The sequence below is a fragment of the Hermetia illucens genome, chromosome 4 (genome assembly GCF_905115235.1).
Source record: "Hermetia illucens chromosome 4, iHerIll2.2.curated.20191125, whole genome shotgun sequence".
Taxonomy (NCBI): Eukaryota; Metazoa; Arthropoda; class Insecta; order Diptera; family Stratiomyidae; genus Hermetia; species Hermetia illucens.
In genome coordinates this window covers 16,206,920-16,264,126 of record NC_051852.1, presented here as the reverse complement: position 1 = coordinate 16,264,126, position 57,207 = coordinate 16,206,920, and the positions used below count along the sequence as shown (strand labels likewise).

Here is a 57,207-nt window from a genome sequence, read left to right as displayed (position 1 = left end):
GAATTGGGATGTGGTCAACTCCATGATCGCATCTATCCAAACCAAACTGCGAAAGGCAGAGGAGAGAAGAAAAGCGCGGTTACATGCGCCGCGTATAGAAGAAAGGTGACTAAGCTAGAATTAGCTGACTCCGCCTCGTGATGCAATACCTTGTGGTGGTTCCGCGGGCAGTGAGGGAGTCGGGGGTGGTTTTAGTGGGTAAAATCCCCACACGCTGGTGTGTCCAGACCAGTGTCTTTTGAAGATTTCCACCTCTTCAAAAAAAAAAAGACTGACAGACAGACAGAGTCAACGCCGAATAAACATGCCAGAGTATGAATAACAGTACCTCGAATATAAACAGGCACGAAAAAAGTTGCAATGGGCCATCATCATCATCATCATCAACGGCGCAACAACCGGTATCCGGTCTAGGCCTGCCTTAATAAGGAACTCCAGACATCCCGGTTTTGCGCCGAGGTCCACCAATTGGATATCCCTAAAAGCTGTCTGGCGTCCTGACCCACGCCATCGCTCCATCTTAGGCAGGGTCTGCCTCGTCTTCTTTTTCTACCATAGATATTGCCCTTATAGACTTTCCGGGCGGGATCATCCTCATCCATACGGATTAAGTGACCCGCCCACCGTAACCTATTGAGCCGGATTTTATCCACAACCGAACGGTCATGGTATCGCTCATAAATTTCGTCATTGTGTAGGCTACGGAATCGTCCATCCTCATGTAGGGGGCCAAAAATTCTTCGGAGGATTCTTCTCTCGAACGCGGCCAAGAGTTCGCAATTTTTCTTGCTAAGAACCCAAGTTTCCGAGGAATACATGAGGACTGGCAAGATCATAGTCTTGTACAGTAAGAGTTTTGACCCTATGGTGAGACATTTCGAGTGGAACAGTCTTTGTAAGCTGAAATAGGCTCTGTTGGCTGACAACAACCGTGCGCGGATTTCATCATCGTAGTTGTTATTGGTTGTGATTTTCGACCCTAGATAGGAGAAATTGTCAATGGTCTCAAAGTTGTATTCTCCTATCCTTATTCTCCTTCGTGTTTCACCAGTGCTGTTTGATGTTGTTGGTTGATTCGTCTTCGGTGCTGACGTTGTCACCATATATTTTATCTTGCCTTCATTGATGTGCAATGGGCCATCACGAAAACCAAAAATGATTGCTCCAAGCGACTCTGTGATGAGGCAGACTCCGATCCATAGAGAGGAGCGTACAAGTCCGTTATGTCAGCAATAAAAGACAAAAGGTCCCCTCCTATTACGTGCCCTAGATTATTGTGGGAGATAGTTTCGACATTGTTCCTCCAACATCCGGAAACTAACTTCTCAATGATACCAATGAGCGCCGAAGGCATACCTCCAGTAACCACAGACAAAGTCTTGGAAGCAGTGAAAAGGGTCCAAGATGCTGCAGCCCCCGGCATGGATCGAATTCCCAACAAGGCGCTGAAATTGGCAATGAGAATGACATCAAGCATGTTTGCGCGGGTATTAACAGGCTGCCTAAAAGAAGGCTCCTTCCCCGCAGAGTGGAAAATACAAAAGCTTGTATTGATCCCGAAGGCAGGTAAGCCGATAGGTGAACCAACATCCTATAGACCTATCTGTCTTCTGGATACAATAGGCAAGGTCCTCGAGCGAGTAATCTATAACCGGTTATATTCATTAATTGATAGTGGCTCGGTCAGCGGTTGATGCTACCCAGAGAAGCCTACGATCAAGGGAAATACTTTCAACTGGTGAGTCTTAACATGAAGAACGCGTTCAATTCTACCAGATGAGACCATATCTCGAAGTGCTCATCGCGGCACAAATATATATTAAATATAATCTTCGACTACTTCCGACAGCAGAAGCTACTTTATGATTCGGACGAAGGGTTGAAGATGTATGTATAATAACAACGGCAGAAGTTCCGCAGGGGTCTGTTCTGGGTCGTCTGCTATGGAACTTAATGGGTAATGGTGTAAGGCGCCCCGTAGTTAATCAAGCCGTTGTCGTCGGGTTTACAGATGACGTTGAAGTGGTCATAACATTCAATCACCCCGACGAAGTACAGATATATGCGATCGAGACTATACGAACGATCAAGTCTTGTCTTAAAGAACACGGGCTGGAGCTTGCCGAACACAAGAGGTAGTTGGTGCTCTTTAGTTTACGCTAAGGGTGTTCAGTGCCTTTAGAACAATATCAGGCATCGCAGCGTGTGTTATTGTTGGAATGATCCCGATAGAAATTTTGGCAAGTGAGAAACGCTGCCTGTACGAGAAAAGGAAAATGAATCCACCTGAAAAGGATGCAGAATGCCGAAAAGCGACAAGGCGAAAGTCTTTGGAAAAGTAGCAGCTACGGTGGGATGACTCGGGTCGCTAGACTCACACTTTGACTCCCCATATTGAGGACTGGATCCAGAGACGACACGGCGAGATTAATTACCATCTAACGCATTTCTTGTCAGGTCATGGTAGTTACAGGAAGTATCTGCACCAATTAACGTTGGGTGATTCTCCCTTTTGTCCTGAATGTGGTTGCACACCTGAGGACCTGCAGCATGTTATGTTCCGTTGTCCACGAATCTACTCAGATAGGTGGAGCCTGGAAGACTCCCTAAAAATCAATCTAAGTTCGTAGAACATCGTCGGGGAAATGCTGAAGTTGGAGGGAAACTGGTGTACGGTGAACTCCGCAATCAAAAGTATACAGGAGAAACTTGGAAAAGCGGAGTGCTCAAGAAGGACACAAAGAACGGAAGGTTTGGTCGCTTAAAGCGCAGTCCATCCCGCGAAGTAATGCTTTGCGGCGGTTCCGCGGGGAAGGAAAAGGAGAAAGTGGGGTGGTTTTAGTGAGATTCTCACACTCACCTGTTGCAACCTGGTGCGTCAGCATCCATAAAGGAAAGACAGGCAGACTCTTTTTGAAGAAGTTGAAAATTGATCCTATTTTTTAGTGAGAAAGGAGATATTTGATTCATTTGGTTAATATCTTATTATCCTTCCGGCGAACGTTTCTTTCAGCAGCCTCAGTATTCCAAGGTATCCTACACTTTTGTACTTACCGAGGCGATTTCACAAAATGCTATAAGGATAATAAAAACAAATACAAAAACAAGACAGATACTTGACCTTAGCTCAAATTATCTCTTCACAAAACAAATATAAAGACCAACCCTTTATGGAAAGTTGTTTTGAACAATATCTTCGGCTGTGTTACTACTATAAAGTGTGCCTGACAATGAATTAAACGCTTCGTGAACGATTGAGCGAACATCGTAAATCTTTTATATCATTGATAAAACGGTATGGAAATTTTGAAACAACTCCATGTATGGACGCATGAGTACACACATACAGAATGAATAATAACTTCATCAGAATTATGCGTCTATTGAATCGTACGTGATATCAAATTGTTATCATGGACATTGGGTATTAAATTTTCGTGTTCAAAAGTTTATTCGCAAATTTTGAGAATTTGACACAATCAATTTGGTTGGGAAGGACGTGATCCGAATTTGATTAAATGGAGGCGCCTACGGGGGGGAAAAATATATTTGACGTACAGATTTTTTCTGAGCAAACAATTTATATTCACTTGTAAATTACGTAGATGATAAATGTTAGTAACAGATGTTTTTGAGTTTACAGATTTCACGTTGTTGTTGGCTGATTTTGTTTCAAATTGTCGACTGTTAGTACGCTGACCTGGCTCTCTTATGGTCGTAAAATTAAAAGCAGTCTAAGGAATTTGCATAGGTTGGAATAAGATACTTGGAAGAAGGGCAGGAGCATTAGTTTATTTTCGGGAGCAGAACACAACTTGGAATTGAAATACTCATAAACAAGTTGTGATACAACTGTAGTGGACGTAGGCCCTACGTTTGTTGAAAATCTATAATCCTGAAACTTATCTCAATACATACTATCATTAGAAAGTGCGTTGATGGGTTACTTTTGTATTCTGAGGAAGTATCAGTGAGATAACATGCAGATGGATTCAAGGATGCTGAACATGCTGGAGCTTGGGGGATTTGCACATATAGTTAAAATTGGTCTGGGATTTCATGCACTGGCAAAAGGAAACATGAACCCATTTCGTAACAAAGCGTTGGGACGTTTCAAAATAGTTTATGAGAAGTCGTCTGACAGACAAAACCAGAAGTATTTCACCAGAATGATTTCCCTAGATAACAACCATAATGCCTATTTCAAAAAATCTTACTCGCTTTACATGAAACCACAATACCTCTCAATCAGTTGAAGAGGAAACGGAAAGGAACTTATGATGCAGACTATAGGTACCATTGGTGCTTGGAAAAGCAACGAATTGTACTACCAAGCGTCGATTTGAATACTTTAGTGAACCATATGTGGCTCTAATGCCTGCGGACCATTTGATTTCCAGATTCATCTTGAAAACTAAAGATTTCATATTAACCCCTAAGGGAGACTCCCTTGAATTGATGGCGACAGTATCAGGTTTAGGGACATTTTTAGAAAGTGTCGATAAAGTTTGTTCAGAAATTGCTAAATCTGATCTAAGGGTTTCGCTAACCCATCATTCCAGGATTTGTGGGCTCGGCTCCCACCAGAGGCATGTTTCTATGTTTTTCCTTGTTTCTTTACTTTTGCTTGCTCTCTAATTCCAATGATCAACCACTACCTATTCAGAAAATCTTTTCTCGGCATGGCAGCAATTCCGACATGTCAATAAGGATGACCACTGGGTTTACAATCTGGAACTACACTGGAAGTTCATCGGAAATAATTTCTAGAATCATCAACGACATCCATATTGGCTTTGACAGCAAGGCGGAGTTGAAACATAGTGAGCCAACTAAAGCCAGACGAAACCCAGCCTGCTAAAAACGGGATAACATTGAAAGGTATTGACAGCAAAGAGAGGTTGGATATATTTGTAATGGAAAGAGAGATCCCAAACAAAAATTTGGAAGTAGCAAAATTTTCCGGTAAGAATTCAACACCCTTAACCACAATGGAACGACGTTTGCCCCATTAGAACCTAGTACGTAATATATGCATATATTATGGGAGAATATCCACTTTCACGTGATACTGATATTCAAAGCCTTCAATTTGTACTGAAGCGACAACTTTGATCTATTATAACTTCGTCAGTAATAGTGCGATTTCCCTCAAACTTGGTAGGATCATGATCTATGCTATAGCCTATATTGCTACAAATCGTAAGTCTAGGAACTTAAGGGGGCTTTGTAGTCAATTATTAAAAATATTAATACTATACTATTATTTGAACAGATATCGTTATGGAAGGTATTTCGGAGCCTAAGCACCATATAGTTGCAGCCTTTTGATTCAGATTTTTAGGTTAGGTATTTTCCAAGAATATATCCGTGAATGAAATGTTGACTTTCGGCTCCCCGCACTCCCCGCATTTTCAACAAATGTCAAAACTATGATCAGTTCAGAACGTACTAACCGAGAACTTTCATTTAGTACCCAACATGATTATATTTGGTGAGAAAAAATGGTCATATCCCTGCGCCCTCCTTTTGCATGTATGGGGAGCAACCCCCCCTTCCCTTAAATTTAACGTAGAATGATGTAACTCACTATGCGTGAGCGTTCACGGTTCCCATCGTTCCATCAAATTTGGTGTCAATTGCTATAACCGTTTCCGAGAAAAATGCGTGTGACAGACAGACCAGACAGACGGCCACAATGCGAGTGCCAGTGGAGGTAGCACAGACATTATTATTGGAAAAGTTCAAATTGGATGGGTTGTCTGCCGGCTGCGAGAGGAGGTTTCATTAAAGAGATGCTTCAAGTGCCTCATGTTTGGACACTTTGCGAAGGAATGCACTAGCGGCATTGATCGAACCGATTGATGTAGACGGCGCGGGGAAAAAGGACATATTGCCAACGAGTACAATAGGGACCCAAAATGCCTATTGTGTGAAAAAAGGAAGAAAGGGATAACTGGCATATTGCCGGAAGTGGTAAATGCCTGTAATGTAGGAAGGCGTTGACTGCAATGAAAAAATTAGGTTTATTCAAATAAAGTTCAATCGTTGCCCGGTCGCTCAGTACTTACTTATGAATTTCATATCGCAATTGCCATCATAAGTCAACTACAGAAATCGTGATGGTGGTTTATGGGTCACAAACTCGACTGGTGGCGTGATGATGTGGGCGTGTTGTCGCCAAGCTATACAACGCAAAATGAGTACGTCGGCTAGCCGTTTCGTATAGTCGAAAATAAGCGGGGTGTACATGTTCAGCTGCTATGCCCCAACCAGTCTTACATTGTCTGAATTTGAAGATATGTTAGACAAACTTGTACTCGAAATGGGCGAAGTCCAAACGTCATGGCCGGTGACTTTCACGCTTGGGCCCTCGAGTGGGAAAACAGGGAGAGTAGCGCAAGGGGAGGAAGTCTGTTAGAAGCTTCTAACCAGCTGGATTTAGTTTCAGTCAATGAAGGTGGTGTCAATTGAATCACAGCGGAACTTTTAGATCTGCATCGACGAAAAACTTCCCAAAAATTGGTATAAAGGTTACCTGCCCTGTGATTTGGTGATTAACAATACATTCATTGCCGTAAAAAGCCAGCAAAAATTTATAAATTAGAGACGAAACGTCAAAACCCCTTCGAAAACGAAACTTACTTCAAGACTACGAGCATTGGCAATCGAAAACAGTTAATTTCTCTAACTTAAGCGAGAATTCTGGCAATATTGGCTGGACATTTTGAGCCTAAATGAAGTAAAATGGTTGGACTCTGGGCCCTTCTCTCCCTCTTCTGGCGTTCTATTTTTGTACTCTGGGAAGTCTACTGGCAGCAGGCACGAAACCGATACCGGAGGTTGACTGACGCTCGCCGTGAGGCGCGCTATCTTGACCTGGAAGCCGGCTTCTGACAGGATCTTGACTGCCAGATTTTGGACCAGGTTAAGCACTGTATAATGCTGTAGTGCTATGCACTAGCAAGGATTTTCAATATTATGGGTAAGGATGCTTTGTATAAGCAATTAAACGCAGGGTAAGAGAGGTTTCCTAAAGGTTATATTGCGATCGTTTTGGGTGATCTGAATGCCGAGGTGAGCTTTGCCAACATCCTCTTCGGACAGTTAAGGAGCAGCATGGTTTTGATATAGACTTCTGCGACTTTCACCGCTTTACCGTCAATGTCACATTTTTTGAGCACAAGGTCAGCTGGGTTTTGGCCGACCAACAGAGAACTTCGAAGTTCGATCATATTGCGATTAGTAGTATTTTTAAGAGATGTCTTCTGAGTATGTGTGACGAAAGAAGGGCTGATATCGGCCTCAAAATTTCAAATATATGTGATAGGATCGGTGACAACAAGGTCCCAGGTTTGGATGGTATCCCCAATCGAGCTTTGAAACTTGCGTGCCTAAAAGAAAAAAATTTCCTGCCCGGTAGAAAAAAACAAAAGTTGGAGTTGGTTCTGAAACCTGGCAAGTCACTTGAAAACCCAGCGTCGAACCATCCTATTTGCCTGCTGGATACAATTGGGAAGATGATGGAGGGAGTCATTTATAACAAACTCCTACCCATCGTCGAAGCCAGCCATGGTTTGTCGGAACGCCAGTTTAGTTTCCGACGTACCCACTCTACGGCGGACGCAATTAACATTGTGGTAAACCTGGCGAAAAGTACACTGATTTCTGGCAGCTGCTGTTCCATGTTGGCGCTGGATGTTAAAAACGCAATTAACTCGGCCAACTGGTTGATATAGGGGTCCCCGGGTATTCAGCGAATTTGGTGGAAAACTATCTCTCAGAGAGGACTCTCTAGTACGGGACGGATGAGGGTCTCAAAGACTAAATTGTCCCAGCCGGGGTACCACAGGGATCAGTACTTGGTCCTCTGTTGTGGAATATCATGTATAATGGGGTGCTTGCTCTTCCCGCCTCAGAGGGGATTATGATTGTCAGCTTTGCTGATAACTTAGCTGTGGTTATCGTAAAACACCCAGAAGACGTGGAGGTGAATGCGACGGAAACAGTAAGAGCGGTAAAGTCCTGGTTAGAAAGAGCTGGGTTGGGCTTTGCGGAGGCAAAAACGGAAGTGGTCTTAATAATGCACCGCAGATAAAATAACACTGTGAAAGTGGAAGTCGGTGGATATACGGTCGTATCAAAGCCATTCCCAACATTAGGGTGCGGCTTGAGCGTAAACATAGGGAGATCAACCACCACATTACCCAGTTCCTCACGGAATGCGGTGGTTGCTACAGGCAGTATTTGCACCGCTTTGGATTGGAGGATTCTCCGAATTGTCCTAGGTGCGGTGGCATTCCTTAGGATCCGGAGCATGTGATTTTTCATCGCCCAAAATTTGTAATGGAGAGGAGGAACCTGAACCAAATGTTGGGCAGGAGCGTGAGCCCGGAGATGCTGAGGTCCGAGGAGGACTGGCTTACGCTTTGCTCTGCAATCGTGCTAATACAGGAGGCGTTGCTCAAGGAGCAAAGAAGGAGAAAAGACGAGAGGAGGAGAATAACGAGTCCCTAAGAGCAAACCTATTCCGTGAAGTAATACTTAAATGGTAGCCTCGCGGGGTTGAGGCTGGCGAGACCGGGGGTTGTTTTTAGGGGGTGTGAATCGCACACGCGCCGATTTCGCTCCGGCGTTTGTGCGGCGGAGGAGATATTATGACAAAAACTTTGAGACGGTCCATAAAGGTTTTCCAAGAATTAGAGAAGTTAACAAAGGGAGCGGGTTTTATGGTCAGTAAGAATAAGACGAAGTTCATTATACAAACGCGGAGAAATATACCAGCAGTACAAAATACCATCGGGGACGATCTCAATAGTTTCCTCTTAGGGAGCCAAATTTCTGAGTAGGGTAACCATGATCAAAAAATTTAATGTTCCAGCATTTTTTGTGTCCAAAAGCTTGCACCAAGCAAAGCAAATTCCGCTTAATAACCATTCTTATGTACGAAACGCAGTTAGAGCTATACGACTTTTTTTGACGATTCACCAGCATATATTCTGGTTAAACTTCGGAAATTACCACCAGGTAGACTGCGAGTGCCATGGGAATGATCGACGCAAACAACGAAATGCTGTTAAATATAACGAATGGGGGGAGAGGGGGGGTATGAAGGAAGTCAGCAGCAGAGTTGCCTTTTAGTGTCAGTAAAGACAAGATACAAGATACGATAAACAGCAAAGTTCAGTTTAGATGCATGAATGTATGTACACAGTAACCCTTAATCTGAGTGTAATTATGGGGTGTTTCCAACGATTAATTATTTGAAATAATAAAAAAAACTTCTTTTTTCTTTTTCCCTGGTCTAGATGTATTTATTTTGGCAAATGCCGATATTTCGGGAACCACTTCATCCCTCCATCAGTGCTAATAAGGAGGACTTGTTAACACTAGTGAAGGGAACAAGTGGTTCCTGAGATATCGGTATTTGCAAAAATAAATATATCCACACGAGCGAAAAAGAAAAACAACCCTTAATGTTCAATGTTTACTTGTTTAAGATGCAGATAGTAATTGCTGATTGAGTATATCTTAACCACGAGTAAGGAACATTTTTATCATTTCGCCCCGTGTTGGTGGTAATGCAACTTCAGAATATCGTTTAATGTCAATGATATCAATTCAGCAAGTCGGAAACCGGCTGCTTCAAGTATGTAAGGTTTTGTGTAGCCATTTTGTAACAATGCTCTATTCGTGGATAACTAGATAGATAGACTATTCACTTTAATGTGATGCTGACATTTTATATCTTAGGTGGAAGTGATTTCACTCAAGAGAGGCCATTTTGATATATTATAACTTTGTTAATAATAGTAGAATTTCCACCAAACTTTCCAGAATCCTGCTCGATACCATGAGCGATTCGACTAGGGGTGGGGGGTTCCAAAGATAAAGTAACATATACTATTACTAACTTTTTTGAGAAGTTGTGAATGTGGAGGATATCTTGAGGCCTAGATATTATATATGGGGACCACTGTGATTCATTGGCAGATTTTTCAGGTGGGTAACTTTTGAGAATGGGTCTTTGAAATAAGTGACCACTTTCTAATACTCCCGGCGGCCTGGTCTGATTATGCTTCAGGTTAAAGTTGCATAATTAGGCAAGTCCTCACACGACCTCCGCGTGGTGGCCGCTGGAAACCGTCTTCGGGCGGGCCAAGAGTGTGTAGGGCCGGGCTGGGAGTAGGCTCATCCAACTGATGAGGATCTGCTTGTCTGCTGGTCATGTGTTAGGGGCAAGTAGATCTGGCGGGGGGATGGACTGAAGCAACAGCCCGGGGATCGTCCTCCCTGCACCGGAGAAGGTGCTAATAGGACCCCAAGCCAAGGTGAAACAGCATACGCCGAGGGCTGCGTGGCCAATGGGGAGCTTGGTCTTTAGTATGCGAACTCTGAATACCTTGGGCACCTTCAGTTTCAAATAAGACCCTTACCCTGGTGGCCAGGCCAGCCAGGGTGGACATTCTTCCCGGACTACTCGTGGGACCAAGACATGGACTCAATTAATAAAAAAACCAAAACGACGATAGAAGAGGAGGCGATGATGCCAGGCGCATCATCGGAGGACGAGCTGCTGGCCTCCAGCCAGGAGACAGTGGCCGTCGAGAGCAATACACTCGGTGCCAGCCGTAGCACCGTTATGCTGAAACCAACCGCAGGGACCTCCCGGAGCGAGGCGTCAGACGGACTAGTGGCTTCTAGCCTGGAACCCACTGCCGTCAGGCTGGGTGTAGCGAGTACCAGACATAGTACTCCTGACCCGAAGCCCTCAGCGTCGGGGGATCCCTCGAAAGCGAAAACCGACAAGAATCGCCGGAAACCGGCTAAGAAGCGAAGGTCCACGGGTGTCCTGCTCAAGAGTCAGTACCAGAAGGCCATGCATATTCTCGGCAAGATTGCCAAGAATAAGGAGGCCGGTACTATCGACGAGCGGGATGAAAAAGACCTCGCTAAATACCAGGCGATTGTTGATGAATACAACAGCAAACGCCGGGCTGACGAGCAGAAGGCGAAGCCCATCGCCCTAAAACGCAACCGATCTCAAGACGAGGTCGAACAAGATAAAAAGCGGAGTAGAGTGGGCAAGAGCGCAGACGCCAAGCAACATACGAAGGAAATTGTACAGCAGCCGTCAGCCGGCGGGCCACGTACTGCGAAGACCTTCAGCGATGTGGTCAGGAGTCACTTATGGGTGGCGCTGGCGGATGGCAATTCTGCTAGCGGCAAACTAACGCTGGAGGTGTGGACCAGTGTTGAGGCTAGGCTGTCGGGCATGGTCTATGAACATCTCGTGGAAACCGGAGGCAAACACCCGGGACTCACTCCCCACTTTGATTCATCTCATGTGGTCCGTGGGTTCCACGTAATAGCTTGCATGGACCAGTTCTCTAAGGACTTTCTCGGCTCGTGCGGCGCTAAGATCAGCGACGCTTGGGAGGGCGTTAAGCTCAAGACTATCCCTTACGACGAGATTCCCAGGAGACCGGTCGCTCGCATTTGGTTGCCGAAGATCCGCATGGAGAAGGACAAGCTGGTCCATTTCCTGCGCCTTCACAACTCCGGGATTCCCATGGACGACTGGGTTGTTATAAAGGAGGAAGAACCTCAGATAAACAGCCAGCCCGCACTACTCCGCATAAACGAGGAGTGCCTGGAGGCACTGAAAAAGGCCGATTACAAAGTGTGGTTCGGAGTCAGGAATGCCAAAGTAAAAGTGTTCCGCTCTGCAAAACCGGACGACGACCTTGACCCAATCGACGCCGCCAACGAGCTGTTGGAGGAAATGACGATCGACGGTCCGACGGGGGCTGACGAACCCCCCACGCAAGCAGATCATGCTGAGGGTAACGCAGATAAATCTACAGCACTCGAAGTGTGCCTCGGCTAATCTGCTCGTCTTCCTCTTAGAGGAAGACATCGACATCGCATTAATACAGGAGCCCTGGGTCGGAAGCGACCGAACCATCAAAGGGCTCCAAAGCAAATATTTTAATTTATTCCACAGCACAGGAGACGCTAATCAGGCTAAACCTAGAGCATGTATTCTTGCGAGGAAGAGTCTGCACGCTTTTTTGTGCCCGGACCTGAGTTCCAGTGACCTAGTTGTGGTCAAGCTGGAGCAGGTGGGGGCAGAGAACGTGTATATTTCCTCGGCGTACATGGCTCACGACCGATCAGCTCCGCCACAAGAACTACAACATCTGACGAACACCATAACACCAAAGAAAGCCAACCTGCTGATAGGCTGCGATGCAAATGCAAGGCATACGCTTTGGGGCAGCTCTGAAATCAACGAAAGAGGTGAGTCATTCTTTGATTTTATTATTACTTCAAATCTATCGGTGTGTAACAGGGGCAGTACACCAACCTTTCATTTCCCCTGCTCGGAGAGCTGTGACGGTTGGGAGGAGGTCCTTGATATCACCCTAATAACCGACAATGGGGTTCTTAGGGTGGAGGACTGGAGAGTGTCTGACCAGAGATCCTTCTCTGACCACAGTTGGATACTCTTCAGTCTAGATCTCGCCGCAGAGGTCTCCAAGCCCTTTAGAGACCCCAGGAGGATCGACTGGAGAAAGTTTGGTCAGGTAATTAAGAACAAACTCTGCGGTGCGCAAATTGGTAGGATTGGCACGACAGACGAACTGGAGTCAAAGGTCGGGGCTCTGGAGAAGGCTTTTGATACCGCCTTCAAAGTCTCGTGCCCTGCTAAGTACAGCAAAAAGACCCTGCCACCGTGGTGGAACGAAGATCTCTCTAGTCTCAGGAAGCTGACCAGAGAAATCTTCAACAAGTCGGCCATCAGGACCGTCAAGAGGCGGTCTTGGCTAGACTATTGTCAGAACATTGAAAGCACTAGTGAATCCGCGAGGCTCAATAAGATTCTGTCCAAGGAACATAAGAGTCCATCCTTCCTTAAAAAGTCGGAAGGCTCCTGGACGGAATCTTCTAGTGAAACCCTGGAGCTGCTGGTGCAAACGCACTTTCCCTCCAGCGAGGAGGACTGTGAGTCAGAACCTCGCTTGGAGGGTTTGCGGCAACCCCAGCTGTGCGAGACTATCAAATCGGTAATTACCGGGGATAGGATCGGCTGGGCTATAAACAGCTTCTCCGCATACAAATCTCCAGGCCCAGATGGCATAATGCCAGTCATGCTACAGAAGCAGCAGGAAAGGGTTGTGCCGTGGCTTGTTGAGATTTACCGGAGTTGCATCACTTTAGGATACGTACCGCAGTCCTGGAGGCGCGCACGGGTGGTTTTCATACCGAAAGCGGGCAGGCGCGGTCATGAATCCGCGAAGGACTTTCGGCCGATCAGCCTGACCTCATTTGTGCTGAAGACCCTAGAACGCGTCCTGGACATTCACTTAAGGACTATTATGGAGAGAACGCCTTTCTCTAAGTCCCAGCATGCCTACCTCAAAGGAAAATCCACAGAAACCGCCCTCCACGAGGTAATTGGCACGGTTGAGCGGTCGCTGCAGTACAAGCAGTATACCCTTGCTGCCTTCTTGGATATAGAAGGAGCCTTCAACAACGTCAGTACCAACGCCATCAAGGAAGCCTTGACCGGTGTTGGATTGGAGGGGTATCTCACGCATTGGATTTTGTCCATGCTGAGTACCAGGATAATCCAATCCGATCTGGGAGGCAACCGCTTGACCAGAGCTGTGAACAGAGGCACGCCCCAGGGTGGTGCTATCTCACCGGTGCTCTGGTTAATAGTAATGGACAAAATTTTACGTACATTAGACAGCAGCGGGGTGAAGGTGGTAGCGTATGCCGACGACTTGGTGATACTAGTATCTGGGATGTTTCCGTCCATTATGAGCGACATCATGGAAGGAGCGTTGCGAAAGGTGTGCCTGTGGGCCGCAAGATGCGGACTCAGCATAAACCCAACCAAAACGCAACTGATGCTATTCACCACCAAGACAAGGATACCTGAATTCCATCTACCACGGCTGAATGAACAAAGATTGGTTCTTTCCTCTAATGTGAAGTATCTGGGTGTAATCCTGGATCCTAAGCTAAATTGGAGGTTGAACATAGAACTGAGGGTTAAGAAGGCCTGTATAGCCTTCTATGCCTGTAAGAGAACCTTTGCCAAGAAATGGGGTCTCCGGCCGAGGATGGTTCTCTGGATGTACACCGCTGTAGTGTGTCCGATCCTGACGTACGGATCTATTGTATGGTGGCAAGCTTTGAAGAAGAAATACAATAGAACGAAGCTTAATAGGATTCAAAGAACCGCGTGTGCAGGTGCTACGGGGGCTCTGCAGTCTTGCCCGGCAGATGCTCTCAATGTACTCCTGCATCTCCTCCCGCTTGACCTCCACATCAAATATGTTGCAGCGTGCAGTGCCGTCAGACTACGTGAGTCCGGATGCTGGGCAGCGAAGTCCTACGGCCACAGCAACATTCTAGATGAAATACCTCGAGAAATCTGGGCATCCCCCACGGACTATGTCGCACGCAAGGTGAACTTCACGAGAAACTTTGCTGTGGACCTTCCAACCAGGGCAAAGTGGAAGACCGGCGGCGTGTTGCAAGACTACGACACGGTATTCTTTACGGACGGATCAAAGACGGCCTATGGAGTTGGCGCGGGGGTTTTCTCGAATACACACGGTGTATCCAAGTCGTATGGTCTCCCAGGTTTCACCAGTGTATTCCAGGCGGAAGTACTGGCGATATTGGAAGTCTGTCGATGGCTGGAGCGTGATTCGAGTCCCAAGCGTAACATAGCCATTCTGACCGACAGCCAAGCGGCCATCAAGGCCTTGTACTCAACGACGACATCTTCCCGGTTGGTGGGGCAGTGCAGAGACACGCTCAAGCATCTGGGCGGCACGCTCAAGATAACTCTCCTCTGGGTTCCCGGACATAGGAACATAGAAGGGAATGAGCGGGCTGACGGATTGACCAGGCAAGGCTCTACTCTTGGCAGTCCCTCGGGGAACACAGTCGGTGTTCCGCTGGCGGCTGTCGGGGGCCGAGTCTACTCGCACTACCTAGCAGCCGCGGGCCTGAGATGGCGAAGGCTTACAAGCTGTGCCAAATCAAGGAGAATTTGGCCCGCTTATAACATAGCCCGATCACGAGAGCTCCTGTGCCAGACGCGTGCAAATGCATTCAAGATTACGGCGGTCTGCACGGTGCACTGGCCCATAGGGGACCATGCCGCTAGGCTCGGCTTACCCTACAACTCGCATTGCCGAAGCTGCGGAGAAGGAAGGGAAACCCTCACGCACTTTCTCTGCGATTGCCCGGCTCTGACTCGAGTCAGGCTGCGGACACTGGGTAAACCATTCTTTGGGGACCTCGGTGAGATTTCTGGTTGCAGGGTCGGAGAGCTGCTTTCCTTCGTGAATGCTACGGGCTGGCTCTGAAGATCCGATCCAGCTGGACTCCGCTTCCCTGTTCCTATAACAACAGTCACGGTCTTAGGAGTTTGTGGCATCAAAACGGCGCACCAAAGCGCTAATTGGGCTCCTCGGAGCGGCCACTGATACCTACCTACCTAATACTCCCATTTCTCCGTAGTGCTTATGATACACTGGTTGAATTGGATGAAGGACAGTGAAGAAATGAAGTCATTCAAGAGCAAATGGGGGTTTTAAGGATAAAAATAAATGATATCTCTGAGGACTATTTTAGCATAACGAGAATATACGAAAGTATCTTTAGGAAAACTACAAATGTTAATTCGCATTTTTTGAGAGATTCTGAATCGTAGAATATGGAGCAGCTTCAGCAACGAAAATGAGTTTTCTTTAACGAGTAAATTGATAGATGGTGGTGATTTCTTCCTGCTAAAAGGAAATAGGATTTAAAATATAATTCGCGAAAGCATTAGGTATTGCTTGCAATTAGTAAACGTGAAGATGAAAGCACGTTACGACTACTACTATTACCTGTTATCATTGGAATAATTGGCATTATCCTATTATTATACAATTAGCACTACCTTGTTATCCAAAAGGATGGAAGGCACTATTATCGAAAGAACAAATGGAGTGGGAGAATTTTATTGCGAATTAAATAGACTCAAATCAGATACAACCAATTTAAATTTCAACACTTCACAATTTAGTTGATCGTCTAGCTGGCAAACGATAAAATCTTTGGCAATTTCTGAAGGGGTTTTATCAGTGTGCAGTACATGGACTAGTATATTTTCTGAAAAAGAGATTATCTCCAGGGATTTCAATAAAAATCTGAAACTCAATTATGCTTCCGTTTCTGAACACTTCTTTCGAAGTTACCGGACCTTCGCTTCAGTTTCTTATGGGTGGATACATGCAGTTGAAAATCATCAGAGTTTTTTAGTGATTCTGTTGCTACTAACATGGGTGCGCTGTTTCGAAATTCGAAATTTATGCAAATTAGAAAAGTTTGTTACAAACGAAATCCTAAGTCGCATCTATTCCTAGAATTCAAATCTGACTCCCGTCACGTACATAGTAGCGTATATCGCGAACGAAGTTTAAAGGCACTTGAAACTACACCACAAATAAGTGCTCAACCCGGCGTCATCACTTCACTGAACTGATTCCAGGACAATATATCCTTCCCGTAATTGTCTATAAGAATGGATAAGCTCCACTCAACCGATAATGTTTATCCTTGCGAAACTTCTCGAAACTTATGCTTCCTGCTCTTCTGCAGTTTTAAAGGACTTTACCCGTACGTGCGATGTGAGAGAACAAATTGGTAACCGTCCACTGCGTTAATCCTTCCAACTTGAAAGTTTTCAACTCCTTTAATTAAAAAACACCAAACATTACACTTGTCTTCTAATCTTCAATGGGACGGTAAGGCAGAAGGGCTAGCTGGATTGTCGGGTGACCCATTACTAACTTTGTTACCGGACGTTGCTAAGAGCAACACACGATGTATCTACGTATCCGGATAATAACATACTCCCCAAGGTGGCTTGGTTGATATTTGAGTTAGTAATTCTCAGAGTGGAATGTGTTTAGAATTCCGAACATGTTCTTTATTTAAAGTGTGTGCGAAAAGCTTATCAGATAAATGGATTGGCAGCCGTTAGATGCCTCATTTTAAATAGAAAATTAATATCTTACCTGGTAGAGGTAATAATTTTTATCTATTGGGAAAATTTGCGGTTGCGTTACCTTGAAAACATTTCCTTGAATAAGGATATTACTCATCCATATCATATGCATTGATTTTCAAGTAATAGGAATGCAGAGATCCAGAGGAATATCTAAAGTGCGCACCATGTAATGACTATCAATCATTAGAACTTCCTATGCAATCCTCATGTCTTGACTTAGAAAAGATGGAATCACTATTATCGGGAAAAAACAGCAGCAGTATACATATATGTATATCCTATTCCATATTTCCTGTTCACCTCTTTGAGGATTAAAGGGAATCCATCATTAATAAAAATAATTTAAAATTGAAATTAAATTAACTTTTATCAAGAATATAAAAAGATATTTATATTACTTAATTAATAATATATAATTTAAAACTTAATTGAAACTAATTTACTTTTGAGTTATTATCTAAGTTACTTTTCCTTAAAAAGTTTTGAAAAAAAATTCGTTTTTTTGGCTTGGCGGGAATGAGCGGCGAGCCGCCGGCGGGTGGCGGACCAGACCGGCCCCCCACCATAAGGCCTAGGGGCACTCGGATCGGTCGTGGAGTCCGCAACGAGGAGGATCCAGACTTGAAAATAGCCAAAGTGAGAATAGCCAATCTTGAAAGAAGAAATGGCGAGCTGGCGAAGACACTCGAAGATTTGAAAAGCAAATGACAACATTGATAAAAAAAAATGGAAAACTTACAGAGCAGCTAATGGCTGGGGAGGCGGGCCCGCCGTCTCCAAAGGTAGCCAGAAAAAAGGTTAAGCTATCTTCGACTACTTTTGCAATCATGGAGGAACCGGGCTGCCTTGAGGGCGAACAAGTTCTCGACAGCGAATCTGTCCGTATGGAGGACATAGAGAGCAGTAAAGCAGACGATACGAGAGTCGGCGACAACGGTGGCGATGGAAATGTCCCAGAAGAGGATGCTAACCAGGCAAGTTGCAATAGTGAAGATGGAAAATTGGGTGAGTTTTTGGTCTATGTTTCCAAAAAATTAAAGTAAAAAAACAAAACTCAAGAAAAAATGTTAAATAATGTTAAAAATAATGCAAGTACGAGTGGAAATTTAAAAAATGGTCCGACTGGGGATACAATTAGCACCCGAAATAAAGAAAAGGGGGAAAGGGTGCCCCCCATTAATGTTTATAAATTAGGTGGTAGAGATTTAGCCACTCTACTTAATAGGAGCGCGGGGCTCTCAAATTTCGTTATTAAAAAGACGGGGGCCGAGAGAGCCCAAGTCAAATGCAATAAAATTGCAGATTACAAAAAAGCACGGGAGGTCCTCGAGCGAGTGAAGGCTCCTCACTTCACCTACACTCCAAAGGAAGAGAAGGTGCAAACCTTCCTTCTGAAAGGCTTGGATGCGGAGGAAGAGCCCGATGAGGTGCTCAAAATGCTCCGGGAGACGGGAACTGAGGTTAAGTTCCTCTCAGTGTCACGGTTTAGTACGAGGAGGTCCGTTTTGGAAAAACGAATCCTGCCGCACTTCCTCGTGCAGATAAGCTCGGAGAGCCGGGGAAGCGATCTGATCGGCATCAGGTCGCTTAATTACCAGGCCATTCGTTTTGAGCGCCTGCTAAGGGGCGAAATAGTCCAGTGTCGAAGATGCCAGCGCTGTGGTCACTCGTCGTCGTGAACTGTCAAATGACCTTACGATGTGTAAAGTGCGGGAAAGACCATACCGTAGCTGAATGTTCGCTGACTGAAGCAGATGGCAAGGAAAAAACTTTCTGCGTTAACTGCGGAAGCGGAGGGCATCCGGTTCGTACCGTGGATGTCCTGCATACCGCAATGTTAAGGTCACAAGGCAGCAAGCACCGAGATCGGCCCAAAGAACGAAGGTGTCAGCGTCGTTGGGCGGTACCGTCCCTTCGGCACCAATCGTCTCGGGGATCCCATTTGCAGAAGTATTTAATAGTTCGACATGGGGGAGCTAAGAAGCCCCAACAAGATGCAAGTGGCGGGATGAACACTATCCTCAATAAAATACTAACCATGTGTGAAAACATGCAGCATACGCTACACGTACACAATACAAAAATAAATAGCATAACAGAATATTTACACAAACAGCATGTCCGCTGCTAGGTCTGCAGTCACAGCGGTACCACTGGATGGTCTCCGGATCATCGCGATTAATGTGAATTCCATCGCAGGAATCCATCGAAGAGCGGAGCTCCTTGATTTCGCAGCCAGACAACAGCCTGACATAGTCTTGATTTCAGAAACCCACCTCAATCCGAGGCATTCGATAACATTCAAGGATTTTGAATTCGTGAGGAACGATAGACGAAATTGTGATGGGGGAGGTGGTACCGGAATACTTGTGGGTCGCCATTATCGTTTCAGGCATATTAATAGGCCTGAATTTGAAACCTTTGAGTGTATCGAAGTCTCATGTGTTCTGTTTTCACTGCCTAGAGGAGGAAATTTATACATTCTGTCAGTCTATGCAGTGGGAAACAACCGAACCAAGTTCAAGGAGGAATTCCATTCTCTGTTTACGATACTGGAACTGAATAGGCTGCATAATTACTATATTATAGCTGGCGACTTGAATGCTAAGCATACCTCGTGGCTAAACGCCACAAACAAATCCAGAGGGGTATTCCTCAAATCTTGGATAGAGCAATACCAGATAGAGTATAAATGCGAATTATATGGGTCAGAGAGTCCAAGCTGGCCCAGGGCAAATTCCTATCTGGATTTGTGCATTGCTGACGCGCGCTTGAACTTTAATTTTAGGAATCCTCAACGGAAACTACAGACTCTTCCTTACGATAGCGACCATAACGCTATTCTTATTGAAGTTCTGTTTGATGGACGAAGAGTTCGCCTTCTTTCGATGGACAGTGGCGTCCACAGGCTGAACTTTAAGCAAACAAATTGGAAGAAATTCCAAGAGAGGTTTATTCGGGAATATCGAGAGGAATGCCCACCTCTTGATGGAGAAAACGATAGTACAATTGCACCAGGTGACAGGAACTTGAGCAACGAGGAAATACTTCAGTATCTTCTCAAGCTGGAGAACTTGAGGCTGGAAACAATTGAACAAGTCGTCCCTAAAATTAAACCTCGCAATAATATGGAAGGATATGAAACTGCAGCCATAAAACGGTTGAAAAAAGTGAAAAGCCTTCTGCTCACTCGCGTCAACAAAATCTATCGGAGATATGGGGACTATCATTATCCCATATTGGTTGAGTTCAAATCACTTCTAAAGATCGCGCGGGATCTTATCCGTCAACTGGTGTCCTTTGTGATCGACGTATCAACGAACGTCTCAAATCGAAAATTTACCGCAATGTCGTCCGTCCAGTCGCTCTCTATGGTTCTGAGTGTTGGCCGACCATAAAAGACAATGAACGACGTCTTGCGGTAATGGAGACGAAGATGCTACGTTGGACTAGTGGCGTCACACGTTTAGATCACATCCGAAATGAGGATATCCGCGATCGTTATGGGGTTGCACCGATCGTGGAAAAGTTGCGAGAGAGGCGTCTTCGATGGTATGGTCACGCAATTCGTGCAAACGAGAATTCACTTGCAAATATTGGTCTGAACATCGAAGTCGATGGTAAACGACCAAAAGGCAGACCTAAGCAACGGTGGCTTGATACGCTGGATGGGGATTTGAAAGCCTCGAGATTGCACCCAGATCAGGCATTCGATAGAGCCAAATGGCGAAGCTGATCTCGACGAGCCGACCCCGCTTGTGAACGGGACAAAGGCTGAAGAAAAAGAAGAAGAACATTACGTAAATGAAGTGAACTCCCAGTGACGGGAGAAGTTAAAGGGTATTTCACCAAGCGATCCAGATTCCATGTTTACTAAGATAAATACGTTATTCCGGAAGAAGTCACGAATAACTGTACCGAGAATTAAAGTCGGAGGCAGCGAGATACAACACCTTATTGACTCAGGTATAGACACGAATAGTATAACTGCTGATGCGCAAGGCAATTACATCGTGATGGATGATGCTCTGAAACTCGAACTTATAGGGGAGCACTTTGAATCGGTTCATCGGCCCAGAACGGACTTAGAGCCAACGCGACTTTCGGAAATTGTAGAACGAGATGTCCACAATTTCAAATATAGCCTGAACGACACCACAGTTCTCCAATTTAGCTCTGCGTTGCAGGGTGATCTCATACCGGGTGATAATCTGCTTGATTACTTTGTCTCATGTGATGAGTTAACTTCCATATTCAGAAGAGTAAACAATAAGAGATCATCCGGTATGGATGGCATTCCCAACGTGGTCCTCAGGCATTTACCAGATATTGCCATTCGTAATTATTGCATTTTGTTCAATAATTTATTGAACAATTCCTTCTTTCCAGGACAATGGATGAAAGCCCGAGTATTCCCGATTTTAAAGAGAGGGAAGGATTCATCCATCCCTCAAAGCTACCGCCCAATCAGTTTGCTGCCTAACATCAGCAATGTGTTTGAGGTTTTGGTACGGCCTTGAACGGGCATATAAAGAAGAAGGAATTATTGCCGAAAGCGCAATTCGGATTTCGATCTGGACATTCGACAATACATGCAATAACGAAGGTAACGTCTGATATTTGCTGGCGGATTAACAATGGTGAGTGCGTAGGCGCTTGCCTTATAGACATGGAGTAAGCCTTTGATACCGTCTGGTTGGATGGACTGATTTTCAGGCTCCTGAAGAATGAGTTTCCCAGTCACCTCGTAGCGATGATGTGTAGTATGCTGTATGGCAAGTGCTTTGTCATTACGGACGGAAATCTCACTACTAGCAGAGAATTTCATGTTCTGAATGGATTACAGCAAGGGACAGTGACTGCGCCTACACTTTTTGCGGTATTTGCCGGCGAATTGCTCAATTCTTTCGATTTTAATAAATCTCCTAAAAGGTCGTTGGTTGCCTTTGCTGACGATCTGATAGCCTACACGGCGCACAAGAAGGTAACTGAGGTGCAAGTTGAACTTCAGAAGATGTTCAATGATATTAAGTTCTTCACGAACAGTTGGCGGATGAAAATCAATGCGCAAAAGTGTGAAACGATTCTGTTTCGGAATTCCTTGGCGTATGCCAGTAGGAACTTGAAAAGGAACTGGAGAGATTTCCACATTGTCGCGAACGCGGATAGTTCTGAGCGCATTCCTCATAAGAAGTGCGTTAGATACCTGGGTGTGCGTCTTGACGAGCGTCTCCAATTTAACGAGCACGTTAAAGTCGCGCTAGAAAGCGCTCGCAAGGCATTCATGTCTCTTCGAAGACTCTTTTATGCTCCACATCTTAGCCGGAAGGTTAAGATTATTTGCTATCTTACTTTGGTTAGACCGGTGCTCACCTACGGGTGTGCTATCTGGTTTAATTTGAGTGCTAGCCAAATGGAGAAAATAAGGATCTTTGAAAGGAAATGTCTGCGTGCTTGCACGGGGCTTAATAGGACTGCTTCGTCAAACTATGAGCACTATATAACTAATGAAGTGATGTATGCAGCTGCTGCTGTGCCAAGAATCGACACAGTTATCGTCAGATTGATTCGAAATCATATAGTACGATCTGCTTTGCATGGTGAGAACCCTTGGGTTTCGCAGCCGTTCTACCCAAATGATGGGTATTTCGAGAAAACTCTCACGACAGGCTTCATTCCTCCCGAAGCGTTCGTGTATCTTGACAGGAATGGTCTAATTCTTGATTCTGCCGGTGATCCGGTTATGTATCATATACATAGACGGGTCACGGACAAAAGGATAGAATACCCCCCGAATTTGACAGTGGGGGCTCCGGGATTCGACTGGAGATACTCCAGAGCGAGAGCAATTGACATTAAGCGGGATGAAAAAGAGAAATCTTGGTACTGGTGGCTGTGGGATGCCGGTTAGCGGTGGCCGTGCTCAGTTCTGCCATTTGTTTCTTGGTGGGGCTTTGTAAATATGTACATATTGAACGGGTGCTGTTTTTGTCTCCAGTTGTAACTTATAAATACATACGTTATTATTCTTTGTTTTTTTTTTGTATGGATGTTATTGTAAAAACAAAGAAAAAATGTATAATATAAAATATATAATTATGATAGTTTTAAGAACAATAATTTAAGTTAAAAGTATCTTTTGAAGCGATCAAATATGCATTATTACTTTTATATTTCTTTATTTGCCACTAAGGCCAAATGAATTCTGTCGGGTTTTTGACCATTTCCCGACAACTTATTGTAAAATTAGATTTTCATTTCTTACTGTTTCTCTTCTCTGTCTGTAAATCGTTATTCAAAAATTTTGAGAGCCCACAGTGGCCATTAGATTTAAGTTATTTTTGTTATTTTAAAAGATTGTTTTTTTTTTATTGTTCATTTTTCCAATCTATATACTATTATTACCTATTTCTTAAAAATAAAAATGATTTTAAAAACAAAAACAAAGGGAATCCATTATCTTATTATTATCATTTTTTTCATTTGATTTTTAGAGAGATTGTATCCAAGTTCCCTGATCATTGCACTTAATGCTGTCCAAGTGATAAGCCCCTATGCAGCGGGAAAACACAAAGACGAACACATACATCCATGACGAGTCGCAATTGGCACCTAGGGTAGAAGGCTGACACTCAACCAACTCGGCCATTTCACCGTCAAATATATGCATGTTTTGGAATCGGAAATAGAGGGAAAGGGGGGAAATGTGGGGAATTCAAACGCTGAGTTCTAGGTGAAGAAATCGCGCGAATACCAATTTAGAGTGGAAGATCTGCAGAGGAACAAAGGTATTCTAAGGTTGAGAAGTTAAGTCTTCCTAGAAAATTCAGCGAAGAGGTGTAAAATTTTTGAGTACCAGTCAAGAGGAAAAAAGATGTATATATAGGTGCTGAAAAGTTGGGGAAATTGGGAATTGGGGGTAAGAAGCATCCACCAAGAAAGAGAAAAGAAGAATGTGCTTGTTGCTGGTGAGTGTAAGTTCAGCAATCGTAAGTATCTTCAGATAGTTCCAACCACTCCGTTTAGGTCTAAGAAGGCTAAAATCCTACCTAAAATGGGGCACAGCCTGAATGTACCAATCTTTAAAATAAACAAAAGCAAAACAAAAAGATCCAGAAAAGGCGTCAGTAGTTTCTGCCACTACATTTTTTCACACAAAAACATAAGATTTAGGCGTCAACCATGATCCATATGAGTCAAACCTCAATAAATAAGGGTAGTATAGGTCCTAGGACGAAAAGTGGATTGGTACCAACGATGGAGCATAAAATGCCTGCTGGATCAACAGTTCTACTATGAAACCCTATCTCCACCTCCACGTAGTGATCGCAGGGAGCTCTTTCTTAATGAAAAGCTGCAGACGGATAAAGATGAAGGCGAGTCTGCCGTGCCTAAAAATGGGACAAATTATATCAATTGGTCCTCCAGGTTGGGGGTTGGATAGGGCTGACAACCCTATACGGAAAACAACTTGTTAAGAAGCCACAACAGGAGCCTCGGACTAGACGGATTACCCAACGACGAACCCGGCAACGTAAATAGAATAACGATTTGCGCATTTTATCATGGAACGTGCGCTCCCTGTACTGAGATGGAGCTGCCAAGCAGCTAGCCGATACCCTGTCCCAATATAGGGCTAATATAAAAGCTTTGCAAAAGATGCGTTGGACAGGGACTGGTTTCCTGGAGGAGAGTCGCTACACCATATATTACAGTGGTCATCCAGTAAACCATGTGCTCGGAGTAGGTTTCTTAGTCAGCCAAGAAATGAAACTTGCTGTTATCGGCTTTGAAAACATAAGCGAACGGCTATGTACTCTGCGCTTGCGCGGCAAATTTAGAAATATAAACCTCATTAACTGGCACACCGCTACAGAGGAGGCTGCAGAATCGGAGAAGAATACTTTCTACGAGGCAGGAGAATGAACCCTCAAAGCCTCTCTCAAGTATGATATCAAAATCATACTTGGGGATTTAAACAGTCAAGTAGGAGGGAGCCCGTATTCAGGCGATACGTTCGAGACAAAGAGGGAAATCTGATTTCGGACAGAATGGGCATATTGGAGTGATGGGTTGAGTACTGAACTACTGAACAACCAGAACATCGGTGGAATGGAGGTCCCACCAACTGAAGACGACGGTCAAATACTGCCACCACCAAGTATAGAAGAAACAGTCCGTGCAATTCACCGGGTTAAACATCATAAGTTGTCAGGAGCCGATGGAATTATAACCGAATTGGTTAAATGTGGGGGCGACCAATTACACCAAGTGATTCATCAACTTATACTCAAGGTATGGGACAGCGAATTAATGCTTGACGACTGGCAATGAGGCATTATCTGTCCCATACATAAAAAGGGAGATATCACGCAGTGCAGTAATTATAGATGTATCACGTTGCTGAGTACCATCCATAAGATATTCTCTATTATCTTGTTAGGTCGGATAGCCCCATACGCCCAGAACATTATTGGCCCATACCAAAGAGGCTTCACCTCAGCCAAATCAGTAACAGATCAGATTTTCTCTCTGCGGCAAGCGATGGAAAAACTGTTTTAATATGGTCATCAGTTGCGCCATCTTTTGACCGACTTTAAAGCCGCCTATGACAGCATAGCCAGGTTAAAACTGCACATGGTCATGCGAGAATTCGGTATTCCGACGAAATTGATAAGATTGACTAGGCTGACCCTAACTGACTTCTGACTCTCAAGACCATTCTCAAGATCGGGGGAGTTCACCCAACTACTGGCTTTCGCTGACGATATTGACATTATGGGTGAGAAGAACCTGGGATGTACAGCCTTCCTTCATCTAGATTGAACAGATGGCCCAAGAAAAGGGGCTGCACATTAATGAGGGGAAGACGAAATACATGATCGCAACATCAGCGTCGAAAACCAAAGAACGAACAACATCGAATGGCACTGGTCAAACGAAAACAATGAAAATAGGGGACTATAGCTTTGAGACCGTTGGAAATTTGTCCTATCTAGGGTGGAAAATCAAAACCGATAACAGCTATGACGATGAAATCCGCGTACGATTGTTGGCTGCCAACAGACCTATTTCAACTTATAAAAACTGTTCCGCTTGAAACGTCTCACCATAGGGTCAAAGCAATTACTGTACAAGACAATGATCTTGCCAGTCCTTATGTATTCCTCGGACGCCAGACGGCTTTTAGAGAAATCGAATTGGTGGACCTCGGCGCAAAACTGGGATGTTTGGCGTTCCTTATTAAGGCAGGCCTAGACCGGATAGCGACTGTTGCGTCGTTGATGATGATTATTGAAGTCGATGGAAAGTGACGAAAAGGTCGGCCTAAACAACGGTGGCTTGATACGCTGGATGGGGATTTGAATGCCTCGGGACTGCATCTAGATTAGCTCTTCAATTGAACAAAATGGTGCATCCAATCACGACGATCTGACCTTGCTTGTGACCCGGACAGAGGCTAGAAAAGAAGAAGAACTACCCGCAGTTCAGTAGATGCTTCCTAAAGATGACATCGTGAAACTTATGGGTAATCTGAATGTGAAGGTGGGCTCGTCGATTTCTGTCTTTTCCACCGCCTCGTCATTGATGGCGCATTTTTTTTGAGGATGGAGTTGCCAGAAGTTCAGGTGGATTTCAACTGATTTATTTAGTAGATGTTTCTTGGATGTGCGTAAGAAGAGAAACGCTGACATCGGTCTCGCTTACGTTCGTTTGGAAGTTGCATCCGCCATTTATCACAAAGTTGGAGAGTTTCGACCCTCCAAATTCAACATCGGCCACTTTTCTGATCCAGTGGGAGAGCTATCTTGCTGATATGATAGCTGATGTACTCAGTGTAAAAATATCGATGAGTAGGCTGTCGACAAAAATGCTCTTTTCTTAGGTGTTACGTAGGTCGGTGGTCACGTTCCGAACAGGGGTCAAACTTGTCTGCGGTTCTCAACCATATCACATCCGATGAAATCCCTCGTCTTCTGGGTGAATTGGTTAGCCGTTGTAAAATGCGGACCTGACTGTTTCTTCAAACAGAAGAGAAATCATCCCAGCCATCAATGATTTCAAACTGAGTAGCAACTTTACTCGAACAGGGCGTGGAGTTTAGATCTTTGCTTCACCTGCTCTTCATGGGTTTCGCAAATCCTTTCGCTCGGCGAAACTAATAGCTATTAGGAGAACGATTTCAAGTGCCGAATCGGGGTAAACTCTAAGAGGAATTTGAGGATCAAAAAACAACTGATTTCGAACTACAGGATATCTTCCAGAAGTTTTAGGTACAAACCAGAAAATTTCTTTTTTACTTAGTTAGTATCTTTAAATCGTTTCCATTTATTTAGATAACTTTTTCAATATCGGAGTAAAAGTCTGAATGAATTATGTTCAGTGAACATACTTGAGCAGTGCTAACCATTTGAATGATTTTTATGAACCCCTTATCTGATTTATTACTAAGCAATCTCGATAAACCGAAGTCATATAGCTTTGAGGGCAAATAACTCTTTACTCGCGTACATTCCATTTCTGTAATATTGAAGTTCATGAAAGATTGATTCATATATCTGCTGCAAGTTGGCATGCATGGTGTAAATGGCGAGTGAGATCCAAGGAGTTCGTAGTCAATATTGTCTTCTTCATCTTCTTTTTGTTCAGCCAATCAGTCTTGATTGGAAATGCTATTTTTCTCTGTTATGTGCCTCATCTGAATGGAGATGAGAAGCTTTCAAATTATCGTCTAGCGTATCAATCTCTTATTGTTTTGGTCGGTCGTTTCGTCATTTCCCATCGCTTTCGATTGTTCAGACCAACCAATATCGATGGTGGATATCCTCATTTTTGATGTAATCACAGCATGTTATGCCATTGGTTCAACGCAACATTTTTATCTTCACTACTGCGAGGCGGCATTCATTGCTTTTTATAGTCAGCCAACACTTAGAAGTAGAATGCAACAGGGCTAACGACATTGCTGATGTCTAGATGTCGATAGCCCTTCCGAAGAGAGGCATCGATATTTGAGCTCTAAAGGGAACTTGATAGTGTGGTGTCAACAGGTGCGATATAAAGTGGGAACATAGGAAAAAATGACTATAAACTTCTTCATTTTGGTAGCTCACACCCTCAAGGACCTTAAAGACTTGCTTATCCTGCTACGCTGTAGTTCCCTGCATTGCTCGAAAACAATTTCATGACGGTAGCTGTGAGTGTTTCTTTCATTTGTTAATCTTCCGAATTCGAGGGTGAATTTGTTAAAGACACTAGTAACCAACATAGGGCTCTGTCTCGATAACCCACAACCCTTATATTAAGGCCAAGGTTACTTGTCATGGAAACTTTTGATTTGAGGGGTGTTTCCAAGAGCAAATACTAAACGACCCTGGAGGGGAATGAGTTGATTTCACTTAATATCTTTCTAAGTTCGGGCCATTTTGTTGGACTCATAGAGCTGCGTTTATAGTCGCAGTTTGAACAGAATCATAATAGGCTTTTTCAACACGAGAGTCGTAAAAAGGGGCAAAGCTTTCCGGATTCTGAAGTTCCTTTTTTTTTTTTGGGTACGGTGAATGTGTTTTTGGGAGCATTCTGGTTGGGTATTCCTCATCCTTTTGTTTGCTGGTGGGTCGAGGTGTGGTGTTAGGTGTTATGTCGATGCATTAATCTTCATTTTTTCTTTAGAAACACTTCCTCTCCTCCACCAAATATTTTGGCTCCAAGCTGCATTAAAGCGATTCTTCCGGATTGGAGGCTGGTGGCTGATTGATTTTGGTTTGCCTAACATATTCCCTCTCTTTACAAGGTGCCGCAGGTACTTCTGAATGGTGCATAGGGGCCGGGGAAAGAACTTGAGAGGCAGTCGCGATATCAGCACACTTTCCAGGAGACGGCACCCGGATCCTCTCCCAGAGTTGGAAGGTATTGGATGAGCGTTCTATGTCGGATCACAGAATAATTAGTTTAGACACCCAGGGTAACTTGGAAGAAGATAGAATATTAGGCAATTCCAGGAGAACAGACTGGGATTCCTACACAAGATACCTGAGTGACAACAGGAACCTTACAGTGAAAAGTTGAGCAGATTGGAGGTAGTGGCAGTGTTGCTCTTTTACTATGAGGAGGCCAAGTGGGCGACAACCAGTCGATGACATACCTTTTGAAGATTTTCGAACAGAAGGAGAGGAACAAAATGAGATGTTAATTTTCGGTAAAAGTGCGATTGCCACTGGGAACGGTGAGAGTCTCTTCTACAGGCTACAAAAATGGTATTCTTCCAAGCTTTCGTTGAAAATAATGGATTGGGGAAGGGAGATGGACAGAGCAATTTTAAGCAAAAAGGGGATTGGTAGACCATCGTAACCTGAGCCGACATTTTTATCGGGTTTGCGATAAGCGACTGGACAAGTAGAGGGGTAAGGAGGGGAGTGGTAGGTGATGTGGGGTAGACTACATCCATTAGCGGGAAGGAACAGGGGGAAGGAGAGCAAAAATACACTGAGGAATAGTAGCTTCAAAGTAAATCACAAGATAATTGGGGTGAGTTGACAGACGAGTCAGAGATGTTAATGGACAGAGGAGATAGCTGGGTGGGAGTACGAATGTGGGATCCGAAAGGTTTCAAGTTCCCGCGTTTCAGTAAGTCTTCAACATTGGCCAGGTATTCCTTTCTGGATGGACCGAGGAGATAGCTGGGTGGGAGTGCGAATGTGGGATCCGAAAGGAAGCAAAAATACACTGAGGAATAGTAGCTTCAAAGTAAATCACAAGATAATTGGGGTGAGTTGACAGACGAGTCAGAGATATTAATGGACAGAGGAGATAGCTGGGTGGGAGTACGAATGTGGGATCCGAAAGGTTTGAAGTTCCCGCGCTTCAATAAGTCTTCAATATTGGCCAGATATTCCTTTCTGCACTTGGACCGACGAACGCGGAGTTTTGAGAAAAAACCAAGTTAACATAAGTTCCAGGGGACTTCTCTTTCTTTTGTGGACTTCAATGGTGAACTAGACAAGGTAAGAAGGCAAGAGCTTAAGAGAGGGGCGTAATAGAGAGGAAAATCTGATAAAATGGTATAGAGGGTGTTGAGTAGTAGAGTAGAGTTGAGTTCAGACTTTGGAATTTTGCTTTATGAAAGTTGAAATTTCACACGACAGGGGAAGAAAATTTTGGTTTCCACATGGAGAGCGAACTAATAAGCTTTTAGAGCAACTTCGTCGGTTGTCTTGCCGAGCGTAGCGCAGTTTCTGTCTCAACGAAAGAAAGACTAACCTAGCCTATCTAAAATCATGTCATCCAATCAGGTTTCAAAAATGCAGATGACGGGATATTGGAATGCTAAGGGAGATAACTTGAAACCTGACAGTTTGGTCTTTAGACTTCTTCATTTGGTAATGGTTGTGAAAATCATCCTAGTTCGTTGAGGCAGGCGGGTGGGAGGTATATTTTCTCAAAGCTTAGTCCTCTGATAAGGCTTGACGTAGGCCCCTTGTGGCTAAAAGGAAAGTTGGGCGATAACATCGAAGTCGTGGGGATATGTTCTTTTGAAAGAAGCTATCGTTCGCTCTGGAGAGCCATTCTTCCTCAGCTTCACCCATGAGAGAGGTCACAGAGTTGAGTTAGTCCTGCTTCTGGTGTAGGAAAGAATATCGTCGGAAGTTGTGGAGTACGTTAGCCTCGGCACGAATAGCTTCTGCAGTGGCGAGGCAATGTTCACCAGCCGCACTCGCCGGTAGGCTATAACCAGAGTTAAGCAGCTACGTCTCAGAAGCCGAAGCTACACTGGCGCCCGATAAAGAAGCAGCTTGAGGAAGCAGATTAGACGGTGAAGGTTGAGACTGCATGTTGAACCGACACTAAAGTCAAAGTGTGTTGATGCAGCTGCTGAATCGCGTCAGAAAATTTTGCACGCATGTCTACGAACGCACAGAGAATCTCCAGACGTTTAGCGTGGAAAGTCACATCACAGTACCCATGGCGGTTCAAACATTTGAAGCCAATTCAGGCTCCTTGCAAATCAATCGTCGGCCGGACCAAATGAAATTGATATTGCGTTGATATTCAGCGTATAGATTTCGCAGCTGAATTTGTTTTAGGCCGAAAAAAGTAGAAACTGACGTGCTATGTGTTTCACTTTAGGGTAATTGACTCAGTGTCGCACTTTAGGGTAATTATCCGGGGAATAGCAATCACAGAGTTGGATGAAAAACATTCTTACAGGATATAAGAGTTTAAGAAGGAAAAATTAAGGCACACAAGGAACGCGAAAATTGATCGTTTCACTTGCGCGAAGTATTGAGCAAAGCACAGCACCAGCTTTATCGGAAGAAGCTCAAAGGACAAGATACAAGATGAAAGGAAACTGCAGAATAGTCGCGATGAAAGTGCGTCTAATACGTCCGTTCGAATCGGAATTCTGTGGATCAAGGGCTACCTCGCCTTTGCTCGACATGTGTTGAATTGTTCAGGCTTCGTAAACTGGCCTCCTCGGATATTATCTCCCGCATACATATCGATGGATGGATGTTTTCGAAGCTTCCTTTGCGGATATTGAGAGCGCTCGATAGCATGGTATCTTCGAATCAATCTGCTGTCTGTTTGTAGCTTTAAGAGGAGAATAGGCCACTTCCTTCTCTATTCCTCTAATTGGACATTCAATTTGCATTTTTGTTTGTATTGTTGTGATAAATTATTAAAAAAACATAAATTTAGGTTGGCTTTGTCTAACAAAAATCATCGCTCATAAGTTAAAGTCGATGGCTTGCTACTCTAGATAATAATTTGAGACCCTTGACCCTTTTAACCTTCCCTGGACCCAGCTTATGACCGGGAAAAACAGAGAATCCGATTAGATGTGCCCTCCCCCCCCCCCCGTGCTAGTGAACGAGACAAAACTGAAGAAGAAGACGTTGACATAGGGAGCAATAATAGAAAGTTTGGTGGAAATCTTGCTATTATTAGCGAAGTTGCAGTAGATTAAAATTTCGTTTTTCTGTACATTTGCCTCATTCTAAGAGAGTCTGAATGTCAGTATTATATTGAAGTGAATATTTTGACAAATTTAGAGTCCATATGTACTGCAAAATCATGCGAGCTAACTTCATCATCATCATCATCATCATCAACGGCGCAACAACCGGTATCCGGTCTAGGCCTGCTTTAATAAGGAACTCCAGACCTCCCGGTTTTGCGCCGAGGTCCACCAATTCGATATCCCTAAAAGCTGTCTGGCGTCCTGGCCCACGCCATCGCTCCATCTTAGGCAGGGTCTGCCTCGTCTTCTTTTCCTACCATAGATATTGCCCTTATAGACTTTCCGGGTGGGATCATCTTCATCCATACGGATTAAGTGACCCGCCCACCGTAACCTATTGAGCCGGATTTTATCCACAACCGGACGGTCATGGTATCGCTCATAGATTTCGTCATTGTGTAGGCTACGGAATCGTCCATCCTCATGTAGGGGGCCAAAAATTCTTCGGAGGATTCTTCTCTCGAACGCGGCCAAGAGTTCGCAATTTTTCTTGCTAAGAACCCAAGTTTCCGAGGAATACATGAGGACTGGCAAGATCATAGTCTTGTACAGTAAGAGCTTTGACCCTATGGTGAGACGTTTCGAGCGGAACAGTCTTTGTAAGCTGAAGTAGGCTCTGTTGGCTGACAACAACCGTGCGCGGATTTCATCATCGTAGTTGTTATCGGTTGTGATTTTCGACCCTAGATAGGAGAAATTGTCAACGGTCTCAAAGTTGTATTCCCCTATCCTTATTCTTGTTCGTGTTTGTGTTTGACCAGTGCGGTTTGATGTTGTTGGTTGATTCGTCTTCGGTGCTGACGTTGCCACCATGTATTTTGTCTTGCCTTCATTGATGTGCAGCCCAAGATCTCGCGCCGCCTGCTCGATCTGGATGAAGGCAGTTTGAACGTCTCGGGTGGTTCTTCCCATGATGTCGATATCGTCAGCATAGGCCAGTAGTTGGGTGGACTTGAAGAGGATCGTACCTCTTGCATTCACCTCAGCATCACGGATCACCTTCTCGAGGGCCAGGTTAAAGAGGACGCATGATAGCGCATCCCCTTGTCGTAGACCGTTGTTGATGTCGAATGGTCTTGAGAGTGATCCTGCTGCTTTTATCTGGCCTCGCACATTGGTCAGGGTCAGCCTAGTCAGTCTTATTAATTTCGTCGGGATACCGAATTCTCTCATGGGCGTGTACAGTTTTACCCTGGCTATGCTATCATAGGCGGCTTTAAAGTCGATGAACAGATGGTGCAACTGTTGTCCATATTCCAACAGTTTTTCCATCGCCTGCCGCAGAGAGAAAATCTGATCTGTTGCTGATTTGCCTGGAGTGAAGCCTCTTTGGTATGGGCCAATGATGTTCTGGGCGTATGGGGCTATCCGGCCTAGCAAGATAGTGGAGAATATCTTATAGATGGTACTCAGCAACGTGATACCTCTATAATTGCTGCACTGTGTGATATCTCCCTTTTTGTGTATGAGACAGATTATGCCTCGCTGCCAATCGTCAGGCATTGATTCGCTGTCCCATACCTTGAGCACAAGTTGATGAACCACTTGGTGTAACTGGTCGCCTCCATATTTAACCAATTCGGCTGTAATTCCATCGGCTCCTGGCGACTGATGATTTTTTAGCCGATGAATTGCACGGACTGTTTCTCCTAAACTTGGTGGTGGCAGTATTTGTCCGTCGTCTTCAGTTGGCGGGACCTCCAACTCGCCGATGTTCTGGTTGTTCAGTAGCTCATCAAAGTACTCAACCCATCGCTCTAATATGCCCATTCTGTCGGAAATCAGATTTCCCTCTTTGTCTCGGCAGGATGAGCATCGAGGTGTATAAGGCTTCATCCTGCTGACTTGTTGGTAAAACTTCCGCGCCTGGTGCGGTTGCTCCCTGTACTTTTCTAGTTCACAGACTTGTTGGTTCTCCCAGGCTTCCTTTTTCCGTCTGTGAAATCGCTTCTCCGCTCGACGGAGTTCGTGATAAGTCTCTGCGCGTGCCCGCGTTCTTTGAGAATGCAACATTACTCGGTATACGGCATTCTTCCGTTCCGTTGCTAGCTTACATTCATCGTCAAACCAGCCGTTCCGACTCCTTTTGCGGCTGGGGCCAAGTATATTTGTGGCCGTATCCATGATAACGTTCTTCAGGTGGTTGTGAAGATCATTAGTTGATGCTTCATCTCCAGGTCCTCTATTGACTGCGGTTATTGCGGCATCCATTTCCCTCTTATAGGTGTCGCGGAGGGTTGTGTTGTGGATGGCTTCAGTGTTCACTCTCACCTGATTGTCAGAGGGGATTCTAGGTGGTATTGTTATTCCAGCTCGGAGCACCATGCCAACGAGATAGTGATCCGAGTCTATATTGGCCCCCCTATATGTTCTGACATTCATCAAGGCTGAGAGGTGGCGGCGTTCGATCAACACGTGGTCAATTTGGTTGAAAGTGGTCCCGTCTGGAGAGGCCCACGTATGTTTGTGGACCGCTTTCCGCGCAAACCAGGTACTTCCAACAACCATTTCGAGTGACCCTGCTAATTGAATAGTCCGCAGTCCGTTATCATTTGTTTTTTCGTGTAAGCTATGGGAGCCAACGTATCGCCTGAATACGGGCTCCTTCCCTACTTGGCTGTTAAAATCCCCAAGTATGATTTTGATATCATATCTGGGACAGGCTTCGAGGGCTCTTTCTACTGCCTCGTAGAAGGTATCCTTCTCCGACTCTGCAGTCTCCTCTGTAGGGGCGTGAACGTTTATGAGGCTTATATTTCTAAACTTGCCTCGCAAGCGCAGAGTGCATAGCCGTTCGCTTATACTTTCAAAGCCGATAACAGCAGGTTTCATTTTTTGGCTGACTAAGAAACCTACTCCGAGCACATGGTTTACTGGATGGCCGCTATAATATATGGTGTAGTGGCTCTTCTCCAGGAAACCGGTCCCTGTCCATCGCATCTCTTGCAACGCTGTTACATTAGCCCTATATTGGGACAGGGTATCGGCTAGCTGCTTATCAGCTTCATCTCTGTACAGGGAGCGCACGTTCCATGAGAAAATGCGCAAATCGTTGTTCCTTTGTCGTTGCCGGGTCCGTCGTTTTAACATCCGTCCTATCCGAGGCTCCTGTTGTGGCTTCGTAATAGGTTGTTTTCCGTGTAGGGTTGTCAGCCCTACCCAACCCCCAACCTGGAGGACCAGTTGGTACAATTTGTCCCGTTTTTAGGCGCGGGAGACTCGCCTTCATCCTTCTCCGTCTGCAGCTTTTCGTCAAGAAAGAGCTCCCAGCGGTCACCACGTGGAGGTGGAGATAGGGTTTGGTAGTAGAGCTGTTGGTGTTGGTTCAGCAGGCATTTCCCAGGTTTTTTGCTCCATCGTGGGTACCAATCCACGTTTCGCCCCGGGACCTATACTACCCTTTGACCACCAGCTAACTTCACTGATCTAAAAAGGATCAACCTTTCTTTGGTAAACACATGTTTGCACCTAATTGGAACCTTTTAGGGTGGCTATTCCTTCTGAGTCTGATATTTCAGTAAAAAAAAGTAGACCTAAAGGGGATAACTTTTTGGCAGATCCAGTATAGAGAAGAATGTCCTTTGGAACCCTTAGATATTAAGATTGCTCAAAACAAATCGTTTGGTATGTACTCATTTATTTACAAATATTATACTTTCCAACTAGTAAAAGATTGAAATGAGTAATGTTCTCCGTTTGGTGTTTCTGCTGGAAATTTTACCATGGGTGACCGTAACCACCTCCATAGCTGATGGCTGGTGCAGAATAGGATTTTACATAGGCAGGGGCAGAGTATGATTTAACGTAGGCTGGTTGGGCTACGGCAACTGGTTGAGCTACAGCAACTTGTTGAGCTACGGCAACTGGTTGAGCTACGGCAACTGGTTGAGCTACGGCAACTGGTTGAGCAACAGCAACTGGTTGAGCTACAGCAACTGGTTGGGATACTACAGCCTTAACAACGGGTTGCGCAACAGCTACTGCGGGAGCAGCAGCAGCGTATTTGATGATTGGTTGTGGGTGGGAGACATGGACCTGGAATTAGTGAAAAATTCATGATAAACCAAAATATCTTATCGAAATTACTATTATTTTGAGATAAAAGTTTAAGACCTGATAAATCAAAAGGAATATTATTAGCTTCCAAAGTATAGGTATATTGGGCATGTCCTTGTTATTCGTTCTATCCTATTTTGGCCTTCCACTTGTCATTGTGGTTGTCTTGCTCTCTCACACCAGTCAGAAAGTCTACCAAGATCCTCGGAGGAATCGTGGAAGCTGAAAGGGCAGGAACGAGCAGAGAAACGAATCTGCTGCCAACACATAAGGAGCAGCTAGGCACCTTGCACCTAGATTATGTAGGGTTTAAGTCGGACAGCGAAACGCAAGGAAGTGCCATATCGGAAGAGGTGGATAATATTCCGCCATTGGAGAAGAGCTACAAGCACTAAGTATCCATTCAAACCTCCACTACCGAAAAGCTGCATCTGCAGTAATTGTGAGGTCAAGTTCCAAAGATAACATTAGAATAGCGCTGGCTGAAGAACTCCGGGTGTATCAGGCGCAGATTGGCGGTCTGTATGGAGGAAGCATGTAGTTGGGATTACTCTTGTGAAAAACCAAAAGCTTGTATCATTCTCAAAAGAAAGGTAAGATACGTATGTCCAGCAAAAGTTCTAACTGGAAACCTCATGGATGCCCAAGTCTCACTGGAAGCTGGAGAAAGAACTCGAGAGGCAGTCGTGGTATCAGGATACTTTTCAGGAGATGACACCCGGATCCTGCTCAAGAATTGGGAGGTGATGGATGAGCCTTCTATATCGGATCACAGAATAATCGGATTCAAAACTCAGGGTAACTAGGAAGTAAATAAAATAATAAGGAGCCCCAGGAGGACAGATTGGGATTCCTACACAAGACAACTGAGTGACAACATGGTCCTTATAAAGGTGAGTAGTGACCTCAGGAGCGAAATAGAGCTAGAAACAGTGTGCAAATGAGGCCAGCCGTCCGGCTAAGAAAGTGAAGCCATCAAGGGGCGTACTCTTGTGGAACAAGAACCCAGCCAGAAGTCCAGCAGGTTGGAGGTAGTGGTAGTGTTGCGTTTTTACTATGAGGTGGCCAAAGTGGGGGGACAACCATTCGATATACCTTTCCAAGGTTTTGGAATAGAAGGAGAGGAGCGAAATTAGACCATCATAGAGTCTCTTCCACTGGTCAGAAAAATGGTTCTCTTTAAAGCTTTTGTTGAAAATAATGGTTAGGGGATGGGAGGTGGATTATCCAATTTTCAGCAGAAAAAGGAATGGAAGACCGTTGTAACCAGAGCCGACATTGACGTTAAGTGTAGAATGAGGTACTCGACAAGTAGAGGTGTAAGGAGGGGAGTGGTAGGTGACGTGGGGCAGGCTACATCCAAGGGGAGGAAAGAGGAGGGAGAGGAAACATAGACTGAGAAAAAGTAGTTTCGGAGTAATCCACAAGATGATTGTAGCTGGACGGGAGTTGCGAATGTGAGACCAGGAAGGTGTGTGGTTCCCGCGTTCCAGGGAACCTTCAACACTGGCCAGTCCTTTCTGGACTTGAGTATTAAGAATTTGACGGTGTAATGTAGAGATTTGAAAAAAAAACGAAGTTAGCATAGGCTCTACAAGACAGGAACTTCTTTTCCACAGTGTTTTTGACGACCATCAAACTTGAGAGCAGGATGATGGGCGCCAGGAGCAAGGGGGCATGAAAGAATTCGTAGAGTCAACGTACAGGAAGGTTAGAGAGGATAAGATCAAGAGTGCGATTTAAGTTGTTCTGAAGAGGCGGTACAAGTGTTCTTGAAAGTGGATAAAGGAAGGGAACGGTTGGTGGAGTTATTGAAGAGGGAAGTAAGACTGCGAGTAGTAGGGTAAGAGAGTATAATAATAATAATAATAATCGTTGGCGCAACAATCCATATTGGATCAGGGCCTTGAAGTGTGTTAGAGCACTTCATTCAAGACCGAAACGGTACACCACAGTACACAGAAGGGAAGTTTTATGGCTGCAGTTTCACATCCTTCCATATTATTGCGAGATTTAATCTTAGGGACGGCTCGTTAAAGTTGCTCGTATTAATTTGACCTTGGAACCTGTCTCCCGGAGCATTTTGAGCACCCCATTGGTCTCTTTCTCAGTATCCAAGCGTTTCTGAAGGAAGGTTTGCACCTTCTCCTCCTTTGGTCTGTAGGTGAAGTGGGGAGCCTTCATTCGCTCTAGGACCTTCCTTGATTTCTTGTAATCCGCTATATGTTTACATTTTGATTTGCGCTCTCTCAGTCCCCGTTTATTGATAATAAAATTGGAGAGCCCCGCGCTCCTACTGAGTAGAGTGGCTAAATCTCTACCAATTAATTCATAAACATTAATGGGGGTCACCCTGGCTTTACCCGTCACCCGTCGGCGGCTCACCGCTCACTCTCATCAAGCAGCTGAAAAGTAAACTATTTTTTTTTCAAATTTTAATAAAATTTAATTTAATTGAAATTTCAAAATTTTTTATATTAATAATATTAATTTGTAGAAACGTCAGTTTGTTCAAATGTCGTAACGCTTGACGTCAGAAAAGCCTTTAATTCCTTAAGATGAAAAGACATTCTCGGCACACAAGATAATACTTTCCGCGTGCCGAACTATCTCTAATGGATATTGAGGCATTATCTCAGGAACCGTTCCGTGCTCTATGAGACGTTAGAGGGTCAGAGAAGGATGTAGGTTATACTGTTCATAATATCGGGATAGCGCAGAAATTATCCTAGGGCCAGACCTCTGGAATGATAGTGTGCTAAGAGACATTCCAGAAGAGTCACGCCTAGTCGGTTACGTAGATAATGTCGAGGCGCTTGTTGCTGAACACACTGTCGAATAGGCGCAAAGCAGACTTGGTGACCTTGCACTGGAAAAAACCGTCGTAGTCATTCTGACTAAAAAGAGAATTTCAACTCTGCGTCCCATATCGACCAGTTTAAGGACGTGTTTTTTCGAGCAAGTCAAAGGAGCAGCGGGTTTCAGTTGGAGCTTCGGCCTTAGCCCCGCAAATGGCAAATATTCAAATCAGTCTATTCTACTCTACGGTGCAAGGAGGTATACTGTAAGCATCTTGCACACAGAAAAGAGAGATTTTCGAGTGACATATGCCTACCTTACCTTATTCTCGTTGCCTTTCTTGCTAAGAAGCGTCAAACCATGTACAGGCGCAAGGGAGAAGAGTCAAAGGAGGCGGCTGCTCGTGAAGAACGGCAACGTACACTAGATGAATGACAACTTTCTTGGCAAAATGAGACTAAAGGTAGATGGACTGCACGGCTCATTCGCAACTTAGGAGCGTGGCTGAATCGGAAACATGGTGAGACTGACTATTTTCTTACCCAGCTCCTAAGTGGGCATAGAGGTTCTCAGTTTTACCTGCATAAGATTGGAAAGGCATGATATCCTGATTGCGGGTTTTGCAATGGAGTTGTGGACGATGCCCATCATTCTTCTCTTGCGGAAGGTGGGATGGGATTCGTCGGTAGCTCAATTTCAATACAGGGTATCTCTCTCCAGACAACATTGTCGAGGAGATGCTGAGGAGCGCCGCCAGGTCACAGTTTCCTTTCTCCACTCCCCTTCCGTTTGGTGAAAACAATTGCCTGATTTAAAGCAGGAGAGCTCAGGAGCTAATCCGAATTAATGTGACAAACGGTTCTAGGTTAGCTCTGTGACAGGGGGGAGGGGTTTAGTTGGTAGTCTGACGGCGTACTCTCGCGGAAGTTCGAGATTTTATGCGTAAATTCACATACCTATCCTACTCGCAAAAAAAAATATTAGGTGTATATATTATAGTATGCTTGTTAAGTCTATAACCGGCAGGAATTTTAAGATGTTTCCTACTTCCAGGGTGTTTCAGTCATGGGGAATACCAACCCAAACGCTCGAAAGATTGTTTAAGCCCCACCAAGAAGAACCTCCAGATCATAGTAGGAACACTCACTGGTCACTGCAGGTTAAACTATCCCCTGGGGAAGCTCGGAATATCTAAGAAGATTGCCTGTAGATTTTGTGGGGAAAGCTGTGTAGCTTCTGGGACAATGTCTGGCACTTGTGCAAAGTAGGTTGAGGCACCTGAGGAATACTTAATACCAGATGCCCGGTTGAAACACTTGGAAGTAGGGTACACAATAGAGGCAATGAAAGATATGGGCTTAAAAAACACACCATAGTTGACTTATATTATAATCAGCAAAGAGAGCGCAATCGTTTTCTTAAGCCATAGTACGACGTCCCTTGGCAATATTATTATTCTCCTTCCTCTAAGGACAATATATAATTGGAAATTCAATCTTCTATGTATTGTTGTTTTTTAAGTTGATTTCGTTAGACAAAACTTCTCACTAACACAAATCATAACTCACTAGCTATGGTTGATCTGAGCGTCAAAGTCTGTGGGGAATGACAAAAGGCCGATCGATTTAAAAATGGCTTGATGCTCTAGAGGGTGATTTGAGAGACTCTTAACTCTACTTAGATCGAGATTATAATCGTGAAAAACAGACAATTCGATTTTGATGAGCTTACCCCGCTAATCAACGGGACAAAACAACAGAAGAAGATATTTACATAGGAAGTAATACTAGAAAGTTTGGTGCATACTTTCCTATTATTAGCAAAGTTGCAGAAGATTAAAATTTCGTTTTTCTGTACATTTGCCTAATCCTAAGGCATTCTGGATGTCAGTATTATATTGAACTGAATATGTTGACAAATTTAGAGTCTATATATACTACAAGATCATGGGAGTTAACTTCACTGAAGGATCAATCTTTTTTTAGTAAACACAGGTTTGCACCTAATTGGAACCTTTGAGGGTGGCTATTGCTCTTGAGTCCGAAATAGATATCTCATTAAAGGAAAGGAACCCTAAAGGAGATAACTTTTTGGCAGATTCAGTATAGAGAAGAATGTCCTTTGGAACCCTTAGATATTAAGATTGTTTAAAACAAATCGTTTGGTATGTACTCATTTATTTACAAATACTTTCCAACTAGTAAAAGATTGAAATGAGTAAAAGTGAATGAATAAAATGAATAATATCCTATTTTTAGGGAATATATTTTTAATCCTTTTCATTTCTGATTTAAATAAATTAAACATTTAATATATCATAATATGTAGTTTGAGATAAGACGAAATACGGATTGTTGTCATATATGCCGGTGATAATCCTTAATTCAACTGTTGGTGTTCTTCGATGGAATCACATCAACCTAGCAATTATCTGTTCTCCGTTTGGTGTTTCTGCTGGAAAATTTACCATGGGTGACCATAACCACCACCATAGCTGATGGCTGGTGCAGAATAGGATTTTACATAGGCAGGGGCAGAGTATGATTTAACGTAGGCTGGTTGGGCTACGGCCACTGGTTGAGCTACGGCAACTGGTTGAGCTACGGCAACTGGTTGAGCTACGGCAACTGGTTGGGCTACAGCGACTGGTTGAGCTACAGCAACTGGTTGAGATACTACAGCCTTAACAACGGGTTGCGCAACAGCTACTGCGGGAGCAGCAGCAGCGTATTTGATGATTGGTTGTGGGTGGGAGACATGGACCTGGAATTAGTGAAAAATTTATGATTCAGTTCATACCATATTATCTAAACCAAAATATCTTATCGAAATTACTATTAATTTGAGCTAAAAGTTTAAGACCTGATAAATCAAAAGGAATATTATTAGCTTCCAAAGTATAGGTATATTGGGCATGTCCTTGTTATTCGTTCTATCCTATTTTGGCTTTCCACTTGCTTCAACTTGGGTTGAATAAATAGGTAAAAATCATACGAAAGCCTCATTATATTCACCCATGGCATAGAGAGACTTTCACCCCCAGTCTCATATCCAGCATATCCTTGAACCAGCCTTGTTCTTAAAATAAGTTATTTATTTCGAAGGAAAGCCAATCATACTAATGATATTTGTAACATACTTGAATCAACAGCAAGTCACATTGCAATCCATTACATTTGCCGTCATTAGGTTTAATGACGCACTCACCCTCACTTACCACGTGTCCTTTAGCATAATCAATACTTTCTAGTCAATTTGCTCGGACCAGTACAGGAGTAGTACCTGAGGGAAAAATTTGGAAATTGCTTATCATCCTCTCACCTGACTGAAGGTTGAGTAACTGGTGGCAGCTGGAGCAGCGACTGCTACGGCAGGAGCAGCCTGGGCAATGGCAACTGGAGCTGGAGCTGGGGCCGCATAAACTGCTGGAGCTGGGGCTGCGTAAACTGCTGGAGCTGGGGCGGCGTAAACTTGCGGGGCTGGGGCTGCATAAACTGCTGGAGCTGGAGCAGCAACAACGGCAGGAGCTTGAGCCACGGCTACTTGTGCTGGGGCTGCAACAGCATAACCACCTCCATATCCTCCATGTCCGTATCCTCCATGAAGGAATCCTGGAGCGGCATTAGCGGCGGCCAAAAGAGTGCATAAGATCTGGAAAAGGAAAGAAACAAATTATCGTGACAGGAAGCTTTTAAGATGAAAACAATTGCAATCAAATTATAATATGTGGTATAACCACAGGACGAAGGATACACATTCTACTTTACAAGGTAACGAAATCCAAGGATTACTTTTCAGTCTTGGAAAGTGTACAATTGAAAATGTAAACCCTTTTTTTCAATTGATTTTTTCAATGGTAGCAATTGTTGAATTCTAAAGGACATGATAGGATTACTTTCCGCTGAACATCTTCAGAAAATGTCTGAGAATCTAGTCCCAAACGACAGGATAAATAAAATCTTTTCCATAGGTATCTTATAAGAGTAGATCCTCTACAAGAATAACTGCAGATTCTTTGGCAAATCAAAGCCAGCAAGGACGAAAAATTGGATAATCGCATGATGTTGATGTACACCTCAAGCCAGCTGAAAAGGATCCTGAATGGTTGCTTTTGAAAATACAAATTCTAAACCTAAAGTTAACACCTCCTCTGAAATCAGATTACTTTTGCACACCGTTGAACTTATCCGTTTGCAGTCAAGCATAAATTTGATAAATGGTCCTTTTGCTTAGATGGAAGGATGAAGGATATACGTCGTGAGTGTTCACTTCATAACATGTATGTTGAGTTGGTTAAGTTTCGCGGGGATGAAAGAAAATTCAAACGAATGTGGGGTCGTTATGACACAGACTTGGAGTAAAGTTTGTGCCAGAAGATAGGAAAATGAATTCATTCGTGTCCTTTTGATGTTTTAGGTACATTCATCTTTTTTTCCTATAAAAAAAGATGACTTCAGGATGGTGAATGTTTTGCGAAGGGTTATTTTCCTTTAATCTTCATGAAGCAAATTGGGTTTTTGGTTTATTAATCATTTATTAATTAATTAGCCTGACCGCAATGAGGGAAGGTTATATCCTTTATGTCCTCGAGACATTCCATCAGAACTCGATTCATTATTCACCTAATGTCCTTTAATTTGCAATAAGTAAGTAAGTGAGCTTTCATCAAAGGTTCAAGTTATTGGAAGTGAGTTTGGTATGGCTTTTGATGAAATATCCTTTAGTTCAAGTTAGATAGGGTTTTAATGGAACCGTCTGGCCTTTTTTAGGTTGCATTTCGTTTCTGCATTCGATCCCAAGAACTTCACAGATAGCCTACATATTAATAGATCGTTCCTTTTGGACTTAATCCCATTTTCCATTAAAGATGATTCGGTTCTTTGAGTTCTTTCTTGTGAGTCCTTTCGAACTCACAGACGGGCAACACTGAATGGTGACTTCATACCACAACACTGCCTCCATTCTCTTCAAGGTTTTTGCAAACTAGACCGTGATCGGGATGTCCAATTCAATTCATTCGCATTCTGAATTAAAGGGTTCATGTGAGTGCAAATCTGAATTCAGTTTTCATCTTTATTGGTTGCAAGATGGGCAGTGGATAGACAATATATTGGAAAGGAAGGACCTCTTTTTTTGGCAGCTAGTTAGTTATCACAATCAAGGAAAAACTTTTTAGATGAAGCAAAATCCTTCAAAGAAGTTTCGGAAGTGGGGACTGTCACCTGCATGACATGGTGTGATCTATTCACTGCCACTTCAGGCTCCGGATAAGCATGTCCACAGATCCCGGGTCCTTGCATCGGGGTAATTCTTCGTTCAATATTATGTAACGCCAGAATATGAAGGCAATACCACCCGCACATGAGTGCAGAGAAAGCCATTGTGAACTTTGAAAATCGGAGGACCTCTAATTAGGATTTTATTCAAGCCTGTTCTGAAGGATCTGGAGCTTCTTTTTTTTAATCATCCTAATCTGCCTTGAAACCGCTACTACGATGCTATAGTTTTCTATCCACATATTCGCCGAGTAAGCTGGTACTGGTATATACACTTTTATTATGCTTCCATTACAAAGAGTGGGTTTAGCCACCTTTGGTCTTTTTTGCGTTCTTAGCCATTTTATTGGGAGAATAGGTAAAGTAATAAACTGTGCCCAGTTAGGAACCCTTAATTCCCGCCATTTTTGCAGTCACATCTAGGCGTATCTCGACCCCTATGTCTGCGATACCAAAGGTTCCAATAAGGTTTCTGATGTTTGATTTAAACAGAACTTCGATCGTTCTCTTTCAATCCGAAAATATTTGGGTCTATTTGGTACACTTCCTGAGGTTAGTGCCACAACTCAGTGCCAGTCAGTGCCATTGTCGCGTCTAAAACGAAACATTTTTGAGTGAATAAGGGATAGAACCCATTGCGCAGAAGCTACGAAAGAAGCATGTTCAATAGCGAACTTAGCTAGTCAGATTGCTTTGTATATCCAAGATAATTGGAAACGAGGTAAAGGTAGACCGAAGTACTGATTAGACAGTAATTGGAAAACTTCACTACTTTACCCGGATTAAGTTTAAGACGGAGGTCTACGGAGGAGCAAACTTACGAAATATAGAAGTGATCAATCCGGTTCAGGCGAGCGGACTACGTTTGGATGCTCAAAGAACGTAGGCGAAAAAAGAACGATTGAGAGGATGCGAACATCAGTTGCATGTACTTCTAATTAATTGACTTAGGGCTGCAAATGTTCAACCTTTTGGTAGTCCTCACGATTCCTGGATGCTTATTTCGTTCAATATTGAACTGGGTGGCTCTGAACTGCCTGGCTTGCAGCACTTGGCGTCACCCGCGGTTTTATTTTTCAGTGATGCTGACTACCTTCTGCATGGTTAGACTACATCTGTTATGGTTCTTGGGGGTTTATTTTGTCCTACAATAAACTGGATTAGTCTGGTCTTGCTGGTTTGGATCTTGCGACTTCACCTAGATAGTAATGAATATCAACTTTGCCAGAGTTTGCTAGAGATAGACATGGCCAATCGAATTCAGTCGAGCGGACCACGTTTGGATGCTCTAAGAACATAGAGCAAAAAGGAAGAAGGGTTTCGGTTGTGGGGATGCGAATATCAGCGAACATCAAATTAGTTGACTTAGGGCTGCAAATGTTCAAGCTTTTGGATCCACTAGGCTTGCAGTATGTGGCTTTACCCGCGGTATTATTTTCTAGTTACCCTTTCTACCTCCTGCATCGTTGGACTTTTTATCTCTTGATATTTTTGGGCGCTTATTTTGTGCTACAATGAACTGGGTTAGACTGGTCTTGCTGGATCTTGTGACTTCACCTAGATACTAATGAATATCAGCTTTGCCAGAGTTGGTTTAGTTCAAGGCATCTCTGAGATAGGTTTTAAGAATTGATGGATGAGGATGATCCAGCCCGGAAAGTCTATAAGGTCATCTATAGTAGAAAACAAAGATGAGGCGGAACTTGCCTCAGATGCAGCGTTGACGTTGGACAAGAGCCAGGGGATATCGAATTGATGAACCTGGATATCTGGAGTTCCTTACCAAGGCAGCCCTAGGCCGTTGGCGATGCTGAAAAGTCAACTTGTTGTTTAGACCAAGTAGTCCCTTACGCTCTTTGAGATGATATTTACTTTTTCCTGGTTGATTTTTGGCTACTACAGGAGGACCTTTTGGATGTTTACTGGAGGAATATCCATACTAAAGAGGAGCAATTCATTTGTTTTCTATTTTGCTGAGCAATCCTTTGCTGGTTTATACTGTTTAAAGGCGTTGGTGTCGATTTTTTCCATCTCAAATATGCTTCGGGATATATCCGTGTTTTTAGACAGGGACTATTGACAACGCAAATCGCATGTTCTCCCATTCTTTGAAGGCATTTATAAAGAGGTATCACTTCGCAGAAAAACCAAGGAATGACTGCATAAGTTTAAAAGAGGAAGGAAAGAAGAGTGTGAGGTCACCCCGTTATTAAATCTTGTCGGTTAGTATTCACTACAATGGAAGTGATAAGATTCCTTTTTGATAGGATTTACTGAGATACCTTAAGCGTTTTTTTGCAGTTTTTATTCTTCATCTATAATGATTTGGCAGGCGCTTCCGAGCGTGGGCAATCTACTTCCTATTTAGCTGTGGAAAGTGCACAGATCGGCTTCAGGATAAAATATGGATGATATTCACCAAACGAATTCACTGAGCTTTAATTTGGGGTGTCCTCCGACGGGGATAGTTCTACAGCTTTCGTTGACATATAATCACTGTGTTGCTACTATGTAAGGTCATGAAATTTGTACATATTTAACGCCATGCTGATATTGGGGCTAGGTTTTCAAATTGGTAGTTGGGTAAATACGTTGAAAAAATGGACGAACCATACTTCCAAATAGTCAGGTTTCATATATTAGGTCCATGGTAGAATCTATTGGCGGTGTCCTCAGACGGCTTCTCATCTGTGTTGCCAAGTTCCTACTAATCTACTAAAGCGTGGCTCGTAAAAAGTAGAGAGTGTACAGGTTCTTCGTCGTAGGTGATCTTGTCCAGGAGAAGCCTCAGAAGAACAGTGAGCTGCATATGAGTTGTAAGGACCTCCTCCTCTTCTTTATATTGGCTATAAATAGCCGAGCCCAAAAACCCGAATACTCGGCCAATTCTCCCCAGGTGTCAGCCTAAGAACAGGTGACGTGGAATAATAGAGAGAATGAGCTGGTATAGGTGAAGTCCTCAGAATAAAGTGAAATAACCAAAATGAGAGGCCTTCTGGACTAGTCAGCTGTAGATGTGGCTGACTTTTCGATGGATTAAGCTTCGTTGAGTATGTCGGAATTGTCGTCCCAAAGATATGGGAGTTCCCTTATTTGCACGTGAATCAACTTTGAAATGAAGGTAGTAGTCAGATAAGAGGCTTTTTTGGATAGTAGAAATAATGTTCGTATTGAAAAAGTTGTTAAAAATACATGTCCTCTAAGCAATGGCTTGAAACCTGACTTAGTGACATGGTGGTTTACACGGAAATTGTACGTGTGCGCCTTACACATTTGGTGTCAATTTACATTCACTGAATCATGCTTAGACTGATTAGAGGCTCAACTTCAGAAGGGGTGACCAAACATCCAAACAGTGTAGATGCATTTCCGATAGGAAGGTTACTAAGATAACCTGGAGTTAGTCGTGACATCCTGCAAGAAGGAGCAAAACTGTGATTATTTAATTCAGCAGGGACCTGTTTCCTGGTTGCCAGGATGAAGACAAATGAAGTAGACCCCATCATTTTAAGGAAGACATGGCCATTTTAAAATGAAGTGCTGATAAAGGAAGTTAGACGTGTGCTCAGCTTTGGCTAAGCGAACTGAACGAATTATCGGTTTGTGGGGACTATGTACCTTAAATGGGTAGACACTGAATAGACGTGAGTGGATTCTGTTTTTTTTCTCTAATTTTGAATTCCAGTTTAGAGCCAGACTCTCTAAGGACCTTTTGAATTTTACGCTGGTGTGATTTTTTTAAGGAGCTGGACAACTCTGGAGGGTTTTTGTTGGAACTCATGGTCAAAAATTACACATTGATCGAGTCATTGAACAGAGTTGTGTCAGGTGAAGGAGTTGAGTTTATATACTTTCGCGTCTTCCTCTATTTATATTTCCGGAATTCCGAATGTTTTCTCATCCATTTGAAGTAAAATGAATAATTTTGGTGCAACTCGTCGTACTATTAGCCAAGTTATAGCAGGTTGAAAATCTATTTAATGTGGAAAGCTGCAACTGAGTAGCTATTGAATTTGAATATTGAGTATCTGTCACTTAAGTGTTCATGCAATTTGAGGAGAAGTCTTCCAAATTTTCCATTGGTAATCAGACATCCAACATTTTTCTGGTATATTCTGTTGACAGATTCCCAATGGAATTTATATAAAAAGATGTCTATTTTTGGATTTTTTCAAAACGAGACTCAATGGAATCCTTTCCCTCGTCCTGAATTGACATCGTAAAGGAGTCATAAAGGATAAAAGGTACAAAACTGTTCACGACTAGTAGATATGAAGACGTCGAAATTTTGAGAGTTTCAAAAAATTCCAGACATTGAAAGTGTGGACTTTTTTTAGATTTATTGCTCGTCCTTTGGTTATTGTACAAATCGGGCAGAGTAAGAGTTTGATTTCCAGCTAAGTTGCAGTAAAGGTGAGATTTGTGGAATATATTGGACTTTCATTTTCGCTGGTGTTATTACTCAGCCCAAAATTACGACAAGGAGAAGAATGCATTATCCTTTTTTTCAGAAATCAAGGTTAGATATAACTAGCAAATGGGTGTGTGGATAAACCTGCCATCAACCCCCTCCCCCCGTTCGAATAAATGGATAACTCCTTTTAGAAAATACATAAAGCGGCCAAAATTCTCTAAGAATTAATCAATTTTTTAAGCGTTCCTGATGAAACATTTGAGATAGGTTGGAACGGTCTTAAGGACATAATAAAGTCCTTTCCTTTCTTTGGAAACGTTGAATATAATTTGCTGACATTATGCAAAGAGAAATTAATAAACTGCGAATGCTATTACAGAATAATTACTTCCTCATTCCTAAGCTGCCATTATCCTTCAGAAAGGATTAGTAAGAAATCAATAAAACCATTTTAGGATTTGATTCAATTCAACCAACATAAATGTACTCCAAAGACGCAATATTATATGATCCATTGAAAGATACACTTACAAGGCTTTGAAGGATATGTAGAATATATCCTTGGAAATCTACAACAATCAGTAGAACAAAGTCCTTTGAAGTATGTCCCATTCAGGCATAAGATGTTGTTGAAAAGGAAGGGTTGCCCCCTTGTAGGTTGGTTGTAGACAGATTTTATTTAAACTTCTTTAGCTTCGGATACGTGTTTAGGAAAATTTAACATATGTTAGGATACAGGAGGAACTTTCAAAACTCAGTCCTATCGTCAGTGTATCATTTGGGGTGTGACGAAAATTTAGAGCAGAAGGTTAGCAGCAGTTAAGGGAGCAGTATTGTTAAGCACGAATATACGAAATGGGGTATTTGTTTTGAAGGGTTCAGTTGACCTTTTGTTTATATAAAGGGCGCTGGGTGTCATACCTAATTCAGGGTGTCACCTAATCCTTGGGATGACAGCTTTCAATGTTAGGTAGGACATGATTATGATTGATTATTGATGATATTTGGGAGCAGAGTATTGGGAAATATTGAGTTATTTGAGGGTGATTATGATTTAATTTCAGCAGACGGTAGAGATGACAAAAAATGATAGCACAAAAATTGAATCTGAGGAAAAAAGGAAACCTATTGTTCGTTGTATGTTCTGAGCAGCAGTCAGATGACTTGAATTGTCTGCTAAGAAATTCGAATCCAATGGACATTCCATTTTGAGCCCAAGTTTTAAAGCGTGTCTGCATACTTGATTCTATGATTATAATGTTTAGGTTAGAAACTTGTCTGCAGGAAGCTCACCTAGGATGTCTTAGGTTCGCATTCATAGCTGAGTTGGCCGATATCTGACATTTAGCCTACAATTCGAATTCTCCTATCATCGATAAGATTTGAGATGAATAATCCATAGCGACAATTAAGTGCACCGACCACTAAGGCGCTGGTTTGTCAAATTTCAAAAAAGTGACTTGGAAGTCTAAGTCTAAGTGGCAGACTTACTTTTCTGGGAGCCCCAATGGAGGACTTCAATGGTCCCACATTGATTTTTGAGCAGCAAACCCACGTGCTTCTTTATTTTAGTGAAATTTAAGGATGATATCAAGAGACAGTTGGCGTATCGGTTGTTGGTTAAGACGCACTTTGCATTTCCATTTCATAACATTTTTGCCGTACCTGGGATATATGATGGGGCCTCTAAACCAAGATGATCCAAGTTCACTTGGAACCAAAATTTAGACGAGAGTTTGATCCCAGGGCAATTAACTTTTCATTGGTGAGATAAGAAGACAAGGGAGGGTGGTTTTTTTATATAGAGTTCGCTACTATTCTTGGTCGTAAACGTCTCAAAGGCAATTGAAGTATATCGCCGAAAATAGAATACGATTGTTTGTTTTTGACGCCCAGTACCCTATGTAGGGGCAACAATCATTCAACGTATACGGAAGGGAATCTCAGGGTAAGCATAACCAATTTTCTTCGCTTGTCTTTATCATAAGTAGCCAAAAATGCCAAATTCAACTTGGGATACAGTGACCTTTTATACCATTAAAGCCCGAAGTTGTTGGGATGCGAATCCAAGGATCGTAAATAGTCTAGCGAAAACTGATCCCCGATGCTCGGCTTTACTACAAATTTTTACTCCTTAGGCATTAATTAGGAGTTGCCTAGAAGAATGAGGAGTTAGATGAGGGGTATGAATTGTTCTTGAGAAAAGCCAATGAAATAGTAAGATTATAAGAGATGCCTTACTGATGATTTATTAGGAAGAATTGGTGGAAACATGGAAGTAGATTGTTCACAACAGTACCATTAAATTGTGGGAATCGTTACGAAATAATTATATCCTTAAAGAGGGAGGCGCCAGCGTTATCACAAATGCGCCTTGGATTATGTTGAAAACCAAAACAACTTGTAGGTTTAGGTAAGTCTCCTATATAGAGGTGAAACTACTCACTAAGCAGAGTTATCATTATATGCAAGTATTTGTCAAATCTTTGCCAAACCAGCCACTTTGGAAAGATTTATAAAAGGCGGAACTAGCATCAGTTTGGAATGCTAGTTGTGCTAACCAGAAAATCCGGTAATGAAGCAGTTCCAAAACTAAGAACCAGAGGATATTTGAACTCTAAACAGATCGTGTATCACATATGGACAAACCATGTAACACGATAGTGAGAGAGATGAAAACGAGTGGTTAAAACTGAGGACAAATGGCCAGGGTAATCCAAGCAGGCTTCCATTATGAGGCGTTGTGAGGGTGTCACTTTAGGAGCAAATTAAGAATTCTACCTCATAATGAAATAGAAAGCCTTATAAGGTCACTGAAAATCAACTAAGTGGTACCTATGGAGCGCGGTGAAAGCTGTGATGTCGCGGGTCTCAATTGACTCATTTAAAAATTAGTCTCAGAGAAACTATCTGAAAGAATATGAGGCAATCTGACAAGCAATTTGAAATGCGCTTGAACTGTGTACACGTAAGTTTAACAGGTGTAAGAAGTTTTCAAAATCGCTATGCTGAAGTAGAGTCCTTTCTAGCAAATAAACTACAAGTAGATGGGTTCGATTTTGAATTCAATTTCAGAAACAACTGTGTGGTCGGTATGACCCATTTCTAGTTGGAACTGCAGGTTCTGACCGAGAAAATCAACAAATCAGCTAATCTGGCTCAAGTGTTGTGTTGGTAAATATCTACGGCATCGGCGGGCAGGCCCTGTCTTTGATGAAGCGATGGTTTATGCCAGGACTCCAAGAGTTTCCTTGGAGTAAGGAACTGGATGGCTTTGACGTGTGATGGAGGAGTCCGGAGAGCAGCTCGCTTGGGGAAATCTTGAGAACTAAACTGTTGAGCTCTCAGATGATAACTAGTTTATGAAGAGTGCGTAGGATGGCCTTATATTGACAGCAGGTATTATATGCTTGGGAGGACACCTTCTGAAATGAGTTATTATTAGAGGCTACTAACAGATTTTCAAGTCCTTATTTGAGTTGGGTGGAGAGTTTTGTTTTTTGATAGGACCGCCAGTACAAGGAATAGATACAAGTTTGAATAGGAGTAAACGAGGACCTTCCCGTTTTAACTAAAGGTATTTTTTTATTTAGCCAGTTCTTAAAAAGTTGATTTATGTTCCAGTCCAACTGATGAGTTATACTTTGAATAAAACTCAAACATAACAGGAGGAAATAAACCAAAAATCGCGCAGCTTTTTCGCGCCTGATTTTAAAGCAAAGAAAGTTAGACCGTCGTGAAGACCATTATTGGTCACTGTTGTCAAACCTTTTGTTTGGAAGGAGACGAAGTAGGAGGTGACAGTAATAGTAGTACAAAAAATTTAGGGTGGTGTTTAACATATTCGGAACGCTAATACCAGTATCGGTTTTCAGAGCGATGACTGATGTTGCAATTTACTTAAGGGTAGTAGTGACCCCTATCGTCCTTTTGGCCAACAAGTGACTAGCCTGTACTACCCCGGGAGGATATTTGAATCGCAGTCTATGGAAAAAGACCATGCTGAAAAAAACTGGTCTTGCTGTTCGAACTTGGACTTTGTGGTTGGGCTTGTCTTGTCAGAATGTTATCCATTTCTTTGTTTGTCTGTCATTCGCAGGAACATGTTAAGGCAAGAGGCAAGAACCATTGAGAAACCGAAGATACAAAAATCTCAAAATAATGCGGTATTCAGAAACTATTTACGGAGTCACTGTGGGTAAATTAACTCCACTGAGAACCAGCTGAACAGAATGCAGGAACTTGAGTTCATAAAAGTGAGTTTGTTGTTCCACTGAGGAAGAATTAATTACCAGATAATAAAGGCATTGGTAAGCTAGGCTAGTAAATTACAGTGGTCTATTCTGTTCCTCTATTGTTCGTAATACAGGAAAAGTTCGAATGACGCGCTCAATGAAATAAGGATTAAAAAAATTAAAATTCGAGGAACACATACCAAATAAAGGAGAATAAAACCATCCGACATTTGATTAAAAAGGAATTGTTGAATAGCACGTAGTACGCAGTAGCAGTAACTCGTAGTATGTTATAAGAGTAGGATCCTCCAAGTATCAGCAAGATAGAGTTCAATATTTATCAGGCGCATTCCTATATGTTAGAAATGCCACCAGAAGCTCTTTCCTGAGGAAGTTCATCTTATCCTGGAAGTACTTTGAGAACTGTTTACTTAGAGAGAGCCATTTAATTTATGAGAATTGTATAGATTCGTAGAGATGAATATAATGGAGTGTTTAAGACAAGGACATAATACCGCAGCACAAGAATAGCTTTGTAATGTCCTAAAGGATTTAAAGAAAGACAGTTGCTTTTGGGCATTAATAAGGAATTCCGAAGCATTTAATCTGTGCGCATCGGAACCAACGAAAGAAGGTGGTATGAAATATTAGGTAGTGAAATAAGCGATCAGAAGTAAGGCAAAAAGGGCCCTAATTGTCTCTGGTGAACTTTAGTCGAACTCGGTTTTAAAGCAATGTATACCAGAAGCACAAGTATCTCTGACCAAATTGATACTCAATCATTTGAGTGCTGAGAAACAAACAATCAAAGGATTATAAGCCAGGCATGCCAAAAATCGAAACATTTCTTGCAAACTCGGATAAAATCCGCAATTATAGATTGAGAGAAATTGGTCATGAGCGAGGTATACCAGACACCTAAACCCAAATGTCTGTGGCAATCCCGTCTAGAGAAACAAGCGATTGTAAACCAGGAACACCAGAAAGATTGTTACGTGACAACTCTGATCGAATCCCTGTTTGTGTACAGAGAAATGAAGGATCATAAGCAAGATATACTAGAAACCTGACTGTCTCTGGCAAATTATGCCCAATTGGAAATCGTAGCTAACGAAATAAAGTAAGGCAGACCATAAACCTTGATGAAAAGTTATCTTTGACAATGTATACCAGAAACACAATTATTTGATCAAATTGATACTCAAGTGTGTGCAGCGATGCAAACGACCAAAGGATAATAAAGTAGGCATGCCAAATTCAAAGTATTTCTGATAAACTCGACAAGTACGGCAAACCGTCAACCCAATTGGCTTTGGAAAACCCCACAACCAAATTTTTGGGATGCGCTAAAGGAATAGATCAAAGACTGAGTAAGAAAATTTAGGTAGAAATGAATGTTCATTTGAAATATTGAAAAGCACATTTTATTGGGTACCTTAAAATCAGATCCTTTTCTGCATCTTCTAACTCTGGAAAAATGAGAAGCACTGCTGCGCTAGTAATAGGGGACTAGGAAGCTCCTAAGCGTCTAGTTGATGCAGCATTATTGTACTTTTCTTTCCAGTTTTGTCAGGATTATTTAGTATCCTTGTTATCCTTGTATGTGTATGCGCAATTTTGGTAAGGCTTCAATCTGTACTAAGAATGGGCTTTGGTAAACCCTACAATCGACCTTTGGGAGACTGAGATAGAGGATGAGTAAGAAAATTTAGGTACAAGTGAATGGTCACTTGAAATGTCGGGAAGGACATTTTATTGAGTAGCTTAAAATCAGATCCCTTCGTGCATCTTCTAACTCTGGAAAAATGAGAGGCACTGCTATGCTGGTAATAGGGGACTAGAAAGTTCTTCAGCGTCTAGATGATGCAACATTGTGGTATTTTTCTTTCCTCTCCAGGATTATGGAATCGTTTGCTTTTTGTTATCCTTCCATTGAATTCGGTTGAGTTAAAAGCAGAAATAAGTTTTAAGTATTTGGTTGAGAAATGTTTCAGGGTATGGCTAATTTGGGTAAGGCTTGAATCTGCTCTAAGAGTGGGTAGTTGAAAGTCCTTTGCTTGCTTCAGCTGATCGAATATATTGAACAAAATGGACAGATAAAGTGGGAAAGTTGTTAACCAATTAGGTTGACAAATCAGAGATTGGGTGAAACAATTTTAAAATTTGCTCCAAAAGAATAAAATGGACGTCCTTTTTCCATTGGCGTCACACCTAAGTGAAAATGTGGGTTCAGAGAAATAGATGTCTTATCACTGTCGTGATAAAAGTTTAAACTAATATATGAGGGTGGTGTCAAACTGAACCGCCAATTATCCTGCGATTTTAGGAGCAAGGATTAGTAGTTAGTGATTCTTTTGTTAGCTAGATGAAAAGAGTGGAAGTTGTGTGAAGGCTTGGTTATACTCGAGTTGGGAAATCAATATCCATAAAGCGAATAATATCCTTCAGTAAAAAAAGTGGATAATGTGAACTGGTTATACCAAATTTAAAAGAGAAAGCTTGAAATATGCTTTAAAAATTGTGGAAATTGAGTCGTAATGAAAACGCTTTAGTTGGCCCAAAATGGACCAGAAAATGAGGATGGTAAACCCATTATTCCTCTGAATTATAATGGAAAGCTTCCGATGGGTTAGTTGTGGACCTAATAAATCAATTAGGTAAGTAGAGACGACTGACTCCCATGTCACAATTATTTTCCCGGAAAAAGTATTACTTGTCCTCTAGCTAATTTTGCGGAGCACCTGTATACATGCTACACTTCAGCGTGACTATTTTGTAAGGGATATAAACCCACACGATTGTCACGCTGATTTGCAATGTGTATCAAGGCCTCCGCTTTCCTGGAGAAATTGAAGACGGTAGTTATCAAGTTTCGGAACAAAAAGATTTTTTCCCGAAGACAAAATTAGGCTTTAATTGCCAAGAAGCTGTAGGACACATCCAGGATATTTCCATCGATATTTTAATAAAATGATGATAAGGGTATCGTCCTGTAGGAAATGGGATGTATTTTTAGGGTTGGCTAAAATTGAATTTCTTTATATCCTTGCTGGTCCTGCTTCTGCCCCGAGTACCCACTATCTTTCCACTTTTATGACAGTAAGTCCTTGCTACAGTTCACGGGAAAAGGATTATTAATTTTGATATTTAATACACCTTAAGAAGGTGTTAACTTACCAAGAATTTCATGGTGATTGGTTTGTTTTAAAAAAGAAACTACAAACTTAACAGAATACTATATGTAGAAATGAAGTTTGATACTTAGTTAACAATCGCACAATCGTTTGTTAACTTATCTCAGATTGATATCCAGAGAAACACTGATGGCCTTTGTAGCAAATCTAGATACTTTTATACTAAAAATCCTAGAATTGAAAATCTCCGTAGTTTGAATTGTTGTCCCCCAATCGCTGAGAAACGGTCCAGCATGTCACTTACACTATATCTAGATACATAGATATGTACATGACTAGATACTATACTAAATAATTGCAAAAGGTCTTACGATTTTTCTTGTACATGGCCCCCTACTCGAAATGTGTGTGTGCATTACTCACTCATTGCTCCGATAATAGTTGCAATCTGGTGCAGTGACGTACACTTTGTTATGTCTTCAGATACTACATTCATATATTACTAGTCTTTGCCAAAAGACGACTTCCACGCCGGTTAAAAATTGGATTGAAATACTATAGAAAAGCGAGAATCAAAAAATGAAGCGAAAAAAAAAATCGAGATACTTTGTAAATGGATCTATATCTCGGGCGATTGCCAGAGGATAGTGCTTGGGGCTAGTCCAGTGTTTGCAGGGTGGATTGGAAATGTCAGCGTTTGTAATGCACACGACAACAAAGCAATCTAAACATCTCCAACAATGAAGTTCTAGGATCCCCAGTGCTCCCGAAAAACCATTAGTGTAATTGGTTAAGTAAGGGATACTTTTCCACTTGGTCACTTGTCCTGGCGCTTCTGGTGACTGACCAATATGGGTACACTTACATATGTGTATGGGTAAAACTGGTAAAGGGGTGCAAAGTAGAAAATCAATATTTTCTATTCCTCGAGTGGGAGGCAAGGGCACAGGATAATTAATATCTATAAACGCTCTCAGTATCGAGCCCTGTCCTTTGACTACAAACACTCCATAATGTACCTCTCGCTGCAAGAGTAAAGCCCTAGAATGGACAGCATAAAGTGGTGCTAATGCATTTCAATAACAATTAGGCTTGGAGTTAATCGAAACTACCACAATTCAACCATTCTCTGCAATCACCCTGCAAATTGAGCCCATCGTCTGTTTTAGAGCGATGACTTAGCAG

General features: G+C 42.9%; 2 protein-coding genes across 2 annotated transcripts; both read right to left on the bottom strand.

The window, feature by feature from the left end:
- Nucleotides 1-35,800: 35,800 nt before the first annotated feature.
- On the bottom strand, nucleotides 35,801-36,275 carry LOC119656296 (larval cuticle protein F1-like). Its single transcript, XM_038062734.1, has 2 exons — nucleotides 36,222-36,275; nucleotides 35,801-36,143 (listed from the first exon to the last, which is right to left on the bottom strand). The coding sequence occupies exons 1-2, from the start codon at nucleotides 36,273-36,275 to the stop codon at nucleotides 35,826-35,828; spliced, it is 372 nt and encodes a 123-aa protein (XP_037918662.1). The 3' UTR covers nucleotides 35,801-35,825.
- Nucleotides 36,276-41,195: 4,920 nt separating this feature from the next.
- On the bottom strand, nucleotides 41,196-56,200 carry LOC119654993 (cuticle protein 16.5-like). Its single transcript, XM_038060660.1, has 3 exons — nucleotides 56,066-56,200; nucleotides 42,285-42,614; nucleotides 41,196-41,726 (listed from the first exon to the last, which is right to left on the bottom strand). The coding sequence occupies exons 1-3, from the start codon at nucleotides 56,075-56,077 to the stop codon at nucleotides 41,427-41,429; spliced, it is 642 nt and encodes a 213-aa protein (XP_037916588.1). The 5' UTR covers nucleotides 56,078-56,200; the 3' UTR covers nucleotides 41,196-41,426.
- Nucleotides 56,201-57,207: the final 1,007 nt, after the last annotated feature.

What these genes read in the sequence shown, in the direction of transcription:
- LOC119656296 (XM_038062734.1), bottom strand. Translation starts at nt 36,275, where the DNA reads ATGCCCAATATACCTATACTTTGGAAGCTAATAATATTCCTTTTGATT. An exon ending in TATTCCTTTTGATTTATCAG is followed by an intron (nt 36,144 to 36,221) that starts GTCTTAAACTTT and finishes CACTAATTCCAG; the next exon opens with GTCCATGTCTCCCACCCACA.
- LOC119654993 (XM_038060660.1), bottom strand. An exon ending in GTTACTCAACCTTCAGTCAG is followed by an intron (nt 41,727 to 42,284) that starts GTGAGAGGATGA and finishes CACTAATTCCAG; the next exon opens with GTCCATGTCTCCCACCCACA.